This window comes from Rousettus aegyptiacus, unplaced genomic scaffold (assembly GCF_014176215.1).
Source record: "Rousettus aegyptiacus isolate mRouAeg1 unplaced genomic scaffold, mRouAeg1.p scaffold_m13_p_10, whole genome shotgun sequence".
In the NCBI taxonomy this organism is placed as follows: domain Eukaryota; kingdom Metazoa; phylum Chordata; class Mammalia; order Chiroptera; family Pteropodidae; genus Rousettus; species Rousettus aegyptiacus.
The window spans coordinates 32,292,347-32,364,435 of NW_023416285.1; the positions used below are offsets into that span (position 1 = coordinate 32,292,347).

The window sequence follows — 72,089 nt, forward strand, 5'->3', positions numbered from 1 at the left end:
CAAGAGTAGTCAGAAACCATGAATGGCAAGAGCTAAGAAAGACAATGGAATAGCAGGAATAGCAGCTACAAAGATTAGCTGAGTCCCCAGAATGGTATAGAACTGCAATAGGGATCCATGGCAGCATAACACAAGGGCATGAACTTCTAATATCCTGAATGCCCTTCTAGATTCATTCCGGTGGAGGGAAAGAGTCTGACTGTAAGATATTCTTCTTTCTTATCTTAAAGCCCCATTACTTAAGATTCCCTAGCATGTCTTTTTGGCTTGTGATTTGAAAGAAGCTCATTGTCATTATAGCTACCGGGGTTAATTTGAAACTTAGAAATGATCTTGGTACTTTTTTCTGGTAATGTGAATATCAGTTCACAGATACAGATGTACAGATAGTGTCACACATCAAGATACTTCCTGACTCTGAGCCCTATTACTACCATTCTACCAGGCATGTGAAAATTTAACCTGGTGCATTCTTGGAGCTTGACCCCTACCTACCCAAGGTTGCTCATGGTCCTAGAATCTGATGCAGTGCCAAGACATCAAGCATGCCGTTGGTTATCTCTTCACAGCAGCGACCATGCTCTGTCTGCATCATCCCTTCATGTCCAGCAGCTCTCAGCTGCTTCTGCACTAGGTTTGCAGTATGGCTGTTTTCACCAAGGCTGGGGATGCCATGCTGCGGGTCTCACGTGCCCTGCAGTATTTCCTTTCTGGAGTCGATCTTGCTCCCTCTTTAGCAATACCCCTCAAAGGTATGATCCAGGTTCCCGTGCTATAATGACAATGAAATTTTTCTAAACTGTGGGAAGTCCTTTTACTTCAACTTTCTCCAAGTCATTTTGTCTCTATATGCAATTTCTTTTCTCTACTGAGGATTAGTCTTTTGAAATAAAAGCCAGAAAGTTTTCTAGGCAACTTCAACATCCATCCTTACTACACACTTCATCTTGATGAAGAAGGCAGAAACATGTTCATTTATTTATATGAGAGGAAGGAAAGGACAAAAATAAAGGTGGATAAATATTTCAAGTATTTTTGTTCTCATTTTTTTTTTTTGCCTTGGGTACTTGGAAGCTTAGCTTAAAATTTTTATGTTCAGTACACATAATAAGTACAAATCTTTGGAGTTAGAATATTTCCTAGCTTATCTTTCTTAAATTCTGATTTCCAATTGTCATTCTCATTTTATTAACTTTATGCCTTGTAAACAAATATATTATCCTACTTATTCAAATCAGTATTGATTTTTTTAAACTAAAGAAAATTATTGCAGAGCGTGGGTGGCTAGCTAGGATCTATCAAGTTGCAGGAATAAAAACATACACAAACTATTAGGACTCAAGAAGACAGAATATGGCTTGAGAACTGGAAGCAGTTCTAGTGACTGCATAAGCTTCCAATGACACCTGTTGCGTGCTCCATAACATTATGTGCTCATTACGACTCAACCACTCTCTTATCTGATTGTCCCGCTCTATGGCACATGCCATCAATAAACTGACCCTCCTCTTTCTCTCACCATAAGTAGATGCTTATCTTAGCTCATTTTAGCTTCTTCTTGTTCTTCCTTCAGCATGGAATAGGTAGCCTTTGCTATCATTTGAACACCTCCCAAACAAAGAGGATATTCATCAGACTAATTAGCTATAATTTTTCCCATTCAACAGAGTTCTCATGATCAGTTAACTCATAAGTTATTGCCTAAATAGGTTATTGGCTTTCTTTGGATCAGATAACTGTCCTTATTCATATCAATTGTGGCTTAGGTGACAAGGTCATTTTATATAAGAAGAGAATTCTATGTAGAAATAAAACTCTAGAAGAGGACTATACAGAAGAATCTCTTAGAAGGGGCCGTGGGAACACAAGTATCCTAAGGTTTAACTTGTTCAATATTGATGTTGAAGGTAGGATATATAAGGCAATTACTACTCTCAGAATATAAATATATTTTTTTCCTTTGGGGCTAAAACCCCACACTGATTGATGCAGTCATGATTTGGCTCCACGACCTCTATGAGGCAATGATTAGAGTCCAAATTGATGCATTTCCCAAAGTCTGGATCTTTTAGCCTTAAATAAGACCCTATTCATAGTAGCCTACAAAATGAGGTTACTTTCTATTTGTCTCTAAGATATTATGACACTAGTTCCCAAGCGACCCCCTTCAAATAGTCCCAACAGTTCTGATGATGATTTATGATCACTAGATTATTTATATGTCCATTTGCTTGGCTTCCACTAGCTTGTGGATACAAATAAAGTCATATTAAGAGGAGTAACCCTGTAATTAGCTCTTGGCATCACCCGCATAATGCAGGACTTTGGTCTTCTTTTGAAATATCACTTTCTAGAGGTGCCCAGGCATCTTCAGTGATGTCTCACATATGCTCACAAACACCATGATTCAGAAATCACCCACCAGGCACCACATTCATTCCCTGGAGCCTGGAGCTCTTCCAGCAGCATTGTGTTTCCCTAGTAGGATCTGGCCCTACTCTGCTAGCATGGTTACTTCTACTGGGTTATGCTGATGTTCAGAGAGGCCTCTGGAGCACTTGGTGGGCACTGCAGGCACCAAGTTCCCTGCAGATATTGCTGCTGTTCCGCTGGAGGCTCAGCTTCTGTTCTGCTCCAACAGGTTTGGCAGTTCTTAGTGGTGTAGCCACTGGTCTGCCTGCCAGGGTCTCTCACCAAACACCACCACAAAGACACTAAAAGAAGATGCTTCTTTTTTTCTTGGGTTCAATTCTGGTAGGGAAATTCAAACCAGTGGTGGTGTTTTACAGCCTTCGATGACAAGATTTGTCAAAAAAAAGTGACTGGAAGATGATTTTATCATAAATCACAATGAAGAACTCAGGAAAAGAAACATGTTTGGTGACGTACTGTTTTGTACTGTTCAGTACTGTTTTGAACTTCACTTACCTTCATCAGATTTCATCTGGAAACCATTTTCGAGATTAATTTTACTGGGTTGTCTTTGAGGTTTATAACTTTTAATGACTAGTGTCATCAACTTTGTTAGTCTGGGATACGGAGATTCCTGACCTGCAGGTCAGCTACCTTATTTGTGTTCCAGGGCCTTGGATTTGCAGGCAACATATAGCCTAATTTATCTTTCTTAACTTTCCTTTCAAATATGACATGGATACCGCTATAAACCCCATCTGCCTTGTTAAAGGGTATTGTTGTTCAGGCAGAATATATTGCATTAGGTTAGTTTTAAGTTTCTTCGTTAAAATCACAATCCCATTGTGTTTCCCTAAATTTATACTTGCCATTTTTCTTGAATTTGGTCATTTATACTTGTTATTCTACTCTGTTTTGGCATTTCCCCTAAATTATGAAAAAGCCTACAAACTTACTCAGTCCAAAGAGGCCTGTTCTAATTCCAAATTGCTCAGCTGCTTAAGAGAGAATTAGAGAAGTGGACCAGTTCACCAACAGCCTTAGTTGAGGGTTATGAGTTTGTCCATTAAAAGAACAAGGATAAACTTGCTGGTCCAAATGGGGCACAGGTCACTCTAGGTTTGGGCCCACAAAACTATAGCATTTTAACTTATATTTGGGAACACAATGTCCAAGACAAGTAAGATATGAGGTGGGGAGGAGAAAAGCTTTCTTGCGAGCCACATGCTGTGCCACATAGGGCTTTGTCCCTATACCCAGATGCCCCCTTTCTTCCCAGTGAATTCCCGATGGCTTTAGTGTCCTTTACTGCCAGAAAGGATTAGCTGGGACCATCTCAATTTATTAAATAGAGTCTAATAAATTGGAATATCAAAAGAGAGGAGGTCAAGGTCTTGATTCCTTTCTACCCAGGAGGCTCCTTGTTTTCTATAAAAATTTGCATATCAAGAGGCATTAGGAAGGGCAGCCTTTGTCAAGCCACTGAAATAAAGGATAAGGGGGGCATACATTTCCATTTACATAACTAAAGGCAGCCACTCCAGTGATTCTTTTGGGGGGTGAGGGTGATTCTTCTGTCTCCACTGAGAGTAGCAGCTGGCAATGTTTTAATTTGTTAAAACAAACGTCAAGTTCTACCTAACCAGGAAACATTACACTTCCTAATTCCATTCTCACTAGAGAAGTGTTCACATCATTCTGGATCCTGCCTTGTTTTTATCTCCTTGAATCACCTAAATTTACCCCCCACCCCATGTTCGTTATTATTTTTTATAATTATTTGTTGCAGGCCTGTCTCAACAATCTAGGCCTTAGAAATATTTGAATTACCCCTAGCTAACTTATTCTTACCTCAGATTCTTCCTATTACTTATTTGTCTTTCTTATCTATCTAGATAGACTCCAAGGTTCTTTGTGATCTCATATCAATACCTTGCCAGTTTCATCACCGTTGTTGCTATTTCTCTTACAGATACGGCAGGCAGGTCTTCCAATAATGTCATTTTGTTTGACGTCGTTTCATTATAATGATGAGAAAAAATAATCAATTCTCAGCCAGTGCCACTATATATGTGGAGTTGGCACATTCTCCCCATGTCCACATGGGTTTTCTCTGGAGTCTCTGGTTTCCTCCCATGTCCCAAACATGTGCACATGAGGTGAGTGGTGTATCTAGATTGTCCCGGGCTGAGTGAATGTGGGTGTGAGTGTACTCTGCTATAGAAGGGTGCCCTGTCCTGGATGGGTCCCACTTGTGCCCTAAGCTGCTTGGAGAGACTCTAGCCACCAGTAACCCTGAACTTGAATAAGCAGGTTGGAAAAGAATTCTATTACTTGTTTTTATTCATCTTTCTTAAATGTATATAGAGCTAAATATCAAAATATTTATTTCAATGTTTAAGATTGGAAATGTTTTGGGTCTTTATTTGAAAGTTTAGTCACGTTTTTATGTCTTGAAATATGCCATAGGAACTTAACTTTTGTTTATATTAATCAGCCTACAATAAAATTGGTTTCCTTATACATAGATTTCTCGCTTAAAGTCGCAGTTTCCAAGAACCTAGCTACAATGATATGTGAGGACTTTTTGTACTCTTCTCTCTGAGAGTAGAACAGCTATTCTCTCTTCACTTCAAATCTACAGAATTGGAGACTATTACATTCTATATATTCTGGTGTGTTTTTCATTACACATCCACCTGTTAGTTTCCCAGTACATAATATTCTCCAATTACTATTGCTTAAAAGACTTAAAGGGATCTTACGTCTTATCTTTGTTTGCTATTTTTCTACAAGCTTTGATATACTACAAACATATATCATTTATTTGTAACAATTTCAAATACAATAGAAGTATAAAAAGTAAAATCCTCCCTTTGACCATCTCCCCCTGCACACTCCCCAGGGATAATCATTACTAATGCATCGATATGTTTCCTTCTGGATATTTTCATATTACTGTTCTGTCAAGATATGCTTTAGTTTTTACACTATTGTTGTGAAAGTTTATTTATCCTACAATGTCTAGGTTGGTTGATCTGGTTAATTATCATCTGTATATGACCTTAAGCTCTTGCCTCGGGTTTTCTTCTGTATTAAACACTCCTTTCTTGGCAGTACATCTCTCCTACTCCCTTTCTATAACCTGCTTTTACTTTTCCTCCAACTTTCTGACACACAGAAGCTACTACATTGTTACAAATGCTACCCCTCCCCCAGGCAGAGTTGACTGGTCCAAGAGTTAGCACACAATCCAAGTTAGACCAATCATAACACTCTACCTCTGCTGGACTTTGTTGATTGGTCCAGGCTTGGCACCTGACTTAGAAATCTTCCTTTAACATAGGATTATAGGAGTCAGTACCATTATGGCGGCAAAGCCTGTAGGAATGACAGTGAGATTTAGAGGTTTGGGCAGCCATGTTTCCTACAATTTGGAGAAAGCCAGTTTGCAGTGAGAGAATAAAGAACTGTGGAGCACTGTAAGAGTCAGAGGAAGTTTTGAAGTCATTCAAGTTCCCTGTTCCTGAAACCTAGTTACATTCTTGTCTTTTTCAAATTCTTCCAATTAAGAGAGATTCATAAGTAATTCCTCCCACCCTATTTGCTTATGCTAGGTCCCTAAATAGCATATCCTCTTTAGTTTAAGGAGACTACCATTTCATTCCTCTCATCTCTGAAACATTACTTGGTTTAGCGGTAAAAAAATGTTTCAAGGTGTGTCATTGAGATTACACAGGCTGTTAGGAACTTTTTTTTTTTTCACTAATAGGATTCTCAAAGTTGTAAATATGAGATACTATTTCTTCAGGGAATACCCATGCCGAATCAGCTGGATCAGACTACCAACACCTTTTCGTCATTACCTGTACATGGATGACAATAAGCAATGTGCAGATTCACAGTCAGAATCATATCATGTTCTTTGGGCTAGAAATCAGCGAGACTGATTTAAGGAGGTGTCGTGCAAACTTATTCCTTCTTTATATACAACTGGTAAATTTTCATAGTTTAAAACACGTCTTTCATCAATTATATTCACAATCTCTTGATGAGTTACATGTCATATTAATTACGGGAATTCAAATTCGTAAGTCCATTTGGCAAGTTTTGACAAAATACCCTAACATCAATTTCTTGAAAATTTTCTTAAAGCTTACAAACAGCAATTATTTTAAATTAGAGATGATTAAAACCCTACAAATTACATATTACCAATATGTAATATAAAAAGATTTTTAAAGGTTCAGTGTTTAGAAAGGATGCTTTATGACTGTGGGGAGGGTTGCAACAATATCTGCAGCACTTTATTTAAAAGAAAACATCTGGTTAACAATAGAGGAAGCTGGGTGAGTAAGAGTCCAATTTTACCTGAAGCCAGTGAGTCCCAGATATTAGATTTAGATAGACAGCTTAATGACACTGATGATTGAGTTTATGTGTCAACTTTTCTGGGCCAATGGATGCTCAGATAGCTGGTAAAACATCATTTCTGGGTATGTCTGTGAGAATGTTTCTGGAAGAGATTAGAATTTGAATGGTAGACCAAATAAGATTGCCCTCACTACTGTGGGTGGGCATCATTCAATCTCTTAAGGATATGAATAGAACAAAGGCAGAGAAAAGGTGAGCTTGCTCTTTACTGGAGCTGGGACGTCCATCTTCTGCCCTTGGACATCAATGTTTCTGGTCCCCAGCCTTTAGACTAGGTCTGGGACTTAAACCATCAGCCTCCTGATTCTTGGGTTTTTGAACTCACACTGGGACTTACACCATTGGCTTCCCTGGTTCTCAGCCCTTTGGACTCAGACTGAATTACACCACTGGCTTTCCTGGTTCTCCAGCTTGCAAGAGACAGATTGTGGGTCTTCTTGGCCTCTATGATTGTGTGAGCCAATTCCTGTAAGTCATATATACAGGAGATGTAAATATATATATATATATGTTGTGTATGTGTATATACGTGTACACACACACACACACACACACACACACACATACAACATATGTATCCTATTGGTTCCGTTTTCTGGAGAACCCTAATATAGTCACATAACATGATTTAGTGAGAAAGTCTTGCCTGGGGGCTAGAATTTGTTGGTGGGGATTACAGATTGTAGGATCAGTTTGCCTGAATGTTATGTTTTTACCCGTTCCCAATCCAAGCAAAAATAGCAGGACCATTATGAATAATATATAAAATACAATTTTAGGATTTTAACATTTCTAAGTATAGAAATATGTAAGCTAGCCACCTAAATATAATAATATTTAGCCACATTTTCAAACTGTATTATTCTAAATAGCAATAATAATCCTTTAGGTCAAGACATGTGAATTCTTTGTGTAGCAATTAAGAAAAAAAAATATGGAAATTACAGCTTAAGTTACCAGATGTATCACATTACCACTTAATACCTTTTCACTCTTTGATTTACATACTAAGCTTAATATATGTATTGAAGTTTTTATGAAAAAATATACCATTCTATATTTTTTAATTTATTCATAAATTACAATTTAATCCTAAACTCCAGGTCAGCTCAAATGCTGGTATATCTTTTTAAGATATTTCTATTAAAATATACTAAAGTTGTTCTTCCATACCTATATCTCAAATTACAACTACGTCTATTGATTGAGTCTGGTTGGTTCACTGGGAAGCAGACTTTGACACAGAGCTAGGGGCAACAAGCTATTCATTGAAGGAGAATCTCAGTGGCTCACCAGAGTGTTGACAGCAGTTTACTCCTCATGCTGCTCAGATCCACTTCACATACATTCTGGAATACCTCCTCCTGGATCCTAGTAGACCTGTTTTCTTAGGGAAATCTAGAAGTGGAAGATGACAGGGAGGAACTACAGCTACTACCACAGCAGCTGAGGCCAGGACTGTGGCTGAGATTCATTATCGCCTTCCTCTACTATCTACTCAAGATCCTCCTCATCCTCAGAGAGTACCTTTGCTGGTCTTGGTAGTTTGCCCATGGTTTGGCCCATGTCCTTATCCTAGGGGTCTGATTCTCAGGATGTCATGCCTCTGTGTGGCCAGATCTCTGTATTAGTCCATTTGCCATCAAAATTGGGCAAGGAAATACAGAGTGGCACCCAAGTGCATCTCTTGGGCACCAAGCTTAGCCTTTCTCCCTCTTTTGTTTAACTGCATGTCTACCTCTTCCTGATCATCAGAGTCAATTACTTCTAATAGGATGATGACTCCTTTTTTTGTCTGGTCCAGTGGGAGAAGCTGGACTAGCCTTTGTAAGCAATGTTCATCTTTTTGGGTCCATGTACAGCCTCCATTCCCTGCTACCATGGATATTCTGTTCATGCATCCATTGTGCAAGCTCTGAGGTAGCTGATGACAGGAGCTAGCTAACATCAAGTAGTCAACTCATTTTGTTTTCTTGGTTGTTTTGAGTCTCTTCCATAGTGGATATGCTCTAGTGGGCATTAACATGATACAAAGATTCTCTTACTTTGTGTTGATTCTCATGTTTATCCATATGCTGTACCCCAGGTCTACTTGACTATAATCTAATTTTTTTTTCAGGCCTCTGTCCAGCTCATCAAGTAATTCACAACTGACATTAGCTTATATATGTTCTAACCCTGGGCTACTTATCTTTACACACGAAGTGGAGGACCTAGTGCACAATGTACCCATTGGGAGGAATTTCACTCACCATTGTTTTTTAAGGGGCTGTGGTGACACTTCTATTTTCAGCTTGCACCCACATATCAAGTTGACCCTGCTGTGACTCAAGCTTGAACTTTTCCCCCTCCATCAGCTGATGATGAGGAATTTCCCATATAACCATAGTGCAGGTTGAAGGAGAGGTGGTGATGCAAACTGCTTGTGCCTTCTTGCCCTACTTATACTTGATCCCAGATGTACAATTTTCATATCATAATGAATTGTTGCTAGGCTGTCTGACCTTGTGACATTGTGGACTAGATTTTATAGAACCCAGCTCATCTAGGGCACTTGCAACCATACGGTCATGTGGTATCCCATGGTCAAGTATTTTCCTTCTACCAGTGTCTAAAAGGATGCCAAGAATCGTTTTTCAAAAGGAATAAAATTCTTGGTTGCAAATGGCATGGCCTTGCTCTAGAACTCCAGAGGCCTGCATTATGACTATTCCACTGGGGCTTGCCAAAAATTTCACATGGCATCTTTTTCTACCATTGACACCTCTAACATCATAAGTGTTCTGGGTCATGTGGTCCAAGGAGCAGAGCTATTTGCACCACAGTCTGGTCCTGCTTCAAAGCCCTTTCCCTTCTACTCAAAGCTAGCAGCCTTTCTTATCACTTGATCCTAGATGTAGAATATGCTGCCTCTAGACACTGAAGGACATCTGATATTGTACTTCCTTTTTCAATGTGAGAAGTGTGGGATGCAATAATTGCATCCTTTAGTTGGTCCTTTAGTTTTTGAGGCATATCTTGGCATGCCCCTGAATTTTTAGACTGCTAAAAGTTCTATTGACATGGCAGGCTCCTGAATCTTAATAGGGCTTATTTTCCACCCTCTGATGCACATATCTTCTAACAAGGTCTCCAATGTGCTAGCCCATTTTTGCTCATCCAGTTTGATTAGAGTGATGTCATTGATATAGTGAATCATTGTGGTCTTCTGCAGGATGTTCAGACATGCAAAATTTCATTGGACTATGTCTTGACAAAAATATGTAATATACTGTAGTATAACTTGGCCCAAGGGCAAAATTATAGATGTATACTGTCCTGTCCGTGCAAATGCCAAGTATTCTAATCCCCATTTTGGATAGGAATAAAAAAGACATTTCATCTGCTATAGCAAAGATGCTATGTCTGTCATAGCAGCAGTATTTGAGCTTCCACCAGGTTGATTTTCAATAGTCTAATGTCATTTTGGGGAATCTGTTCAGTTTTTGCATGGGCCAGACTTGCGAATTAAATCAAGATATGATGAGGACCACCATCCCTGCATCCTTTTGAGTTTTGGGAGTTGTACTATTACTATCCTTCCCAGAAATATATTACTTTTGGCTTATTGTCTTAATTAGACTCAGTGGGAGATGGGGAGCAGTTTTAAAAGTTTTCACTTGACCTTCCCCACTATGATAGCTCTTCTCCCAAAGGCTAAGGTTCCAACTATGAGATATGTCTTTTCTGGTTACACAATTGGGAAATGGTAAAATAACCACTGTGTGGTGTTTGTAAAACTGGAAAGCTACATACAAAGGAATGAAACTGGACTTCTATCTGATATCATTTACAAGAATTAATTCAAAATGAATTAAAGACTTGAATATAAGACCTGAGACAATAAAATACAAAGAAAACAATGTAGACATTAAACTTATGGACCTTGGCCTCAGAGGCGTTTTTGTGAACTTGACCTCCAAAGGCAAGGGAAATAAAAGAAAAAATAAATGAATGGGCCTAAGTCATACTAAAAAGGTTCTGCACAGTTAAAAAAAAAAAAACAACAAAAAACAAAAAAAAACCCCAAAACCTATCAATGAAACAAAAAGGCAACCAACCAGATGGGAGAAATTTATAAACAATAGCTGTCTTCGTAAGGTGCAAATATTCAAAATACACACACACACAAAATCATACAATTCAACAACAAAAATAATCTAATTAAAAAAAGGGCAGAGGACAGATACTTTTCCAAGAAAGACATACAGATGGCCAACAGATATATGAAAAGATGTTCAACATCCCTAGTTATAAGGGAAATGTGAATCAAAACCACATGATACTACCTCACACCTGTTAGAATGGCTATTCACAATAGAACAAGCAGCAGCAAGTGTTGAAGAGAATGTGGAGAAAAGGGAAACCTTACACACTTCTGGTGGGAATGTAAACTGGTGCATCCTCTACGGAAAACAGTATGAAGTTTCCTCAAAAAATTAAGAATACAGCTACTATATGACCCAGTAATCCCTCTTCTGGATATCTATCTGAAAATTTTGAAAATACTTATTCATAACGATATGTGTACCTCTATGTAAACTATGTCATTATTCACAATAGCCAAGACATGGGAGCAACCTAAGTGTCCTTCATTGGATGACTGGGTAAAGATGTGGTACGTTTATTCAATGGAATGTTACTCAGCCATAAAAATATAAAATATTGCCATTTGTAATGTGAATGGATTTTGAGAGTATTTTGCGAATAAGTCATATGGAAAAGAACAAGAACTTTATAATTTCACTCATGTGTGGGATATAAAACAAAAAACAAATAAACAAACAAAACAAACACATAAACAAAAAAATCCCCTCGTAGATACAGACAACAGAATGATGGGTACCCAAGGAAAAGGGAGTTTAAGGAGGACAAATTGGCTAAAGGGGATCAAATACATGGTGACGGGAGATGAGGTTTTGGGTGGTAAGCACACAATATAGATGTTGTACACCTGAAATTTATATAATGTTATTATCCAATGTTACCCCAATAAATTAAAACAAATTAAGTAGGGGTAGAGGCTCTGAATAAATATAGAAACCAGTGAAAAAAATTATTAACAATATATTCTTTTAATCTTTTTTAACACCCAAGGCTGACAAGTTTGTGACCTGTTGTGTTGCTCCTTTTTGAGAGCAATGCGAATTCTAATAAGTATAAAGAGTGAAGATTTTGCTTATATCCTATAAACCATTTAATTCCATTGCTGAAAATGTATTCTGAAGGAATTGTCTAAAATATGAAAACAAATTTCTCATGAATGTATGCATTAGAGCATTATTTATAAATGGAAATAACCTAAATATGTAACCATGGGGAACTGGGTAAGGGAATTCTAATATATCTACTCAGTGGTATATCCTGAAGCCATTGATGTTATCAATGTTGATATGATGCACTAGGAAGGAAACAATATTACTTATGTAATATTTTCACCCAAAATGTGTAAATCCAAAAGTGTTGTATCAATATAACAAGGTCACAAGAAAACAAATAAACCAAATTAAGGGATATTCTTCAGAACAACTGTCCTTTACTTCTCAGAATGTCAATGTCTCAAAAAGATCAAGAAAAACTGAGGAATTTTTCCATATGAAAGGAAATTGAAGAAAGGACAATTAATGCAATGCATGGTCCTGGATTGGAAAAAACATCTATAAAATTATTGGAAGAATTAGAAAAATTTGAATATTTACTATGTGATTATGTTTTAGATAAAAGTATTTAATCAGCATTACATTTCCTGATTTCATTAACTTCATTATGGCTCTGTAAGAAAATGTCTTTATACTCAAGAGGAACATGCTGAAGTATTCAGATGTCATTATATCTGCAACTTGTTTTCAAATGGCTTAAGACATAATGAAAGATTGAGAGAAAAAGACAATATGTTAAGGATTGGTAAATTTAGAATGGTTTGTAGGCGTTACTACTGCAACTCTTCTGTGAATTTGATGCATTTTTTCAAAATAAAATGTTTAAAAATTGTTATCTAGTCTATAACCAAGGTCAAAAATATTTACAATAAAATATCATGTAAAAAATACAGAGTTCAAAGTTTAAGGTGCTCTATAATTGTAAGAGCACAAAATGTTGTCATGTGAATATATTAGTAGTAGGAGAGATTTGAGTAGTGGGAGAGATACATCTTTAAAACACACACACACACACACACATAATTTTTTAAATGTTTTTTTGTTACATTGCATTTAAAATGAAACTATTATATAAAATTGAATATATTTTTAAAATCACGAAGGATAGGAAAATAAAAAATTAACACTAAGAATAATAAAATCATTTTTTAAATTCCAATTCTGCTTCAAGTTTCCTCAACAATTTTGAAGAACAAAATATTAATTTATAGGTTCAAACCAATTTAAGCTATTGTCTCATCCCTCAAGTGAAATATTATACTAAAGTTCAGTTCCAAGTTAAAAAGCAAACTAATAATAAAACAAATTCACCTCTGGGGAGGGCTGTGAATTTTTTTTTTTTTAAATAGAGGAGTACCAGGTTTTTAAGTAATCTTGTCTTCTATCAGGCATTTGATTCAATCACTCCAAATAACAACATATTTCCAAGTTTCTTTATGAGTACATTAAATACCTTTATTCCCTAAGCAGATTCATAAAATAGCATAAATATTCTATATTTAACATTTCTTTTCCAACTTTTTTTAAAAAACAGCTTTATTGTGGTATAGTTGACATACGATGTAATATTCCTTGTTGAAACAAAAAAACAAAATAAGCTAAAATATTAAAATGCTTTCACTCAAATATTTTCAGTCAAGCATTATTGATTACTGTTTTTCAAGTATTAATTACATCAATCTTTTTTTAAATAATTTACAAAAAAAATAATTTCTGCTTGTTTTTTTCAATTTTAACAACGACTGCTGATATTTTCCTGCATACTTCCAAAAATATCTTTTGGAATGTAAAAATTAAGCTCTAACAAAGAAATAAGATCATATTTACTCTGCTTGCAATCTTATTGATTGTAATAGCTATCACATTTAACTCTATCTAAACAAATTCTCTCAAATTTCAGGGGGCAAAGGCATATACAGTTATAAGGAAAAAATTTTAAGCAAGGTCAGATTTTTTTTAAGGTAGCATTTCCATAAATTGCCCAGCAATTAAATTGTTAGTTTCATAAGTCTGCCCAATATGTTATTTTGTCGTTTCTCAGAAGTCACTTTTTACAAGCTAAATACATCTTGTCTGCTAATACACATATCTGGACCAAAATCTTGACCCTTCTTAAAACCTGATTATCTCTAATCTCGAATACTGATATGATAAAGATTGAACCTTTGTTTCCTAACTTGCCATTTCAGAGCTCTGAATCTTGTTGCTCAATTTGTACTAAATGCATCCATCCAAAAGCTCTCTCCAAATAGCAAGTCTTTAATAGAAATTTCTCATTTTCGAAAGATAAAAATGGCTCTCTTGGAGTATTATTACTATTATTTTACCATTTCCTTCTAATAAAATAATAAGCATGGTTTTCCATTAAGTACTTGAAACACATAGGACCATATCCAAGGACTTTTAGTATATCCCATGTTTTTAAGCAATGTCCTGAATGAGGACTGGTATCTTTCAAATTCTAAAATTAAAATAAGAATTTAGAGGCAGGTGAATAAAAAGTTCCTAATTCCCAGGTCTCCAAAGATGTAGTTGGAGTAGAAAGGCACATGGCAAATCCTGGGAAAAGTGATTTGCCACCTAGACAATTCCTATAGTTTGGCATTTCCTCAGAGAATCATCACAATCCAAGAAGACAGAAAATCCAGTCCACAGGGGTAGCTTTCTCTTAGCCAAGTTCATGGAGCATAATTATAACAAACTAAAACCTTAGTACCATTCAAAAAAATAAAGAGAGAGAATCTGAGCAATATAACGGTTATGGTCTTAGTATTCATGTTTCCATATCAGCCCTATATACAAACCAACAGGGAAGACATGTTTATCATATGGTTATTTGGTGAATCTGGAATCAAAACAAGGTGAATTAGTTGTATGTTGGTGTCAAGAAACCATTCCCAATGAGGACCAATGGACCAGCAATCCATATTTTTACTCCAGGGCACCCTGTCTCTAGAACAGTGTTAGAGATAGATCATCAAATATTGTCATTTTAGATTCCTCTTTTATAGATGGCAAGCAACCCATTAAATACATTTCTTTCTTTAGACAAATTCAATGAAATGAAATGAAAAAGCAATGAAAATCCAGTTGTGCCTCCCTGGAATTCCATATAATCTCTGAATTTTGACTGTTTACAATCTCGTAGGTTATTTCTAAAGACTACTGATCTTGTCCCATACATTTTAGTTTTTCCTGATTTCAATTTTAAAAGGTAAATTAAGTTCATTTGGAAAAGTACCTTATTGTTGGACCAACATACTACTTAAATGAATTTTTCACAAATTCTTTGAAGATTCTTTCTCATTATTTCAGACAATAATCTTTCTTATTAGGTAGTCTAATAAGAAAGTCAATATTATAGTATGAAGAGACAGAACTGTGTTCTTGGGAAAGTTGTATAACCTCAGTTTCCTCATCTACTTTAGAATGTTGTTTTGAAGATAAAATGAGGTATTATGAATGCATGTGAACTGATTAACATGGTTCTTGACATATAGTCATTTTCTTATTACTTACATTATTAGTCCTGAGCCTAGACTTTTGTGCAATTTTTAAAATTAGATTATGGTTTCCTCCCAAATATTTGTTAGCAATCTACCTACAAATCATCAAGAAGCTAATATTTTACTAGTGGAGACAACCAACAATTAATTAAACAATATTTAATATAATATAGGGTTTCAAGGTAGGGTTATAAAGTGGTCTAAAGAAAAATAAAGCAGGGTAATTGCATAAAGCGTAATGGACATGCTGATTTAGACAGAGTGGCAAGAAGGTTTCCCTCAGGAAATGGCATTGGAACAGAGATCTGAATGAGATGAGGAAAGAACTATGTGATTGTCTCATTCATTAGGTATGAGTGCTGGTTAGCTGCATCCTTTTGGTTCGTAGTCACTCATCTTCATATGGGTACTTAACTATCTAAATTTCTATGACTTAGGATGTCAAGTAGATCTTACAGTCCAGGAAGGAAGTACCTGGGCTTCCCATGTCCTTTAAATAGCCTTCAGTGATTACACTTCCCATTACTAACATAGTACTTCTTGAATGGGGTGTCAGTTCTGTAAATGAACTTAGTATTAGAAGTCTTTTGAAGAGAAAGACATTTAGAAGAACCTATCAGAAGAAAGCAGCTATGATATGAAGAAAAGAATCTTGGAGTCAAGAGAATTGGGTTTTAATTCCAGCTCATCACTGGCTGTGTGGACTTGCATGTATCCGTTAACTTTATTGAATCTGTTTATATATAAAATGGGGATGATAATGTTTAATTCACATAATTGTTATCCAGGTCATATGAAGTAACTGTTGTGAAAAATACTTAGTATGTTATAGGAAATCAATAAATGTTACTTTACTTTGAAAGTTTGGAATATCCTTAAAGATAATGGGCTGAAGCTGGCTTTCTGCATAAAAGAATCCTTAAGCAAAAAAAAGTAGACAAAAAAAGTAGAAATAAGAAATGTATGTCATGTTACATCATGGAACTTATAGTTAACATTGAGTACTATGTTATAAGAGCTATCCCAAGCATGTTACATGGGTTAACTCATTTATTTCTCACACTAACCATACAAGATAAGTACTATTATTATGCCCATCTAACTGATGACAAAAATGAGGCAGAAAGAGACTGCCTATGGTCACACAGTAAGGGTGGAGTTGGGATTCCAAACCAAGATAGTTTGACATCAGAGCTCATGTTCTTAAACACTAAATTATATAACTGTAATTTGAAATTATTATCCTATGAGAAGCTATCATCTGAGGTCTTTCCTAAAGAAATATCAACATAGAAAGTGACAATAACAAAAACAGAGCATAAAGTGTTAGTATAAGCAAGTTTTAAAGTGAGTGGACAAGGTTAAAAACAACATTGTTAGTGTTAACTAGAGGTTAGTTTACATTATATTAAATACCCAACCCTGTAATATTAAGGATCATTTGTTATGTAATTTCATATCTTCTATTTCTATTTCAAAACCTACTCATTTAGAGAAAAATGATTGCTTAGTAGTGATCAGAGACTAAGAAAGTTATCTAATCTAAACAGAATGTCTAAAATTCCAAAGCCTGTTTTTTTTTTTTTTTTTAAATTATAGACAGTGCAGCAGTAATATTTTTGAGGGATTGATCATGGCACATATGATCAATTTGAACCATAATTAAACAATGCCTAGCAAAACAATGACTTTAGTTATCTAGAAAATGTAATAAAATTCCAATGACAAAGAGGTAAATACATGATAAAAGCAACTTGTGTTCTATCGAATTATTTAGGGGTTTTTTTTGCCATGAATTAAATCTATAGACTAATAATACACCAGCTTGAATATATTATGTAGAGAAAAATTTATAACTATTTACAGATGCTAAATTATAATTACTCCAGGCTTATAAATAATACTTACCCCGATACTTTGCTGAGCCATAAGTAATTATATCTTAAAGTAGATAACTCGATCAAGTAGAATAGTATTTTAATACCATATCCCATTTCATATAGCTTATTACTTTAGGTATAAGCACAAATATGGTAGTTACAAATGTAATTTTTATGTGAAATTGAGAAAAAAGTATACAGTTTCTGCTCTGTATATTTCAGATTGGCAAAAACCCAATCAACCACATACACACAAAAATAAAAATCTAATCACCAAATCTTTGAAATGGTAGAATTTAATGGTGATATTAGGCAAAGACAAATGAATGTGCCATAAAACACATGCAACAAAATGTATACAAATCGGAGAGAAATGAAGTTAAAAAGAATAGAAGCATATATAAGTATTGTAAAAGAACTAGGATGACTGACAAAAGTGGGGAGTTTTCGGATCAAGAGAAATGTTAATAAAATGGAAGCTATTATTTAAAAAATATTTTAAGAAAATAACTGGCTTTCGGTTTCATATAGGGACTGAAATCTTAATTCTTTGCTCTGTTATCTAGCAGCATCATGATGATAGTACATCTATGGTATCTTCTCAGAGAAGATCAGCAGATACTATTTTTAACCAACAGAAAATACCTCTGACATCAACTGTAATTACTTTGGCTCCTTTAAGTAACAATAATAGTTACTGGTTACTAGTTACAGACAGTCTCTATAAATAGAAATCCATTTATTGGTAAATTTTTAAAGAATTCCATCTACTTTAAACCTACAAGAGCTAAGCTGACTGTATAAAAGCTTTCATCAATCACATTGGCATCCAGGCAAAACTAAAACATGAACAGGCACTGGTTTTGAGTTCTTATACAACCTCAATTATGTGTTAGGCAACTGAAGCAACCATTATGCACTCAATAATAGGTATGACACAGCTCTGGACATCAGTAACACTATAAGCAATTAGGTACAGGCAGCATGTGTTTACTGATTTTTCTAGTGTTTACATTTCTAAGAAGCATGAAAAATAGTAATAATATAGGTTCTTTTTCATTAAAGCTTATAGTAGCACTCTTAGATTTTTCCCTGTTTGTTGTATTGATAAGCAGACTGAACAGAATAACACTATCTTGAGAGATGATAGCACAGTTATCTCAAAGGGAGAAGAACTATAGGATGTCAGAGTAGGGATAAATTTCTAATTGCCAGTGATTATCGTGAATATTACAATAATTTCCTTAACATTAAAGCCTTCACCGAGGGTAGCTACAGTTATAAAGAAAAACATTGTCTTGAAACTTTAAAATTGCATTGGTGTACATGATGATGTAACGAAGTACACAAAAACTTTAAAACTTTGTTTAAAAAAGCATCAGGAAGCAGCCGATCCTTAGGAAGGCATGAGGTTGCTTATTATGAAGCATTTATAGAGTGTGATGCATTTTCAAAGCTGGTTACAATCATTACCACAGCACACCCTTGTGAGGTAAGTGTATTACCGCCCGTGGTTCATAAATGAAAAAGCTGAGGCACTGAATAAGTCACCAGCCTGAGGAGAGTGAGTCAACGTCGAGTCATAGTTGACCCGGCCTAACGACTCCTGACTCCTGACTCCTGACGGTCAGTCCAGTGCTTAGTCAGTGGGGCCGGAGTGGCTTCCCTGGCTGGCATCTGGACTTAGGCTATTTCCATTCACGACAAAGCAGAATAGTGGAATAGAGAGGGCTGGACTTCCAAATAACTTTTACATCCGCGCAAGATTTAGCCCTGAGGTCTTAATCTCAGGATTTGGGACAGAAAAAGCTGTCAGGTGCTCTCCCCCTCCCCCAGCCTGCGGCAAGTGGGTACTGTGGGCGGTTCCACCACCCCGTTTTGCTGTAATGGCAAGTGACTACCAGCGTTAGCGAAGCTGGGGGACTGGGGGAGGGTTGATTGCTTAAACAACTCTTCATCGCCGTCGCCTTTTTGAAACTGAGAGAAAATGGTGGGAAGTCAAAAGAAAATTAAATAAACACACAGGCAACTTGTCCTGGGACCTCAACTAAACAAATGAAGCTTTATTGTGTGTGCTGAACCTCTAGTTCCCAGACTCCGGGGAAGATGGGAGGACAGGGCAACAAATGGCACAGTAGGCATGCTTGCCAATAAGTGAGACAGCAGCAACCAGACGGTAGAACAGAGGACTGAAAACCACTCTCCAGCACGCGACTGTCTGCCGCGCGAACTGCACACCTTACCCATCGACCACGTGACCAGCCCTTTTTAAAATTTCTTTGCTCCTAAAAAAAAAAAGAAAAGAGAGAGACTTCACTTCCCAGAAGCCTCTCGTTACCCACGCAGCCGCACTCTTGCGCAGGCGCCGCCGGGGCCAAACGGACACATCCGTCACGTGGACAGTAACCGACCAATCCGGTTGGAATCTCATTTTTTTCCTCTTACCCCCCCCCCCCTTCAGGAGCGGTTGTGCGATCAGATCGATCTAAGATGGCGACTGTGGAACCGGTGAGTATTGCCTGTGGCCCCCACCCCCACCGGTCCCCGCGCTCAGTCTCCCTTCGGACTGGGGGACCCCGCGGGACAGCGTTCCCGGCGCGCACGCTACCCCTTGCCGCCCCCTCCCCCTCTTCTTGGGCTTGACCTCCCTGTGGACAACTGGGGGTGCCCCAGAGGTTGGCCGTGGCGGCGTGTAGCGCACACGTTCTGGTGGGGGCCCGAGAACTGGGGGAGAGGAGTGGAGGAGGGGCGGCGCGGCTCCTTCTGTAGAGCCGCGAGGTGGCCCACAAGGGTGGAGGGTGATCTGGGCCCTGGGATAGGTGTGTGGGGATTGTCTTAGGGATGGGAAGGTGCGGGGCTGGCTCCGAGCGGGCTCCGGGAGCCGCAGGGAGGGTGGGCGGCGTGCAGGCCTGGAATGAGATGGAGGAAGGAGACCCGGGACGGCCTCTCCTCTTCCTCCCTCCCTTCCTCCACCCCAGACGCTCGGGCACGGAGTGCGCGCGGGTCTTCGCTAGACCGGTGGGCCAGGGAGCTTTTGGGCGCGCGTTGCCGGAGGGTGGGTTGGGCGGGAGTGGTGCGGCGGCACGCGCAGAGCAGCTTTGACCTCGCTGAAGGGAGCCGAGAGGGGCGAGCGCATGTTACTCCAGCGCGCCGGAGAGTTGCCGGGGTTGGCGGCGGGGGAGGCGAGAAAGGTTTGGGGTGGGGAGGATGACCCCGTGTCACACGGTAAAGCTCTTAGAGTAGGATGAAGGGTGGTGGTGGCGGTGAGAAGGGGGATCACATTGTCCTCGCCCCTCCATGCTTGAGACTGGGCTGTCATGGAGGAGGGAAGGGGGAGGAGCGAGGCCTACTGATCACTGCTGCCGGTCTGGTTGCGGGCTGGACTTGCTGCATTTCACGCGCGCCTGTCTTCCATTCATTCATCCTTTCCGCGCAGTGCACTCGTCTCAGAGAATGCGAATGGGTCCAAATTCATCTGTTCTTCCGAGTCTTTATCGTCTGACATTTCTAAGGCATAGTTTGTTAGAATTAGGAACTTTTAAAATTAACTTTCCATTTGATTATTTTCTCTCTATCCATTCTACAGGTTTTCCTCTCAGACACCATTTTAAACTTAGTGGAAGCAAGCAGAAAGTGGATCCCAGAGCAGAAAGTTAATAGTTTACCGCCCAAGGGAGAAAGGGTATCTTTGTTATAGTTAGTGTTTGTTGGCACCGGCTCATTGAAACTTCTAAGCCTATGTTGCCGGTTCATCTAAAGTGACATTGTTTTACAGGCCTAATGGAGTTTACTAACCAGAAAGCCTTGACACTCTGGAATCAGTTTTAGACCTGGGTTCCTAGATATTTTTGTATATGGCAGTTTGTGATTTTTATAATGGTTTACCAATTTGCTTTGACTTTCTAAGGACTTTTATAATTATTTCGAACACTAGTCATGGAAAGGCCTGTAGAATAGGAAAAAAAAGGCTTATTTCTGATTATATCGATATAAATTATTCTTACCTTGTTGCCAGAATTGAAAACAGCTTTTCTGCTTGGTTACGGGTTCTTTTATTGGTGCCTCTTTTCATTTATGTTCCTGGATATTAGATTGACTGCAAAACTCTTAAGTTGCTGATACAATTCATTGACTTTAGAACATTAATGTACATAGATAAAGACATAGGATGTTTGAAAAATTTTAACTTAAAACCCTTTTAACGGGGTTTTAATGTTCACTTTTGACCGGATCTGCTTCCCTGCACACAGAATCAGTGTCATTAAAAAGCATTACAGCTGTTAATAGGGGTAAGGCTAAAACCTCGAAACAATAATGTATTCTGTGAAGTTTCAGTAGCATTTGGGTCCTGTGGATTTTGCAGAGCTATGCAGCTTTGTTTCAGCAGCACAAAACTGAACTACAAAGTGTTAAAGGACTATTTCGAGTCAGTAAATATTTATAGACCCTGATGTGGTTAGGACGCTATACCAATTGTTCTTTAGGATACAGAATTTAAAAAATGTGATTCTATACCTTGTTCAGTGTAACTGCTTAGGTTAATTCCCAGCAATGAGGTCAGTGATACAGTATATATAGTATTCTAGTGCTGTCCCTGTAGATTTGGTTACTTCATTTAAATTGGGAAGTAGAAAACCTAAAAGCCTAAAGTGTGTGAAAGTGGAAAGCCAGGTTGAAAGTAGTAGTTCGAGGATGTAAAATAGTATTGAAATGTTTATTTTTAGTGAAAATGCAGGTACTTATTACTTTTAATGCACCCTTGTCCAGAGATTATTTAGAATTTTTTGACAACTTTAAATAATGAGTTTTTTTTTTTTTTTTAAGCAGCTGGTTAGTATTGCTTGGAATTGAGATATTGCTGTGGAAACCTACAGAAAGCATATTTGTTCCTTGCTATTTCAGCTAGCTCATGAGTTTTCTTATTGCTTCTCTGATGGATGTAATCATAAGCACTTAAAAGAGCCATGGGTTTTTTTCTGCTTGTTCCACTTTTCATAGACATTTGGGGACTTTTTAGTTATGTAAATTATATAAAATATCAATCATTTCAATTTGATACTGGGTAATTTTTCTCATTCAGATATGGCTTTCAAATATTTGTTGAGAATCTTGATGGGGCAAATTAAAGGAGACATTTTCTCTCTTTACAGGCAATAAGGCAAAATTTTGAACATTGGGATAAATAATGCTTTCTCGTTATTTAGTTGACATTTGATTGTGGCTAGGTCAAAATTAGACTTGATATTACTTGGTGAAGATGGCAAGGCGGTTTCCCCAGGACATCTTGTCTCCAGTGGGTCATGTTTCTTTGTAGCTAGCTTTATCTTCATTTTGCATTCTTCATTATTGGACTTTTTTTTTTTTTAACTTGTAGTTCTTTTCAAGGTAAGTTTGTTTGTTTTTTTTTAGTTAAGCCGAGTATGTGTAATTATACTTAATTTTATATGTGTCTCTTGAATTTTTTAAACTACATTAATTTCATAAGTGGAATCAACTTGGACAGTCAGCCGATTTGTTTCTTGTTTAATTCTTTGGAAACATGCATTTTCTTGCAGAGCTTATTAAAAGTAAGACTTAAGTACTTATTGACAAATATGTTATATAATTCAGTGTTTTTTGCTAACCAAAGACTTGATTGACAAACAGACTTTGCAAATTAATATGTGTGTTCTTGCTTTAATGAAAGAACCTAGTTTGTCCAAATTCATCCATAAACCAACTAAATTCAGTTCAGGTGTTTATAGTCTAAATTTCACTTCATCTTACACTTTGAATTAATAGCATGTATAATTGTTTGACTTAGAGAAATGCAGTTTGTAAATAGACACATTTTACACACTGAAGTTGCAGAGAATAAAATGTAAAATTTTGTAAACTTAATCCAATTTTGACACAATATTTTAGGTGAAAAAATTTTAATAAACTGTTTATATATGGTAAAGAATGTAGAAATACCAACAGCCCTGGACATAATAAGGAATCTAAAATAGTTGTTCTAGCAATGGTTATTTCTACTTTTCCTTTCCTGCTACTGCTGGAAATTTTCTGGCTCTTCTATATCTGTAACTTGCTTCATCTTTGTCATAGAGACATTTTAGAAGTGGCAGTGAACATGGTTTAAGTCTAACGTGTGTGTGACCTTCAAGGAAGACTGAAAATCTTAAGTCTAGCTGAAAAATGGGAATAAGAAAATATAGTGATTTTGCTATTTGTTAATGCAGTATTCTGAGGTGATATTTTGTCAGTTATAAAGGACTAGATAAAGTTATATTCTCTGAATGCGTTGCATGCAGGTGTATACATGATTCATATATGCACCTTTTCCTCTCTGCTAGGAAATTCACATAGCTGCCTTTTGATTATCAATCCTTGGCCATTAGTAAGAAATGCAAAGCTTGTGATCCACAACCCGGAGATACTCTTTCCACTCTGTCTCTACCATAAAAATCACTAGCATTTCTTCAAAAGTTCCTGTTTGTGTTTGAAAAAAAAAGAAAGGATCGCTTTTGTCTCTTAGGTACTGAGTAGTCATTTCTAGTCACTTCTGGAACCTGAGACTGTCAGAAAAATAAAGGTCCCCCCCACCCCCCAGCTGGACCTTCTGGTACATTTTCCCACAGAAACAACAGGAAGCTGTAGTTTAGTCACACCGAGTTCAATAAGTTTCTGTGGAATTATGACAAATCTAACCAACATTGGATTTCCAGGGATGTGAATTTAAAATTCTAAGCAACTGACTTAATAAAAATGACTTTTAAACACAATCTGTTACAGTTATTTTTAATGTGGCCAGAGTTTTTCTTAATAATAGCTAAAATATAGAACTTAACTATTATGTCATGCACCAAAGTAAGTGCTTTACATATATTAATTCTTACAAGCACTCTATGAGGTAGGTGGTATTATTATTTCACAAATGAGGAAACCAAGGCACAGAAAGATTAAGTAACTTTGTGTTACAAACTTGTCCAAGATCACACAGCTAAGTGGTGGAGTGGAGTATGAACTAAAGCAACCAGTTTCCAGAGTATATGTTCTTAACTATGACAGTCTTTCCAGTAGGCATGTAATATGGTTTCCTTGTGCAACTTGGGAAAATTAATTTGAGGAACTTCACTAGATGTTTTGCTACAGCTATAAGAGAAAATGTATGGACATTTTTTAGGCTTTTTTGTACTACAGTGTTTGATAACTGAAGTACAGAATCATAAGAAATTAGCACCTTAGTGTCTGCATCTGTGGACTGAACAAGTAATAACACTGGTGTATTTTAGTAGTTGATCCAGAACTTTTGGGTAGATTTCTAAAGAAAACGAATGGTCAATTAGTTCCCTTCTCCCCCTTTGCATTTGATTTCTGGATCCTGTCAAACAAATGATTTGGCAGTTAAAATATTTTGCTGGTGAAAACAATGCAGTAAAGTACATTTTTAAAAATTCGAGAATATGGAGTTTATTCTCAGCTATCTTGTTTTAGTAATTTTGGTGAGAGGTGTGGCAAAAAGTAAAACAGTTTTGAAAAAATTTTAGTTGTAGTATGTTCTTAGTCCTAAAAGCTAAACTTTTGGGAAGGTTAAACTTGTTACGGTAAAATAGTTATAACATTTAAGTATTAACTAAGGCAAGAAAATTCGATATTTTAATTGGAAAGATAAAACTTACATCTTTTTCTCGTAGTTTTTTCCGATTCTCAATATTGTGGGATAAATACTTTTTATAGGTGAGAAATTCATATTTCGAGAAATTTTAAAAATTTCTCTATCGAGGTCGTATAGTTCCTAAGTGAGAGAGCTAGAACACAAATTAGGTTCAAACGGTAAGCTTTATAACAATTCTGTTCAAAAAAAACCCCTGAAACTAAAAAGTCCAACTCTTATTCTTCAATAAAACGCCTACCTTAAGGATAAAACTGATGCATAGGTCATCATTATACACAAAAAATGAAATCGTATCTTTGAGAGAATATATGGGATGACTTATGGGCAGTGGCATAGTGGAGGTAGAAGTGATACTCTTTTATGAATTTGTACACTTTATTTTTTTAATAATGCTTAGGATTGTAAAAATCTCTTGGACTTCGGTTTATAGTTAATGGTATTTAGCTTTTTTTAATTTTTGTAATTTTTTTGAATTTGTAATACATGCTCATGGCCTAAATTTAAATGTTTCTCTTTAGCAATCTGGTGACACGTTTGACCCTATTCTGAGAATAATGTTTTAAAATGTATCAAATAAAATACTTAGGATTACAAATGAATTCAGTTATATTTAAGTGTACAGTAAAGATCAAGTTAACACAAAACATTAATGATGCTGCCTGGCACAGGCTAAATCCTATGTTATTAGTGTGGAAAACCTATCTTCTATATTCAGCCACCCTCTCCTCTCTCCAAAGCATTCTCTGTTAATCAGTTTTTTGAGGGTTCATGTAGAAAAGTCTTTCCCAGAGAATTTTGTGTTGATGGAAATGACTTATATATGTGTGTGTCCAACATGGCAGCCACTAGCCACACACGCCTACTGAGCGCTTGAAAATGTGAGTAGTCCAACCAAGGAAATGGATTTTAAACTTTAATTCAAATGTAATGTTAATTACTTGAAATTTAATTCCATATGTGGCTGGCGGCTACCAAATGAACAATATAGCTCTAAAATTGAGACATATTCTGGTATATACAAACATATGTATATTGTATTTGGCCTAATTTTGTAAGTTACCACTGAATATGACCAGTTTGTTGAATAAGTTATTGTTTAATTTTATCCTAGGAAAACTTCTATATTTTAAACTTTCAAAGATAGTTATTTGGTCTTATATGGAATTAAAATTGTTCTATGGCTTTTTCTTTTTTCTATTTAAAAAAAATGTGTGTGAATAGGCAGTACTTTACATTGTTCAGAATTCAAATTTTGTACAAGAGTATACAGTGAAGTCCTCTCAAGCTGATCCCATCCAGGTGGATCATCTGCAGAGGCAATTAATATTATCATTTTGTATCTTTCCATAGAGATTTGTATATACACAAGCAAATATGATGTATATTCTTTTTTAGAAAGTAAGTGGTAGCCAACTATATACACTATTCTGACACATTTTATTTTTCACTTAATATGTCTTTTAGAGCATTGCATGTCAAAGCTTTCATAAAGCTTTCACTATTTTTCTGATGGTATGACATGGTTTGATCTTAATCATTTCTATATTGATTGACATTTTGGTTCTTTCCAACCATTTGCTATTTTAGTGCTCTGGTGAATAACTTTACCAATATCATTCCATACATAGGGTAGTATATCTGTAAGGAAAATGTTTTGGGAACAAATTGAAAATTTACCTCTACTGGTCAAATAAAACACTCCTGCGACTGTAGTTGGCTTTCAGACTACTTTTTTGTTTTAGGGCTCCTTCCTTTTTAAATTGTGAAATGTTTGTATGTAGAAAAAATAAAAATACATATGTGGATCAGTTTTACAGTAATAAACCGAAGACTTATGGTACCTATCACCTAAGAAATTACCAGTAGCTTGACTTTATATTTCATGATTGCGTTCATATTTCTTTGCCCTCATCTTGATTTGCATTAGTCATTCCTTTAATTTTTTTAACAGTATAATTGTTGTTAGAGTTTAATCTCCTGTGTATGTATCTTTTAGTTATGTGTTTTAGTTTCCAAAAACTAAAAACTCAGATGATTTGTAAGAAAGGATACTATTGCAGCTGTTAGGTGAAGGTTCCCAAGAGAAGATAAGCTGAACAGTTTCTGGGTTACAGTTTGAGTTCAGCTTCCTGGAATTTCTACTAGACCCCCTCTTGGGAAAACCAGTGGGTAAGATCATGAACATATTCTGGGAAACAGGACTTTATAGTTATCTGGTGGGGCCATAGCATGGGCCACGCAAAGAACCTTCAGTTTGGAGAGTTGTCTGTGCAAGTCAGCCCTCTCTGTATATCTTGTTTGAAGAGTAGGTTGAAGGTGAACTCTTCCCGTGTGAAATTCTTAGCTGTTCAGGGAGCAGGACACAAGAGAAAAGGAGCTAGGTTAACACATGGTTAAGCTGAGTTAAGTATAGGTAAACATTTGAGCCAGACATATGGCAATGTTTTTGTTTTTGTTTTTAGAGGTAGAATTATAGGCATCTTGGTCATAACAACCTTATCAAATGAAATGTAGCTGGAATCACATTGCTCTAATCTGGACTGTTTCTCTCTATATCTGGTGCACACCTGTCTTTCTTGAATCCCCTTTTACTGTGCTGGTTCTCTCTCATTTGACTTCTATGTGCACTTCTCCATTTTTTGTGTCCCTTTTCTTTCTCTTATTTCTTGTTCACTTTGGAAGATCACATCTCCAAGTAATTTTTTGAGAAAAGTTACATGAGAGTTGAAGATTTTTGAGACCTTGCATTTTAAACTATATCTGTAGTTGACTAGGTGTAGAATTCTTCAGAATTTTGATGTTCCACATTGTTTCACATTGTTCTTTAGTTGTAGCTGTTGATAAGTCAGAAGTATCTTCCCTTGTCCCCATTTTCCAGTAACATGCTATATAGTGTGAATATTTTTGCCCATTGCACTGCATACTCACTGGAATTTTAAAGTATGGCAAGGACTCATGTCCCTCGCTTCTGACATACTTGTTATTTTCCTCTCCTCTTTTTTCTTTTTGAAACAGTCATTCAGATGCTGGGGCCCCTGGACTGCTTCTCTGACTTAAAAAAAAATTAAATCTTGCTTTCATTTTTCCATCTTTTTACTTGATTTTCTGGGAAATTTCATTTATTTCCTAATCTTTTCTGCTTGACAATTTTAATTTCCAGGTTTCTCTCTTCTGCGCGCTCCCCCTCCTGACTTTATTTTTATAGCTTCCAGTAATTGTTGTGTGCATACAAAACTTTTAAGTCGTGAGGGTATATATAGATACATGTTTTTAAAGGCATTTTATTTTTGCTACCTGTTTCTTCCAAGTTGCTTATTTTCTTTTTCTTTTTTTGAACCCATATGGCAGCAATCCTAGTGACTTGGAAGGCTCTAGTTATTTCTCAAACAGCTCTCACAAAATTCTCTTTAATTTACCCGCTTTCTTCCTTCAGTTCCAGTTCTAAAGATGCCTCCAGCTTCTGAGACTTTAAGGATCTGTATGCATCTATCAGTTACTGCTTGTCCTCCATCTGCATTCCAGCTGCCCCCATGGTTGTGGGCTTTAAAAAGGAATCTCTTTACTAATAATTTCAGTGGAATTTTGAGAGGATACGAAATTGGAATTACTCAAACATTTGAGTGCCTGTCATGTGCCAGGCACTATCAAGTGCTTAACCCAGCTCTCCCTGGACCTTATAGTTACTGAATTACTGAATAGAAAAGAAATAAATAACACCTTGACATTTTAGAAGTAACTTACTGTTGCATTCTGATTATGGAATACAGTGTTACAGCTTTTTTATAACTGGGAAAAAAGTACCAGGAATAATAAACCTAGCAAGCAGTTTGCAGCATTCATGTACTCAAGTGCCAGTGCCTTCAAGTACCCAGGAATTACAAATTTAATGAGTAATTTGCAGGATTCATCAATAAAAGCCATACAATTCCTACTGTGTAATCCAGTGGGGGGTCTTTAATAAATGAAGAATCATAATTTGCTTTTGAAAAAGATTTAATATTGGGAAGTTGTTAATTTTTCCTAAATACCTAAATTCAGTACAAACTGAATCAAAATGTCAAAATCTTTGCAGATACAGTAGGGAACTAACTACACTGGCTTTCCCAAACTGGTCATGCTACTTTGTGTAGCCTGGTAGGTAAGAATGGTTTTTTTTATTTGAGACTCGTAAAATAAAACAAAAAATAAGTGATAGAAAGATAACCAGCCTAAAATACTCTCTGGCTCTTTGTAGAGAAAGTTTGCAAGGCCTATAGACTGTAACGTTTAACTGAAAGCATAAACAAATGAGAATTGGTAGTACATTTGTGAGAAGGATGAGAAAATGGGGAATGGAGAACTTGCTCTACAACAAGAAAAAAAAAATCACCAAAGGTAACTTTTAAAATGTGATGTTGGTGCAGATGTGGACTGACAGATCACTGCAACAGACTAAGCTGTCCATAAGTAGACTCAAGTATGTATTTGGGCTTAAGTATAATGTTATAAGAAATTGGTGTGAGGAAAATAAAAATCAGTAATTATAACAACTAGGTCTTCTTTAATATTTTGATTTACCTGTTTGTGGGCTCTTTTTTTCTCACTATACCCCACTCTCTGCCCCCCCCCCTGCCTCTTTTAAATGGACTTTTTTTTTTTTTTTGAGCAGTTTAGTTTCACTACAAAATTGAGATAAAGGTGCATAGGGTTTCAGTATACCTCCTGCTGCCTTTCCACCCCCCGCCCCTCCCCCCACCCCCTAATAAGAACACCTTCTCCACTATTAGTACCCCACACCAGAGTACATTTGTTACATTGGATGAACCTACATTGACACATCATCACCCCACATCCATAGTTTACGTAAAAGTTCACTCTTGTACATTCTGTGAGTTTGGACAAGTGTGTAAATGGTATGTACTTACCATTATAATACCATATACAGAGTAGTTTCATGACCTAAAAAATCTTTAGTTCTCTGCCTTTTCATTCCTCCTTCCCTCCTAACCTCTGGCAACTACTAATCTTTTTACTGTTGCCATAGTTTTGCCTTTTCCAAGATGTCATATAGTTAGAATCATAATATATGTAACCTTTTCAGATGGTTTTCTTTCACTTGGTAATACGCACTTAAGGTTCCTCCATGTCTTTTCACAGCTTGATAGCTCATTTCTTTTTAGTGAGGGATAATATTCCTTTGGCTAGACCACTGTTTATTTAGCACTTCTTAAATTAAAAAAGAAGTGATTCTCCAAAAAAGTAAAGTGCTCATTGTTTGTACAGTTCTGTAATGTACCTTTTCTCACGTTTACATTAGCATTTTAAAATAATTTTCCAAACAGCACATTTAGTGCCTATATCATGAAACAGTATAATTTATCTGTTACCTTTTGGTTGTTTTGATGTAGATATTGTCTCTAGCTTTTATTTACTAATATAAAGTATATAAAACTGTCCTGTTTCTTTGAAGAAATCTCTTAGAAGTATAATTATTGACTTAAAGAATATAGATCTTTTTGTATTTGGAAGTTTGATAGTTAACTAACTTAAATTAAGTTCAGTAAGTGGAAGGATATAACCTCTATAAACCTGGAGTTAGTTAGAAACAGTGACAATATACATGTTTTTCTAATTTTTTAAGAAACTAGGTTGGTTTCTTTTGAAAGGTGATTTAAATACTTGGACAATAAGAACAGATTTTATTTTATTTTTCTTATTAAAACTAGTTTACATTGAAAATTAACCTTTAACTTTTAACATAGAATTTTTTAAAAGAGAATTTAGAAAGCATTCAACTGCTTATTTAACTGCGACATGTAAAAATTGCTCTTTTAAAGCTTAACATTTAATCAATATCATTACATTTTACTTATGCTTTTCAAAGTTGATAGATATAAACTTAGAAGTAGCAGTTAAAGTCAAAATGTTTGCCTTTCAAATGGTAATTATAAAGCTTTAAAGAATAATTGAAATAGAAATTACCATGTAACTGGAACCACTATTATTGTGTGCAGTATAAATGCTTGTCCTAACGTCATTTTAGTGTTTTTGATATAGTTTGAGATATTTTTTACTTTTGTATATAATGTTCAACTTAGGTGAACTTTTCCATAGTTACTTTTAAATATAGTCATCTGGGAGCCTTTGTTTTAAGTAGCATTGACAAAAAATTATTTTGTTAGTCTTGTTATCATTCTAGATCACAACGTTTATTTATGTCTGAATTATCACACTTTTCTTTCTGAATTTATTATTTTGTCCTAAGCTACAAAAGATGAGTAATTTGACAGATATTAATGCTACCTTATAATTAGTTTATTAACAAAAAAAGTTTATTTTAAATGGAACAAGATGCCTACAAGTCTTTGTAGTAGAGTTAAGGATGTGTGCATTCAAGTTTTAAAATTGTATTCTAGAAATCAGAAGTTCAAGTGTGGTCTGTAGGGGGGCGTGTGTGTACATTTATACATTAGTAAAAGGTGGTTAAACATTGCTTGCTGTCTCCAGAAATGTTAATTTTTAGCTGTTGTGCAACAGCTTAATCAACTGTTCATGGAAGAGTTTAGCGCTACTCAATTAGGTTACTGGTATTTAAGTAGATTGGAATGTTGGGTTATAAAATTTTGCAGTGTTTTTGACACATGCTAATTTGTACAAATCAGCTCCTCCCCTCTATATCTCAGCTACTTTTTGTTTAGATGCCATTTTATTATATTAGTTGAAAAGAATATTTAAAAGTACTGTCTTTTGAATCAAAATTGATATTTGGGGTCTCATTCCTTTTCATGAAAAAAATTCATTTGAGCAGTGTTTGAAATTTAAAATGTATTTTGCTAAATCTCTCTGTTTTTCTATTTCAACTTTTTAGTTTAGGGCACAAAGGTCACCATTTTAAACTTTCGTTACAGAAAGGTAGAAGAACTGAAAAATCCACAGCCACACTTTCCTGATGAGTGATGTCAGATTATGTGATTCCTTTACTATAGATATAGGCCCGAAAACTTAAAAGTTGATTCAGTTATTTGTGGTAATTTTCAGTGTTCACACCAAAATTTCCTTTCCTTACAAGGCAGGTGGTGAAAATCTACTTGTTTTTGTGTACTAGTTAACTAATTATACTAATTTACTAATACTAATACTAATATGGGAGGGTGCTGGGAGAAATGCATCCTTTGTTGAAAAGAGACCTGGGAACTGAATGTTTGGAAACTAGAAGGAAGAATAGTTTAATGGTCTGTTTACATATCTTTCTTGTATTAAATAATAATAATTATGTCTTCAGAGTTAGTTATTTGTATCCATAAAAGAGGGGCTTTTATTTTACACTTCTCTATTTGTGCGACATGTGTGCTGTCTTGCATAATGATACAAATTCACTATAACTAATTGTTGGCATTTGCTTGCTTTTTTCTTAGTGGGATTTTGTGTATATGTTGGGGGAGAGTGAGAAGTGTCATTCATGCCTTTTTTTCTAGTCTATTGGTAGTGGTATGTATTTGCAAGATAGTGAAGGTGTTGAATCTGAGGCTGTGGGGCAAATGTACGTGCCTAGGCTTATGCCGCCTGGAAAGAGTACGTCAGTAACAATATATCCAACTCTGGGTATTTTGAGAGGAGCGTTCTAGTAATACTAATGATGAAGCAACAAACAGATAAAAGTAAAATATAAGGTATATCTGGCCATGAACACTGACAGTCCTGGATTTAAATAGCATAGAGTTGGTGTTCCAGGGCTTAGATGTGAAGAGCAGAGAGAATAATAGTTTCACAATATTGTGAAGATTGAATGTATTGAGATAATATATATATTGAAATAATGTATATAAAAATATGTAGCACCTCGCTTGATAATTGCTGCTTAGTAAATGTTGCCTATCAAGTACAAATTCAGTTTGGATGAAGTCTGAGGGTTGGTGTTATTACCACTTTAAAAATCATAAAGCTATTATTTTCGGTTCTTAGTTTGCTTACCGTTCTGCTTAGTATTTCATATCTTTAATGGATATAGTGTTTTCAGTTAACTGAAATGTTGGGTTAGCAGTTGTCGTTTTGGAGCATTTCCATTTCTGTTAAGATTATTTCAATTGAGTTAAAACAATGATGAAGCAAAGAAGGGGGAATATAAGGAAATGCTACTGGAGATGGGTTACCAATAGTATTGTTATCCGTTATTTGGCGCTGTGATGTTGAACTTGCCCAAAATTATGTAGCTGTGAATGGCAGAGCAAGGATTTCAACCTTGATAACATGGTTCCAGAGTATGTGATGTAAATCAGTGCTTCTTATACTCTTGTAGAAAATTAGTTTGTGTTTTAGCAATTACCAATCTAATGTTTTTGTAAAGTGTTAAAACTAGGATAAAGGTAAAAAATGCATATAAAATATAAGCCTAAACTTGATATAATTCATTTCAACAGACATCAAAGTACTATCAAATTGCTAGAAAGTTTTCTAAATGTTTACTTTCCATTTCTGTATTTAACCTGGCTGTAGATTATAACCAGCTGAAGTCTGTGGACCACACTTTGAGTTGCTGCTTCAAACCATTATTAGTATCAGAAGAACAATTGATTTTGCATACTTTAAATTAAGACTTAAGGTGATGTCCTAACCTAGGGGGAAAAAATCCTGAAAGTTCTTAGGAGTAAATATTTGTTCAGTGAAGTAATGGAGGAAACAAATTGGGTGTCCTAAAGGGAAGGCTCATTATTTCTAGAAGAGATGGTTTGTGTGTTGGGATTGAGAAATATTGAATATTCATAACCATGGAAAAGCATACTATGGTTTTAGAATTCAAGCTGTGTCAATTTGAACATGGTAAGAGAAGAATCTAAACTTTAGTCAGATTAGGAAAAAAACCCACAGAAATGATGCTAGGTTTGAGAAATATTTAGCTTTATAATAGTATTGTCCCACATGATTGCTACTATGCCTGATATATGTGTTGATTTTTGTAGGATGTAAAAAGCTACCTGAGATTATTTGCAACTAATTGTTAGATTGTCCCACTGTTGCTTAATATACTTTCTTTCCCCTCAGCTTTCTTCTATTGCTGTGACAGCTTCTGCACTCTGAGACCACTAAATTATAATGTACATTTTTTATTTGAATCTCATAAACTCCGCAAATCCAAACCAGGTTTAATATTTTGCATTTAAACTTGTCTTTTCTGTTTCCTTATCATCTGTATTCAATTACTTTGACATGTCTGTTAATGGCTTCCATTGCTCACAGGATGAAAGGTATACTTTTAGCCTGACCTTTGAGGCCTTTCACAGTCTCACTCTATGCTACCGTTCTAGCTCTGTCTGATTTCAAGAACCCTGTCTTTCTTTCTTACCAGTGTTTTACCATGTAGATGAACACTGCACCATCTCATGGCTTTACACTCATCTGAATTGTGTTCTGCAATGGTTTTTCAAGTACAGCTTATCTTTTGAGTTAAAAATGAATTCGATTACTTTGAGAGTAGCCATATCTGTTAAATTCACATTTCCTGTTTTGATTGGGTAATTTTTAAACCATGGATATTTCAAATGTAATTTCCAGTGAAATTTGTTTATGAGGGAGACCACCAAGCTGAAAGACCAGGTAGAGTAATGTTGTGGGACTTGGCAGTAAAGAATTCGATTTTAAACTGAAAGTAAATTTAAAGCTATTTCATTGCCTGCTCTATATGAAGCATCCATAAAAATGACAAATTTGTAAAATATCTTTCTTAGTTCCCATACAGATTACATGATAATCTTATTTACTTTTTTGATGGTTACATAATTGGGGAAATATCTGATTGAATCACTTTTAAGCCCTTCCCATGAAAACACCTGTTCTTGGGGTTTTCAAGGACAATTTTGTGAAGTTGGTGATATAGTATTACATCATTCTCCTGTACCTATTTAATGGTGATTCTGTTGATCCTGTCTCAGATACCTCAGTGGTTATTAATAGCCTTACAAAGATTTTTAAGAGGAGATACAATTGCAGAATACTTTAATTTTACTGTCAAATTGAATTTATATTTAAAGTACTTAGGAAATTGAGACCAATAATGAAAAATTTGGAGATCGTTATCGTAGTTGAGGTTTATGCTTAACTAAGGAGTGAGCTGAAAGCATTTTAAGTTGAAAATAAAAAAGGCCTTCCTGATTATTTAAATTGAAATTCAGAGGTTTTATAACAACAAAATAAGCTGAAAGAAATAAACAAAATGATTTTGTAATGAGGCATGTCTCAGCAGTCTCAATTTTTTTTTACCTTTGCAATAATTTATAACATAATTGTGAAATCAGGAAACTTAAAGGATGAATGGTTGATAATAAGCTTTTTGGTTTAAACCTCTGCTGATTAAGAATGGATTGTTGAAATCAGTAGATCTAGTCATAGCAAAATATGACTTAAATGAGTAATTTGTACTGAGAAGATATGCCCTTTTATCTCTTTAAATGTTAATATTTTCATAAGTAATTTCCATTATGAAGTGATTTCTAAATATCACTAGATTTGGTCTGTGCCATGTGAATGAGCATTTTCATAGAGTATCTGAATATTTTGTATCTTAGCTTGGAAACAGTTGGCTATTAAAACATATTTAGAGGGTTCGAGACATTCATATAAGTTTAAAAATTTGAACATGGGACCATTAAACTGTAGATAGCAACTTAAAAGGCTAAGAGAAACATCAGTACTATGCTTACATTAAAAACGGTTCCAAATACTGAGAAGATGATTATGGTTAATAAACTTTTCCCCCAATGCCTTAGAACATTTGTCTTAAAATGTAGCATGTGTATATAAAATATTAAAAGTGAAATAATTTAAATTAGTATGCTTATTGATTTATACAGCCACACATTTATTTAAACATGAGTAGTTTTTTTTTAGTTATAGGAAAAACTCAAAATTATATGTTTTTATTTAAAACATCAATTAAAGTAGGACTTTCAATTCAAAAGAAAACTTTTTTAATTCTAGGAACTCAATATATATTTTTCCCTTGAGATTATTACGTGCTTTTAGTTCCCGTGTGTCCAGAGACTTTAGGTACCATCTAAGTCGTAGTTCATCAATCTCCTGCTGGTGAAAAGTCAAATAACAGAAAAGAAAGGAAAATACTAAATGAATGAGAGCGTGACATTTTGGACCCTATGAAACTTGTAATTGCTCTCATTCATTATTTTTTATGTGCTGCTGAGGTAAAAGATTTAAGTAAATGTGAAGTTATGGTTTATAATGAGGATTTTGAATTTATGAATAATTTTTCTCATTGTCTTTTAATTAAGAGAATTTATAGTAACTTCTTAACTTTGTGAGGAAGAGTATCTTTTCTCATATACATCCAACCTCACAGAATCATATATGCCCAGCCCTTTGGTGGGACCATCATCATTATTTTAAACTCCACAAGCCACCTTTATTATTGCTCCTTTAAACTGTTAATAGCCTTTTATATATTTGCTCACATATCTACCTTTTTCATTTTTGTACTTCCATGCTCCCATCTGGGATTTTTTTCCCTTCTGGTTTGAAGACTTTCCTTTGTTCCTCTTTCTTTGGACCTCCTGGTGTCTGGTGTGTTTGTGGGTGGGAGGTAGGAGGTGGGAGATGTTTAAGTCTGTCTTTATTTTTCCAGTTCTGAAAGATATTATTTCCTATGTACCAAATTCTAGGTTGACAGGTTTGTTGATGTTGTTTTGGCATTAAGATGCCATTCTTTTGTCTTATGGCTTTCATAGTTTCTGTTGAGAAGTTGGCCGTTAATTCTTACTGTTTCTGTGAAAGTAATATATGTGGCTTTATTCCCCCTTCTTGACTACTTTTAATATTATCTCTTCATCTTTAATTTTTAGTAGTTTGTGATGTATGCAGGTGGCGTTTGTATTTATACTACTTGGAGTTCCTTGAATTTTTTGAATCTGTAACTTGAATTTCTGATGAAGTTTGGTAAATTTTGGTTATTATTTCTTTCTGTACTGCTTGTCCTGTTCTCTCTCCTTGTCCTTGAACTTTTTAACTATCTTCCATCTGTTTCTTACCATCTATTTTTTTTACCCCTGTGTGTGTTTCAATATTTTCTATTGGTCTGTCTTTGAGTTCACCAGTCCTACATTCTGCTGAGTTCAGTCTTATTCAATGAGCTCTTAATTTTGGACATTATAGTTGAGTTCCTTAATGTCTATTTGATTATTTTTAAAAATAGATTTCAAGTCTCTTTTCAAATACTTTAGTTTTTTCCCATCCCTTTTTTCCACCCTCTCTTTTACTGTACTTATTTATTATGTAGGCTTTGCCAATTCCATTATTTGGATCATGTCAGAGTGTCTATGGACAATTTAATTTCTTGATCATTAGTTACTTTAAATGAATTTTTTGCATGTCTAGTAATATTTTATTGTTTGCTAGGTATTACAAATAATATTTATAGAGGCTCAGAATTATGTTATTCTCTGAAGAGCGTAGAGTTCGGTTCTTGGAGGCAGTTAGTTTATAGGTTGATTACCTTGATCCTGTCAAGGATCGATTTTAGGATTTGAAAGGCAAATGTATTTCACCTGATTCTTAGGGCATGAAATTCCTAGAATTTCATCTGAAAATTGAGGATTTTTACCCATCCACTCTGGCCGGGTGTAGACGCGGCCTCCCTAATAGTATCCAGCCTCTGAAGTCTTGGCTCAGCTGTTCATAGATTTTTGAGGCTCCCTCCTCTGCAGTTCACTTTTACACTGTTCCCCAAAGCCCACCTGTCTGTCAGCCCCTAACTGTTGTCTCTTTATTCTTTGAGACTGTCTGGAGACCATAATTAATGTTAAGCTACTAGAGTAAGGAATGGCATTTGACAGTTATTTTCTGAAGACTTAAATTGGCTGTAATGAGGAAATGCTAGTAAGAACAATTGGGGATTTTAAGGCATATCTGTGAGCAAAATCAAGACATAGCCCCTTTTATGAGTGACTTTATAGACTAGTAGAAAGTAGTTCTTGGACATGTCATGTTGACTTACATAACACCAAAAAAACAATGTATTTTGTGAAATAGGTACTAATCACCTATCCGTTCTATGATCTTTTAGATTATACATCTTTAATTTACATAATCTTGTTAATGTGAACATATATCTATTGTTTTGCTGGTTCAACTCTTGTTGCAGGTCCCCCTCATCCCCTTTATATCAGCTTTTGGTTCAGCATCTGGTGACTTTCCTTGGCTCTCTCTTTTGTTGATACCAATTAATAATAGGATGAAGAGCTACACAGAGTAATGTGGAGAACACCTATTTTACCAGGCACTTTTATTTTCTGGCATTAGATGATGGTATTAATTATTATCTAGCCTAGAAGAAGACTTAAAGTCAAGCCAGTGTCCAGCTTTTTTGCATAGGACCAAATTAGAAATGACAGAAGTTGGCTGAACTTCTAACTTACTGTGTCATCATGTCAGTGCTATAAAGGCAAGGACCTTAATGTGTGATATTGGCTTGATCACTTTATAAAACTTTGTTATTGTACCATAGTTTTTACACTTCTCAAACTTTATTCTTTCTCCATCCTCACTTTCATATATAATACTTGAATGTAACAGTATGTTAATACAGATGATTTTCTCAACTTTGTTACATGGTCTCTGATAGTCTTTCTGATATTAAAATGTGTAAGTGGAAGATAACTACATATAGTATTATTATGTTTTTAAATTTGAGAAACCCTTTGCTCTTAATGAAGATATGCCAGAACGGAGGGTCTGGAGCTTTTCTTTAGAGGTTGGCCTGTGGTCTATTGCAGCAGTCCCCAACCTTTTTGGCACCAGGGACCAGTGCTCCTATGAGAATCTAATGCCTGATGACCTGAGGTGGAGCTGAGGCAGTGATGCTAGCTCTAGAGAGCCGCTGCAAATACAGATGAAGCTTCCCTCTTTCACCTGCTGCTCACCTCCTGCTGTGTGGCCCTGTTCCTAACAGGCTACGGACTGGTGCTGGTCCGTGGTAGGGTAGCCTTGTTATATTATATGAATGGTTCTATAATTTTTTTTCTTAAGAAAGAGATATTGGCACTTTTGTTCAAGTTTATTTAGAGTATTGCTGTAATAGATATGTTAAGAAATTTTAAATGTTTTATTATTTTCCACTAGGAAACCACCCCTACTCCTAATCCCCCACCTACAGAAGAAGATAAAACAGAATCTAATCAGGAGGTTGCTAACCCAGAACACTATATTAAACATCCTTTACAGAACAGGTAAGCTTTCTGACATATGAGTTTTCTGACTTAGGCAACAAGGTAAATGGTGAATAGGACCAGTTTGGAAAGAAAGGTTAGGTGAGGCTAGTTTTAGGTATGTCAGGTTGAGGATTCCATTTTCCCTTGGATGACCCATGTCTAGCAAGCATTTTTATATGTGAATCTTGAGCTCAGAAAGAACTGTTTGAGAGATTGGTTTGAAATTCAACAGTAATTGGTGGTGGTAATCGAAAACACAGTAGTCAATGAGTTCTCTTAAGTGAACTTGACTAAAGACAGAGGCTTGGGATATCAGCATATAAGGGATTTTTTTTTTTTTTTTTTGAGGGAGACTACCCATGAAGGGTATATAAGTATAAACTATATACACATTTTATGTCTCACAGAAAGGTCAGATATTCATTGGACTGGATGATTTTTTTAAAACTTTGCTAATGCACAGGAGAATGTCTAGTGTAGGTGATGGGAGAAGATTGGAGTAGTGTGAAGGGTAGATAGAAAGTATACAAAATGGTATAGAGAGCAAGAATAGGCAACTTGAAGTTGGGCTATGAAGGGAAAAATAAGAGGGCTGGGGGATTTGGAATCTGGAGGTTGGTTTGTATTTAAGACAAGGTAGGAGAGGCTAGGATGAGCTAAGTTTTCACAGTTATAGTGTAGTAGTTGAGTGGTTGTTCATTCTATAGTTTTCCCAACTCTACCATACCTGTTCCCAGTATGTTCGTGTTTTTACTTAATTGCCTTTTTGGTTTATATAATGAAAATGCATATGAACTCACTGAGAATTGATAATGCGAAGAAAATGGCAACACATAAACATTGTTAGAGTCTGGAAGAAAGAAAATTGGAATCGACTTCTGAATATATATAAGTATTTCAGTTTCTTTCATTTTCTGTACCTCCACCCTTTATTTATTTTAAAGATTTCATCATTTATTAAGAAACACATTTCCCCATTATGGCCTGAATATTTTTTATCCTTCATACCATGGTAGAGCTACTGATATAATAGTCCAAACATGTTTTATGTCATTTTTTCATAGGAAACCCATGGCTTTAGCATGTCTGTCAGTGAAGAAAATATCAGTTCTTTAGACAATGGGGATTGTCGGCTAGTGAGTGAGATAACAAAGGTCAGATAGTCCATAGAGGGTAAAATCTTCCTCAGGAAAGTGTTGTGCCAAAAGTATTAAATGGAGCGATTAGTGGGAATTTGATACAGTTCAGCCTAACAATAACACCAAAATCCTTAAGGTATTTTTTCATCTTTATAGTAGTATCTTTAAAAACTATCTTTGTATGCCTTCTAGCTGTCTGTGAACAGTTCTTAGTGTTGCTGTTTTTGTGGGAAGAAATAATCAAGAGATACCCCTTACAGCTTGAATGAAATCTTGAGAGTTCTGAAAAGTGTCCTCATTGGAAAACAAACTGATTAAATGTTAAAATGAAGTCTCTGAGGATTTCAATTTCTCTGTAAATTTTAATTCTTAGGTAAAATTAGAAGTATCATTTGGAAAAGTATTCTAAGATGCTTAATGGTTCAGATTTAGTTTCCTCATTATTTACTTTTCACAAATATTGCAGAATTTATTTTGCTATCTTAACCTAATTATAAGTGATTAAGTCAATAGGGTATAAGTGTATAAAGTATAAATTCTCTCCTTTTCTCAGATACCCTCTTCTTCATTTTACTTTGCTCCCTGAAGTAGTTGGTGTTAAATTTAGTTTATATTGTAAAACTTATCAATGTGCATATATCTATACTTTTTTTAATACAGTTGGCCAGCCATACTATTGACTTTTTTGTTTGACAGTGCAGATTTACTTCATTTTAAACTACTGTCTTGTAAATGAATATAAAGTCATGTACACGTTTGTAAATATAAAATCCTTACAGGTTTTTGTGCACTTCTGTGAACATATTTATAGGGTAAAATTTTAGATTTCCTGTGTTAAAGACTATACCCTTTACAACCTTTGTAGATACTGCCTAATGATTCTCCTTTACCAGCTTGGAGTTTTTAACCATTGGGAGAGTTCCTGGTTTTAAATCCTTGTCAACCATCAATCTTTATTATTATTGCCAATTAAATTGGTCCTAGTCTCATTTGAGAAAACTATGTATTATTGTTTTAAATGTGCATTTTTTTCAAAGGGCTGTGGACATTATGTTTAGTTCTTTCGTTGACCTTTTTTTATTGGGTTATCTTTTCAAGTCTATTTCCAAGCATTGTATTTTAAGAATGCTAACCCATCAAGGAGGGGGATTAGGTTGGAAATAAGTGATCAGAATTCGTTTTGCTTTTTAACATTGTCTATGGAGTTATATTTTTTAGAGGTTTTTGATTTTCGCGTAGTCAAATATCACCTTTTCTTCATGGCGTCTGGGTTTCATATCAGTCTTAGGAAAATCCACACAGTTATCGTAATGGCCACATAGTTTCTTGCATGTATGCATTATATTTTATTTAAATGATCATTACTCAAACTTTTTGGTCTTATGACCTCTTCATACTCTTAAAAATTTTTGAGAACTCTACAGAGCTTTGATTTTATAGTTTTTTATCTATTTCCATTTACTATATTAGAAAATAAATCTGAAAAAAATATATAAAATTATATATTCATTTAAAAATCCATTACATGTTAAATATTTTTATGGAAAAAATACTCAAAATAAAATAGAGTAGGAAGAATAGATTTTTTCATTTCTGTAAATCTCTTCAAGTGCCTGACTTAGAAATTAGCTAGATTTTCATAGCTGCTTCAGTATTCAGACTTTGGAGATAAGTTGTTCCAGGAGAAGCATACAAAATATGACTTCACATAGGTATGTAGTTGGAAAAGGGAGAAGAATTTTCGATAGCCTTTTAAAATAATTATAGGTAGTCTCCTTTGATACTAGGTTTCTTATAGGTTAGTTGCCATGTGGAATCTGAAACCATATCCAAGAACTTTTCCTGCATTGTTAAACAACATTGAAATCCATTGGCATATCTTCCAAGGGGAATAAACTTTTTACAGATACAGAATTTTGCACCACACTGGTCATTTGGAAAAAATAAGTTCAGTGAGTTATGCAAATCTTCCAAATATTGATGCTTTTTATTATATAGTATTAAAACAATAATAAATAATTTATTAATATATTAAACTCATCAAAAATATCTTTACATTTTAATAAGATGTCAAGCTCACAGTGGCACACACAGGCTTTCCAACATTCTGATTTTCTCCTGAAAGCTCACATTTTAACCAGCAGGCTCACTCTGTTCGTTTTTGAAGAAATAACTGGTTTATCAGCCATTCTTTCAAGTAAAAATAGTGTTTCATCAAAAAAGTGGCTAGTTCACCTCACAGTGCAGTTGCCTAAGAATTGTATTTTGGTATGCAGTTTTGTACAGATATGAAAAAGGCACATACACAGATTGAAATTTAATGAAACCGATAATTTTTACTGCTTCATCAATGGCATTCATAACTGAAACTGATTTTGTTTTTGTGAGAATTGGTGATAATAAAGGATACAGTGTCTATTAGTACAATTTGATGCCACTGTATCATTCTTGCTAAGGCACCAGCTGATTTATTTGCCGTTGCTTTTGTACCTTTAGTGCAAATGTCAACACAATGAAAAAATAATGTTTTCACATTATGAAAACAGTTTTCCTCATTAAAGCTACAGTGTAAGGGTTTTGGGGTCCCCTAAGGGTTTGCAAACCATACTTTGAAAACTGCTTAAAAATCCCTGTTTATAGGCACTTAAGATGTTCCAAACTTTCCAAAATTAAGTACATTCTTATACAAACACTTTTGCCTAGTCATCCAATTATTTTCTTAGGATAAATCTTTATATGTTTATTGGCTGAATGCAGTAAAGAAAAAGACAGTTTTTTATTGTTTTGTTTTTGAAATTGAGGTATAATTGACATACATCATTAGTATATTTTAGGTATACAACATATGATTTGATGTTTTGTATATATTGTGGAATGATCACAATATGTCTAGCATCCCTCACAAAACATAGTTATAAAATTTTTTTTGTGTGATGAGAACTTCGAGATATATTTTTAGCAACTTTCAAATATGCAGTACATCATTATTAACTGTAGTCATCATGCTGTATACTACATTCCCATGATTTGTTTATTTTATAACTAGAAATTTGTACTTTCTACCATCCCATCCCTATCCACCCACCCACTTCGCCCCGGGCAATCACCAGTCTGTTCTCTGTATCTGTGAGCTCACTTCCTCTCTTTTTAAGATTCTACATGTAAGTGAGATTGTATGATATTTCTCTTTTTCTGACTTATTTTAATTAAAATGCCCTCAGGTCTATGCATGTTATTGCAGATGGCAAGATTTTTTTCTTTTTTATAGCTGACTAATATTCCCGCATGTGCTTATAAACACACCACATTTTCTTTATCCATTCATCCATCAATAGACATTAAGGATGTTTTTATATCTTGGCTGTTGTAAATAATGCTGCAGTGAAAATGGGGATGCAGGCATCTTTTTTTAGTGTTTTTATTTTCTTTGGATAAATACCCAGAAGTAGAATTACTGGATCATATGGTAGTTCTACTTTTTTTACTTTTGAAGAAATAAGTAATTTTTAGAAATCTACATACTATGTGAACTTTTGTATGTTTAATAGATTTTCTGGTTTGCTTTCTTTGATAGTGGGTTAGCAAATACAAATTATCATAGATGATAAAGTGTATCTCATTTTTATGTCTGTTATTCAGCATTAGTTATAGAGTTAATTATATACATTCATTTAGATATCTTATTTTTGGACAACATTTTTATCAATGAGAAAATGAAATTTTCCTTTGAGTTACCTGGTATAGTAATTCAGAGAATATAATTTTACCAAAGATGAATCATCTTGGGATGATAACATTTAAGTGTAACTTTGATATGACATGAGTTTATTTTCAGGGTATTAGAGTAAAACTTTTTTTTCTTCTAACAGAAGTATGTACAGATATATAGAAGCTGGTATACAGTATTGCAGAACATATCTCTGGTAGCATTAATAAATCCCTTTATTTTGTTTTCCCATTTGTGTGTTTGAGTAAACAGAATCACATTTAATAATTTTCCCCTTTCTAGTACTCCCATATCTTCCTCTTGGTTTATACCCTTTTGTTTCTCTGAAAATTCAGGTTTCCTGTTCCCTACGTTGTTTTCAGGTTAGGTGCTTCTGCTCTGTTTTTTTTTAAGTAACTGCTTGATTATCATATCACTTAGCACACAATAATTATTCCTCTATTAAATATCTGTCAGTTTCCATGAGGGATGAACCTCAGTGGGTTTCTCTATAGCAAAGAATCTGTTATGTATTAGGCACAAAATACATACCTTTTAAATGAAAGAAAGCTACTCATTATTTGTGATTGTAATAACTACCGTGTAAAAATTTTTACTTATTTTTAATTTTGGTGAAATATACTTCACATAAAATTTACCATCTTAACCATTTTTTGAGTGTACAGGTCAGTGGCTTTAAGTACATCCACATTGTTGTGCAGCCAACAGTCTCTGCATCTCTTTTCATCTTGCAAAATTAACACTACCCATTGAACAGCTCCCTACTCCCCTTTCTGCTAGCCCCTGGCAACCACCATTCTACTTTGTCTCTTTGAATTTGACTACTCTCGGTACCTCATACAAGTGGAATCATAGAATATTGACAAAATGTCTTCAAGGTTTATCCATGTTGTAGCAAGTCTCAGAATTTCTTTTTTAAGGCTGATTAATATTACATTGTCTGTTTTTATCACATTTTGTTTATTCGTATGTCAATGGACACTTGTGTTGCTTCCCTTTTTTGGCTTTTGTGAGTAATGATGCAATGAGGATGTAAAATTGCCATTTTTTGACACTGACTTTTTGTTTTTAGATGGGCACTCTGGTTTTTTAAAAATGATAAAAGCAAAACTTGGCAAGCAAACCTTCGGCTGATCTCTAAGTTTGATACTGTTGAAGACTTTTGGGCGTAAGTAACCCTTTAAGGATGTCGTTTTATTATTGTATAAATTTTCACTTTAAGTCACATTTACAAAATGAAGGTAAAGATGAACAATTAATAAACATCTATAGAATTACCTTTTCGTCTTCCATCGCCTCACAACTGTTTGAATTGGTGATTATTCTGCATCAAGTTTTAGAAACCTTCAATCTTGTCATCTTTTAGCCCTGCATGTTCTTTATTTCTTGTCCTGTGGTATCTTTGCCTTGAGAATCCTTTATTGCCCCTAGAACTTTTGACAACTTGTTGGAACTTGTCTCCTTTCTTGGTTGCCTAGATACATATGCCTCATATTTGGGTATTCCAGAGCTTTGTTAGGTCTTCATTTTTGCAAAAAATTTTTTCAGTGTAACCTCCAGGATTTCTTTTTATAGTTATTTTGAGATTTCAAAAGCTGAAGTGCTCAATATTTAGGGTTTGTCAAAGAATGACAGTTTCTGTGATGATCATCTATTAATTTCATTATACTTTGTGATCAACTTCAAGAATAGTTGAAAAATGTTTTTGAGATTTTGTTTCAGATTTAGCAAAAGGTTAAGATTGGGGTCATGAATGAACCTTTGCATGACTTCCAAATAAAATATAAAATCTTAAAGTCTTTTTCAAGATTTGCAATATTGATTCTCTAAGAATTAAGTTAATTTAGAATGTATACTTGAGTATACGTGAAGGGAGGAACTTTGGAAACATTAAGATAATGAAGAGCTGTAAATTCCCTAGTGATTATTTAAAATAGTCTATAATATGTATATCTAGCATACTTTTGGATCATATTTACATATATATGTATTTGATATATATAATTGATTTCATATATATATGAAATAGATGCCATTCTTATGTTTTAATGTAACTGCTGGAGTGAATTCTCCCCACACAAAAGAACAAATTCAGACAATTCATGTATGCTTCCTTCAGGGCAGAATTCTTCTGTATATTTCTAATGCTTCCCCCATAAGAGGCATTTATTATGCATTTGATTCACTGGGAAAAAATACAGAATAATTAGAGAAAACTACAATTGTGAGCTAGCCACTTTGATTACTTTTTATTGAAAGCATTGGCTTTTCTTTTTTTTCTTAAGTAATAGAATTACATTTAAGCCCTCAGTATTTCATAGATCTAGTTGTGTAGTTGACTGGGGTTATTCTGTTTCATCCTTCCTCAAAATGTGTTTCTTTTTCTATAATTTATTCAAGAGTTCTCTAAAATAGAAAAAATCTCTAGTCTGTGGAGGAGGGAGGAGCAAGTATCTCAAACCATTTCTTCCACTGAATCAGATTTGCGTTTATTTAGTTCGTTTGGCTTTCACCAGTTTGCATAATTGTGTTTCTAATTAGAACATGGCCCCACACTTTAGTTATCTGTAAACAATGTCATGTATGGTAGATTTTAATACTATAACTTAGAGATATGAAGGAATCCTTCCGCTTTCTCTACATATCTAAGTCACTTAATTTTTTTTCTGGCAAATTTAGTGATAAACCACCATTAAGTTCTTTCGGATTTATCCATTCTGTATTGTTAGGATTCTGTTTAAATTGTGCCATTACAAATTCTCATCATAAACTTTATTACTAATAGAGCTTAGAGCAACATGAACAAGAAAGGAGACCTCTTCTACCTTGAATGTCATTTAAGAAGGTCACTTCTTCACGATCCATTAATTTTATAAAAATGGTGGAGTTAATTCTATAGTTACTATTAGTATCCAGGACTCTTTTATTGTCTAGTGGAAGCTGTCAATGATAATGTTTGGGAAGAGTGACCATGAGCTAGTGGCTAACAAACCTTATTTGGTCATATGCTGTCTCACCCAAATTGGATTTGTATTGTTATCTTGTGGGATGTGATCCAAAGGATGCCAGACTCTTAAAACTGTGCTCCAAGTATTCCTAGACCTGGTGAAAAAAACACCAAGAAAATCTGACTAAAGATAAATAGCATCATCCATGGTCTATAGTCATAGCTCAGATCATGGTATTTGCATTTACATTGGTGACGAGCAAAACGTTTTTGCTCTTGTCAATTTTATAACAATTTTAAAGTTCTCCAAGTTATTACTCTGCTGACTAGTAATAATCTGGAGTTTGGGAACCATTGCTTGTTCTACTCTTGGATACCTTCAAGAATAATAATGTTGGGTTATTTTAGCCATACAATGCTAATGGTCCAGAAGTCATCTTGCTTTCTCTTGATTTGTCTTTTTGTGTATTTAAAATTGCTCATTAGCCTCATAAATTTTTTCATCTACTTAAAGCTACCTCATACCTCTATTCACAATTTCTTATGTATACCTAGGAATGCATTGAGTTAACAAAGATATCAAAATATATTTTCGTCAAAATAAATTGTTAAAAATATTTTCTTAAAAATCATTAGATATTAAGACCTGTTTGGTCCATTTCGGAAATTGACTTCATAGAAAAATAAGTAAACATTAACTTGTATCTTTTTATTTTTATCATATTTTCTAAATATATATGTAAGCTCCTAAACTCTGCATTACATATTTTGTGTTTATAATTGTCTTTTTCTCTTGCCTAGTCTGTACAACCATATCCAGTTGTCTAGTAATTTAATGCCTGGCTGTGACTACTCACTTTTTAAGGTATGCTTAATTGGTGATTTCATTATTTATTATAAAACTGAACTATTCAGATATTCACTAAGAAATCTTGCCACAAATGGTCAGTGCTCTATTTGGAGAAAATTAAATTACCTTTATTAGGCTTTAGCATAAATATATTTTCCCCTATTATAGTATAAATAATTAAAATTAAGTGAAAGTCTTACTTTATGGGCACAAACAGTGATTTCAATTCAATATATATTTAAGTAGACTTAAGTCCAGAGTTTGTCAGGGAATCTTAACATGGGTTTTATGGGCCCTTGAGGTGTTTGTAAATGGATTTTGTCAGGCAATAGGGAGTAGTGGGGCATTCATTCATTTGCTGAAATTGCATAAGCATTTTGCATGTTTTCTATGTATGGAAGTGTATGTAGCTTCTCAAAGCTACATTTCTCAGAATGTTCAAGAATTTCAAAATTAAATGAAATGCAGATTTGATAGCTAATAAGTGCTTAAGTCAGGACTCTAATTCTGCAATCCCATGCCTCTGGCTTTAAGTCCTGTATGCTTTTTTCCCCACTACATCAATAATAGTCTTACTGGGAATGAAGTAAACAATTGACAGGATGTTACTTGCTATTTCTAGTGATGATCTCTTAAGTTAAAGTAACAATATTGTCTAATATTGTTGTCTTCTAACCTTGTAGGATGGTATTGAGCCTATGTGGGAAGATGAGAAAAACAAACGAGGAGGACGATGGTTAATTACATTGAACAAACAGCAGAGACGAAGTGACCTCGATCGCTTTTGGCTAGAGACAGTAAGGTTTCAAAATTTTCAAACAGTTTTGGAATACTAAAACTTGATTTACATTATGTTTTATGTTGGTCACTTAATCAAAGAGGAGATAAAGGTGCCCACTCTAGAAAATCTAAGGCAGCAATTAATTTTGTTCTGTCATGTGAATCCTGTGTATTTTACATACTAGTATAGTGAAACCCCCTACCACATTACAAATTGACTCACCTTCTACAGCAATCATTCTAGTCATTTCATTAACTTCAAAATTACAGAAACTTACATTTTATATAATGTAAGTTTTTATAGTCCTCTTAAAGTATTGTTTTGTATACTAAACTTCTTAGATCAATGAAGCAAACAAATTATAGCTTGACATCATTCGGCTTGTTCTTCGTGATATAACCTGAAATTTTTGGCTTCATAGGACATACATTAAATATAAGATAATAAGCATTTTCTATAGTGAAAAATCCTAAACCCCAGGATTTTAGGAGCAGAAATTATAATCTCTTTTGCATTTCTAGCACTTGGCACAGTGTCTAGGTTATAGTTAGCACTTAATAAGTTAAACAATTAACATTCGAGTGAATGATTTTTTTTTTTTTTTTTTAAGAAGAGACAGTTTTGCTTTTGGGAGAGATCAGTAAATACCAATAAATATCAATAAACACATTAAAAAATCATTTCAGTTTTGCAAGATGACAAAAGTTCTAGAGAAAGATGGTGGTAATGGTTACATAGTGTTGTGTGAATATACTTTATCCACTGAACTATATATTTAACAGTGGTTAAACTGGTAAATTTTATGTATATTTACCACAATTGAAAAAACATAAAGTGTTCATGAAAAACAGCAAGAACAAGAGGCAGTTAATCTAAGCAGCAAAATAACAAATGAATATTAATAAAATAACTCACTTTTATATGTGTCCTGACATCAATTGCCCAATTTACTGAGAAAGCTATAACAATTGTAAATGTTCTTGATAAAAGAAGCAAAGGAGCAAATGAAGTTTTTGAAAGTCAGGAGAGAGAACTGTATACATTATAATGTATACATTCAGAAAGCCTACTCTTGATATTTAAAAACTTTTTCAGTTTTGTGTATATATGCAAATATATGAGACATTTGTAGCTGAGTCAGCTGTTTATAGTCTTTTGGATATAATTTGGAATTGGGTTTTGTTTTGAAGCTGCTGTGCCTTATTGGAGAATCTTTTGATGACTACAGTGACGATGTATGTGGAGCCGTTGTTAATGTTAGAGCTAAAGGGGATAAGATAGCAATATGGACTACTGAATGTGAAAACAGAGAAGCTGTTACACATATAGGGTAAGTTTTGCTGTTTGTGTGTTTCTTTTAAAATATTAAGATAACTAAAAGCAGAAGTGCTTTTTATTTAGAGCTTTAGAAATACTTGGATTTGTAGATCATTTTTCTTGTATTTTCATGATCAATTTTATCTGTTTTGACATGTAGCATTTTATTTATCAAATGAGAATAGAAATCTTTCTACTTTAAAAATGTAGTACTAGTGATTAATACTTATAATCAGTGATTTTTTGTGTATATTTTATGTATTATGCACATGTGTATACTGTACATCAAGTTTTTATTGAAATTGAAGTGGCACTCTCTTGGTTTGGTCCATATTTCAAATGCACATGTGTAAATTTTAAACTCTTTTTGGTAATATTATTTACAAATATTGCCTCTTTTTTTTTTTTTTTAGCATCAATGATCAGTAGAATTTTCTTTTTACATTTATATTAATAAAAGTCAACTTCAAATTTTGTGTTAAAATTAAGCACTGTTCATATAGGTCATAAAATGTTTGGTTTGCCCCTTTGTGATTTTTCAAACATTGTGAATTGAATTCTCCTGTGACTCCTTTCTGAATTAAAAGGTATAGGGATTTTCCAGGATTCATTCTACAGGTTTCTATAGGAGAACACAGTTGATTATTCATATTCTCAATCTTTTTGTCAGCATCAAAATATATTAATTGTGAGAATTTCATATTTATTTGAAAACGAGTTAAAGAAATTAAATATGAATTTCTTCAGGAAATTTTGTATTTGTGTCAATGTCGAAAGTTTTTGAAATTTTTATGAAACATTGACTTTAGTTTTTCAAGGACATATTTTGTCTTTTACCTATCCAAGTTATATGTGGATTAGTGCTTTTGCTCTCTGGCATTTTTAATGATTAAATATAATTGAAAGGAATACATTGTATCATAATGTAAATCTGATAATGGTGATAATTTTAGTTATCATAAAATTGGTTTTAGATGCCTTAATCAAAGAAATGTAGTGAAATCTTCTGGAAGATGGAGTAGGAATACAACTATGTTATGTTATATTGGAGAATTTAGCTCCCCGAAAATGTATATCCTTTCATTTTTATTTAATTTTGGAGCTTATGTTTGACATTTTGCTATTTTTTCTTAGAATAAAGAACTAGATTCCTGAGTTGACCTATGACACCCTGTGATCTGTCCCTAATTTTACCTTGTAAATCTTATCTACATTTCTTATTAGCTGTAGCCACAGCCTTATTTTGGTTCTTCAGATTTCAGATATGCTTCATTATCTTGCATTATATTTTTGACTTCATGACTCTTAAAGGAGACATTTCTCTAATTTCACAGATGAGATTAGCTCTTCATTATAAAATATCACAGCCCCTATACCTACCCTCTTTGGCACTTAACACATTTTGTTCCCAACATTGAGGCACATCTTATTTGAAAGTTTGGTTGTAGAGTTATTACCTGAAAATACATAAAATTGCCTTCAAAATTTTTAATTTTCATGTCTGCATCTTGTCAGTAGTAGGTATGATAAGTGTAATTGTGCAATAACATACATACGGTATTTACTAGGGTTTATATGTAAGATAATTGTAGTATTTTAGATCAGAATTAAAATAGACATTTTCATGGAATTGATTTTGTTTTTGATTTTAATTATATATGTGTTATAGCTTCACCATGTGTATTTGCAATTGTAAATAATAAAAATACTATAAACACTGAGCCCAGGGACTCCCTGCTTTGCTTATTATTGATTTGTTTATTTTAATACTTATTATTAATAATTATCACAGTACTTGATACAAAGACTCAAATATTGGTTAAGCCATTAACCAAGATTGTTGTGAAAATGAAGAGTAAATTTTGCTAAGAGGCAAAGGGTTTGCAATTTCTTTTCTCACTCACTAGATATTTTCTAAATACAAAGAATAATACTGAATTCAGTGTTTTGTGTGTGTGTGAATAAAAATTAATGGTGATTTTTCTTCTTTTTCTTCTTCTAGGAGGGTATATAAGGAAAGGTTAGGACTTCCTCCAAAGATAGTGATTGGTTATCAGTCCCATGCAGACACAGCTACTAAGAGCGGCTCCACCACTAAAAATAGGTTTGTTGTTTAAGAAGACACCTTCTGAGTATTCTCATAGGAGACTGCGTCAAGCAATCGAGATTTGGGAGCTGAACCAAAGCCTCTTCAAAAGCAGAGTGGACTGCATTTAAATTTGATTTCCATCTAAATGTTGCTAAGATATAAGAGAAGTCTCATTCGCCTTTGTCTTGTACTTCTGTGTTCATTTTTTTTTTTTTAATTTCGACTAGTGTGTCCACTTTCCCAATCAAAGAATTACAGTACACATCATCCCCAGAATCCATAAATATGTTCCTCGCCCACTCTCTGTAATAGCTTAGTAGAATTACCATTACAAACACATTTTACCCATCCACAATATTAAAAAAGAACTTGCATTTCTATACCTTACAGGAAAATAATTCTGTTTATCTTCCATTGTATGTGGAAGCATATTTTGCTGGTTTGAAAGAGTATGATGCATACAGTTTTCTAGCAATTTTCTTTGTTTCTTTTTACAGCATTATCTTTGCTGTACTCTTGCTGATGGCTGCTAGATTTTAATTTATTTGTTTCCCTACTTGATAACATTAGTGATTCTGATTTCAGTTTTTCATTTGTTTTGCTTTGTTTTTTTTCCTCATGTAACATTGGTGAAGGATCCAGGAATATGACACAAAGGTGGAATAAACATTAATTTTGTGCATTCTTTGGCAATTTTTTGTTTTTTTGTAACTACAGAGCTTTGCTACAAATTTATGCATTTCATTCAAATCAGTGATCTATGTTTGTGTGATTTCCTAAACATAATTGTGGATTATAAAAAATGTAACATCATAATTACATTCCTAATTAGAATTAGTATGTCTGTTTTTGTATCTTTATGCTGTATTTTAACACTTTGTATTACTTAGGTTATTTTGCTTTGGTTATAAAATGGCTCAAGTAGAAAAGCGGTCCCATTCATATTAAGACAGTGTACAAAACTGTAAATAAAATGTGTACAGTGAATTGTCTTTTAGACAACTAGATTTGTCCTTTTATTTCTCCATGTCTATAGAAGGAATTTTTATTTCTTATTGCAAGGCAGTCTCTATTGTATCTTCTCTTGTAGTATGTTCCACGTGAACAGCATAATAACCTAGGAGAATTGTGATCTTGGTGCATCACCATTTGATTGGTAGGAATAGTAGTTGTAAAATTTGGTTGCTGAATTGGGATAATCCTCTAAATGTCAAAATGATAGCTTAGGGAAAGAGTACAGGTGGTGGGGGCATTATTGAATTTTGTTAATGTTGCTGTCTAAATAGAATGGAATAAATAGGTATGAAGACTTACTTATATTGATAAATTGGTGTAGTATGGTTTCATGTAAACTTGAAAAAAATTTGATCTTTGTAGGCATTCGAAAGGAAATTTGAAACCATTTTTGCCTATAATATATAATTATGTATTTCAGATACCATGAAATGAAATATGGCTATCATAGACAAAAGAATAAGCAGAATTATTAGGTAGACTGAAAATCATTAGTTGAGAGGAAAATTTATCTTTAAATGGTGATTACGAATGAAATCATTTAAAAATGGAAAAGCTTGACAAATCCTCTTTTTTAAAAAAAACGTGAAATTAGTAGTAGTGATTTCATTTAAGAACTTTAAAACAGCTTAAAAGGTACTGCAGACTATCATCTGAGTACTACTCTCAATACCACAAACACCTCTTGTTCAATATTCTAGAAATACTCCTTTGTGTTTATAATCTCAGTTTAGCTAATATCTGCTATTTAAGCTTGGTAATTGGTTAAGGTGACTTATTAGTCAGTATGTGTAGTTGTGAACACTTCAAAAACTTAAAAGTGGTGGTGGTGGTGGTGGTGGTGGTGGTGTGTTGTCAGTGGGTAGGATTAGAGTTAGTATATTAGAAACGAAGTCTCTATTTCCTTAATTCTAAGATGCAGTCCATTTTAAGAAGCATCAGCTTTCAAGAGTGGAGGAAGAATAATGTAATGTACACAATTCTAAATTTTTAAACCCCTAATTTAAGTCATTTTCCCAGTTGGTGAGAAAGAATGATAAATCATCTGAGTCACTTCTGGCAAACGCCACTTAAGTATTACAGTGACTTGCAACTTCTCATAATTTCATTGACTTTTAAATATAAGATTAGACTGTACATGATTTTTTTCTTTCCCTGTCCATTAGGATGCTGTAAATATTTTTTTCATAATAGAGAATTAAAATAATCTTTGACAGATGAATAGTAATTCATTGTAGGGATGTGTGATGTTACATTTAACCAATTTAATTGTTAATCCCAATTCTACAGGAGGATTTGAGGCATACCGTATAAGAATTAAATAATTACAGTACTTACATAGTACTTATTGTCTTCCAGGCAGTATCTAAGCACTTTACATGCACTTTAACCTACACAAAAACCCTTTGATGTAGGTGCTGTTACTCCCCTTTTACAGATGAAGAAATAAGCAGTAAGGATTTAAACACTTAACAGTTTGTAAGTTGCAAAGTGTGGATTTGAGTCTTAGAAATTTGGTTCCAGAAATCCTGTAAATCACATTATACTCTCTCAGTAGTGTAGACTGTTTATCTGGTAGGCTATAGAAAATGCACCAGACTTATGTAGTAAGTGTATAGGCACACAAACATTCATTTTACTTACTTTTGTAATGAAACTTATAATAGATGGAGAGTTCCCCTAGGTTCACTCTGTTAGCAGTATACTAAACTAATCATTTGGGGAAAGTTTTGAGAACCTAGAGACAGTGGTATAGGAGTTTATAGGCATGTAGGTTAAGTGTATACTTTCATAAACAATTTTAGGTGTCTGTGTCCTAGTACCTTCTAAGATAAATGGCAAAATTTTCAGATTGATAGGAGTTGAGATTCTTAAATGCTAAAGTTTACATTTAAAAAAGAATTTACTAAGGCAATGTGGTAATGCAATGTTTTACGTTTCAAAATTAAAACATTAATGACAAGTCTATGCTACTTTTTAATCTCTTAATTGTTATTGGTTGTCTTCATTATTTTGTAGGGGAAGAAAACTGAAATTTCTTACTAAAATCTCGATTTTAGGTCAGATTGACAAAAAATAAAACTGGGTCATTGCTATCTAGTGTCTCTGTGGACTAATACGGAATTTGAGAGTGTCTAGAAACTTATACAGCGATTTGATATTGCCATGATGTTAAAGTATGGTGGTTTTTCTAGTAATTAAAAAATATATATTTCGCGAAAGTATGTTTTTGACAGTACAATTTGAGAAACACTACTCTTAGGTTGTTATCCTTAGTCGTCAAAGCCAGCTCATTTGCCCAGTCATCCCTAAAGCAACTGCGTTTGTCATCTCTCTACTCCTCATTTCCTCACAGCTAATGAACTTGGTGTCAACATTTCAGTCCTAATCTGTAACATCTTGGAATAATATTTTGTGGTATTATGCTTATTAAGGCAGCCTACCTAGTATCTTGTGTTTTAGACTTTAATATTCTTGTGCCTGTTTCTTCCACAACTAGGAGCAAAAAAATTCTAATCATGACACTATGCCTTTTCCAATTCAATTTAACCAATTTTCACATTTCGCCCCTTTTACTTTAGAACTTATAATTCTTTATAGTTTTGCACTTCACATGCACTTTGTCCCTACCTTTCCTCAAAAAAATGTGTATTGATTACCTCTCTTTACTCTGCTCTAGGTGTGGGCAGAAAACAAAATGGACTAGCACCTGCTCTAAACTTTTTAAAGCAGACATTATTCAAAAACAGTTCTCTTCATAAGTTTCTACGAATAGTTTTTGTGATTGAAATTGAAGTCTTAGGGTTTGTATTACTGCAGATTAGTAGTCTAGGGGTAAATATAAAATGAGGTGGTTTGCTCTGAAGACCCTTCCAGCTCTAACATTGTATCTAAACAGATCATATTATAGGAGGACTTGGCCAAACCCTCAACACTGAAAATTATAGCTTTTGTAAGACTTAATTTCTACTTTATATACTGAACTCTGATTTTACGAGTAAAGTTTTGTGGCTCTTTTTTGGTTACGTGATTGCACTTTTTAAGAATTCACCATTCATTTAACATACTTTTTGAGTGTGAGGAAACATTTTAAATGTGATTTGTGTTTGCAATGGTATAGTTTTACAGATAGCAATCCTTGCTTTACCCACCTTCCCAAAATACTGATTGTTTTTTTCTTTATTTGACCAAACATAATATATGCTTATTTTATTTTCACTACAGAAGAGTAGAAGGTGAAAATTTCCTGTCTTCCGTCCTACTCTTCTTTTTCAAGGTACCACCCAAATTTCTTAAATGTCTAATAAATTTTCTGTGCATACACCAGATATGTATGTGTGCGTGTTGTGTAACATTTTTATTTGGACATGTAATAATTGCTAGCATTGTTTTCTCATTTAATAATCTTGGACATTTAAAAATGTCATAGTGCATGTGGAACATTTTTAAAGTGTCTAATGATCCATTATCTGAATATATACCTTATTGGAGGACTGCGTTCCTCCCTTCTTTTTTTCCTTGTTATTTTTGCCTTTACATTCTCCCAGTGTAAGTGGTAGTCTTATCTTTGTGCACTGTACTTTTTGCTGTGTGTAAAGAAAAAGTACTGAGTGGCACACATTCTCTACCCCTTTCACACCCAGATCATTTTAATTTACATACATGAATCATCAGTTTTATGATTGTGTTGTCCTACAGTGCTACTTTGTAAGTTTTGCAATTTTGGTTCTTGCAGTTTTTTGGGGTTTTGTTGTTGTTGTTGTTTTTTGGATTGGGGTTTAATTGTTTTCTTTTAATGAGCCAACATTGTTATAAATACAAGTAAAATAGTTTATTTGCTAGACTGTACTTTTCCCAAAGATAAGCAATTAGCTAGTAATTCTGTTTTAGGTCTATAAACACTGAAAAAGCTTGAAATCAAATACAATGATATTGGACCTAGTTTTGGTTTTAAGCCTTGTAATGAATTTACCTTCACAATTTTTGAAATGATAGCATTTCCCAATCATCTTTATCTTGTAAACAGTTCATCTTGGCATTTGTTTTTATTTTTAAGGATATTATTTTTTACCTTCATTTTTGTCTTCGACCTTTGAGTTTTGGGTGACTAGTCTGTGCGTGATTTCTGACATTTTGTTTGCGTGTAGGGTACTCAGTAAGATAAGTGCAACATAAGGTTTATCCCAACTTGACCCTGCTCTGCATTGTCTTGTTATGTCGGAGTGTAAATGTATTGCATACACATTTGGGTCTTTAAATATTGCAGTGTCCTGCACTTCTCCAAGTACAACGAATTTGTAATTGAGCCAGAATGATATTTGAGGGAATCATAAGTTCCTATTTCACATATTTTTTTCTCCTTTCAGGAAATGACTATTTACCTCCTCTTATTGCTTTTTAAAAAAGTGCTGCTATTTGTAAGGATTCTGTCTTTAAATGTATATCTTTCATCTCTGCTATTCTTAGTTTCTCCATCTCGTCACTTTATTTGTGACGGTGACTTTGAAATCTGTGTTTTCAGCCATGACCTTCCTCCTGTACTTCACATCCATCCTTCTCCCTGCCTATTGGACTTATGTCAGGGGCATAGATCATAGGCCATATTTGACCTGCATTCTGTTTTATAAATAAGGTTTTATTTATTAAAGTATGGCCTCACCCATTTGTTTACATAGTTCTATGGCTGTTTTTCAGCTGCAGTGGCAGCATTGGCTAGTTGTGACAGAGACTGGCTGGCCTGCAAAACCTAAGATACTTACTACCTGGCCTTTATAGAAAAAGTGCTGACCCTTAACTAAATGTTTTGTAGTGATGGTGTTGAGGAAAACCAGATATCCTCTTTCCGTTTCCTTTTCACTTTTTGGCAAACTCTTAACCTCATTTCTACCTGATGGCTTTATCAGTACAGTCAACTAAGTGTATTTGCATCATTATTTCTTCCTGTCACCTCCCACTTAGATAACATCTCTGAGGATACTGCAGTTTCTCCTTATTTTCCCGGTAACTGTCTGGGTTCTTATGCTAAGACATTCTAACTGACCTTCCTACTTTTTACCCATGTCCTGACATTTTCATTATCTGCAAGTTAAGGCTTCTTTTATTGCTCTTTGGAAAGCAGCAAGATAATCAGAGTTCTTTCAAACTGGAAAATACTGGAGCTTATGTACTTGTTATTAAAGTGATAGTTGGTGTTTTAAATTATGAAAATGATTGCAAAGTGATTTCTGAATCCAACAAAACTTGTTTTCACTCTGTAGAACTTGCACCGTCTTATTCATGTATTTCCTGTATTACCTAAAGTAGCATGTGGTGTGCATTTATTTGTTCCTTTAGTACAAAAAGTAAAAAAATGAAAGGGGAGAAAATGTGAGAAGATTAAGCTAGAAATAAGGTTAGTGTGTGAAATGCATTCCATAAAGCCTGTTCTAGTGACCAAACTAAAAGGGAGAAGCAAGTCATTCATAGATGATGATGTCATGCTTGGGCAATGGCCATTTGTGGGACACAGGTTTTGCTCTAAGTATCTAACAGGCTATGCTATAGGAAGACAGTATCCAGTAGATAGATATTCCACAGTAAGGTTAAAAAAAAAAAAAACAGCCACCTGCTCCAGAAAAGCTTTGGAGTCAGACAACCTGAGTTCAAGTTCTAGTTTTGCAATCTGTCAGTTGTATAAAGTTGTTCTAGTATGTATGCACTGTTTGGGAACTCTGTTGATATGAAACCACTCCATGGATTCCATAGGCTGAGTGTCCTTGTATTCCCAAATTTAGGGCCTCTGATTTAGTGGGATGGTCATGGGTATATAAGTCCTGGGTATATAAGTCCTTAAATCAGTGGTTCTTTATCAGACACAGCACCCCATATGCAAAAGCAAATGTGTCATTGTAGACTCTTGATATCCTGAAGTGAAATTCATTGGTAATTGAACTTGCTTACCCACTTTTTAAAAGAAAATTATTAAATTCCTTGACTAAAGAATAGTAGATGATAATAGAATATTGAGAGGGGAATTTAGAAGGAAGTCGTTTTTAGTAAAATTATTGTAGCCTAAGTGTAACTACATTATGAAGTAGTCTGATAATTGAACCTACATCTCATATCAGTGTGAATAACAACTGTTAATTTGAAGCTATTAAGTTACTCCAAAATGGTGAACAATACTTAATAAAGTTCTAGACAAAATATATCTTTTCTCAGTTTTCATGTGGTATTTCTGGAAAAGTCATTGTATATTAAATTTTTGCAAAAATTACTTGGTGTTTGTTATACAGTTAGATTTTAAAATTTTAATATAAATAGATTTTTAAAACATTTACATAAATGTCATTTGGATACTAACTCTTAGAGGTGTGTAGATCCTTTATGTGTATTTCTCATTCCTAATAATGCCATTGGCACTGTGCCTGTTGAGAACCAGTCCTTTAGATTGTTTTTTTTTTTTTAATGTTTCAAATAGCAGTGAGTTTTACTTTTTGACAGATATCTAAAGAACTAATTACGTGCACAATTATATGTGTTAGGAACAGAATTTAGAATAAGATTGCCATTCTTTTTGTGAAAGTTGGACCTTGATAAAGACACATACCTAAATGGTATGTCACAAAATCTGCACAGAAGGGCCTAGGTTCTACTGAGAGTGTTCTAAAGCATAAAAAGCATTTTCAAAATATTCTTACTGCAACGTACGATAAGAAATACACTTTAAATTAGGCTTAGTTTATGCACATGAAAGTGTCCTCAATGGTATCATAAGGAAGGCATTCTGAGATTTTTCTATGCTAGGCTAATTCTTTTTTATTCTGGTTTCCATCTTCATTTAGTCAGTCCCAGCCTATTAAAATTATAAAGCAATTTATATCAATTTGCCATAAAAAAAATTCTTTTTAAAGCCTCCATTGTTTGTTCACACTTGATTAACTTTACACCTCTGTTTTTAAAGTTTTAAAATTACAATTGATATTCAATATTATATTAGTTTCAGGTGTTCAGCAAATTAGTTAGAAATTTATTTAACTTATCAAATGGTCCCCCGATAAGTCTTGCACCCACCTGACACCGTGTATAGTTATTACAATAGTATTGACTATATTCCTGTACTTTATAAAGCTATACTTTTTGCATCTCTGTGACTTTTTTGTAACTGCCAATTTGTACTTCTTAATCCCTTCATCTTGTCATCTAACTCCCTAACCTCTCACATCTGGCAACTGTCAGTTCGTTGTTCTCTGTGTGTATGAGTTTTGTTTATTTGCTGATTTTGTTTTTTAGATTCCACATATAAGTGAAATCATATGATATTTGTCTTTGACTTATTTTACTTGGCATAATTCAGTTCTCAATTTAACATAAATATAAAATATATTTCTAGATAATGAGTTGTTTTGCCATATGGCATCATTAACTTTTAATTAGTTAAATAGTTAAGACATTGCCAGAAGTAGTAATGCTGGTTCTGTGGAATATGTTTGATTTTTTTTTGGGGGGGTGCGGGGGGATGTAAAATAATTACATTGCAAAACTAGTTGCCTATTTAAGGTCACACAATTCATGAGGGAAAACCTCATTTTATTTGTAATATGAATACTTACATTAGTGTAGCAAAAGAGCCTATATTCATCTTATCCAAGTGTAGTATCAAGTTATAAATTAAAAAGAAGGTAGAGGGATTATGTACATTAATATTTTTATTCCACTAGAATTCCACTTTGTTAAAGGTGATATGCAATCTCCCACCAACTTAAAGAGCAGACTCATATTTAGCTGTTCAGTAAATATTTATTGAGCACTATTGTGCTAGCTATTGCTAAGTGTTTAATAGACTGGAGAATAAAATAGATGTTCTATCCTCATGCTGATTATAATCTGTAAGTTTATATATATAATACAAATGTGAAAGTACATTTTTTAAATGTTATATGCCAGGCTAGTTAACTAGTAACAAAGCAGAACAAAAATCTCTCAACTAATGAAGCTTTTGTTGTAATAGATTGTGTCTATACATTCATTTCCCCCTTGAATTTCAAACAGTTTTTGCCTTACACAATTCAAAGCAGTTATCTGATGCTAAAAGATGACAGTTTTCATTGTTAATTTCGTGCTTTATCATACAGAGAAATGGCTAATATTTCTCATTGTGGTAGACACCACTGGTGTTACCTGCCTTGAAACCTCCCCTCTAGGAACTATTGCTTTTCTCCACTTCCTGAAGTCCATCTGGCTTTAGGTTAGAATCTTAAATAGTTAAGTTTCATTCTGGATCAGTAATTAAAGTTATCTATGTATGAACTGGTAAATTTTTTTTTAACTTTTGTTTTGATATAGTTCAAATTTACAGAAAAGTTGTAAGAATAATACAAAGAATTCCATAGACCCTTCGCCCTGATTCATCAGATGTTAGCATTTTACCACATTTACTGTATTCCGTCTAAATTTTTTTTCTGAATCATTCAAAATAAGCTGACATCCTCCTGTGCCTTAAATACTTCAGTGTGTGTTTCCTAAAATATTTAGTGTATACTTCCTAAAAGGAAGGACATTCTCTTACTATGATATAGTGATCTAAATTAGCATGAATAGTATAATCTGTCCTAGTGATTTTCTTGATAGCAAATGAAAACTGGTTTATACTTGGCATTCAGTTGTCATCCTGTTAGCCTCCTTTACTCTGGATCAGGTCATCCTTTTTTTTTTTTTAACATGTTTAAAGAGTACATGCCAGTTATTTTGTAGAATATTTCTCAGTTTGAGTTTGGAAGGCAGCTATGCTCACCACTATACCACCAACTCTCAGTTTGGGTTTGAATAATGTTTTCATGTGATCAGAATCAGGTTATGAACTTTTGGCAAGAACAGAAATTTTTTCTGAGGACATCGTACCAGGGAGCACATGTCAGTTAGTTCCATTACTGGTGATGTTAACTTTGATCACTAGATTAAGGTGATATATCTGAGTTTCTCCGTTATAAATATACTAATTTTCCCTTTGTAGTTAATAAGTATCTTGTAGTAGAACCTCCTGTTTTTCTACTGATTTACTTGCAAAGTTTTAGTACTCACTGATGGCCTTCAGTTTTGATTGCCAAGTGGCAATTTTTCTATTTCCATCATCCTTCTGTATTAGTTGATTTTCTATTGTAAGAAAGAGCTTTTTCATATTTACATAATGAATTTTATTCAGTGCAGTTTCATGGTTTCTATTTTATTCAATTGATAATCCTTTACTGTCATTTTGATGTTCATAATTGCCCCAAATTTGGCCATTGAGAGCCCTTTCAAGCCAGCTCCTTGTCCTTTTGACATAATCACATCCTTTTTTGATGGAGTTTACTCTGGGGTCCAAAAGTTAAGTCTTAGGTATCTCCTGACTGACTCATCCTGCACTTTCCCTACTTCAGCCCTGAAATTGGTGATTTCTCCATGGAACCCTGATTCCTTTAGTGGAGAATAGAATTTAGTAACCAAGATCTGGGCAGTTGGTTATACTCATAGCTGCCAGGCTGTCATTGCTTATAAATTCTCACAGCGGACAGCTAGGAAATTGATGCGTGTATATATATCCCCACACATCTTGATTTCTATAATCATTTATATACATATGCCTTAAATCCATGAGTTGACACTTATCTCTAATTCTAACCTAACATCATAGGTTTTTCCAGTTCTCTCCATATGTGTAGTTCTTTTCTGTGTGCAGTGTGAAAGCAGAATATCCCCAATATATTTACTTGAGCAATCCTAGAATAAAGTAGTTTCAAAATTGCTAGCCTAAGAATTTAAGATATATTTAGAGTTAATTTTATCATATATTTAGGGCATTTAGTTCAACTACTGTGTTCAAACTTGAGTTCTTCCCACCCATCCCTTCCTTCAGCGTAGCTGTTATCATTTGAAATAGCATTTTGTTCATTTGTGTCTTTTTGTATTCCGTTTTAGGGCACCCTGCCCCCATAATTACTTGTTTTCTCTTCTTCCCCTTTTTTCTTTTCCCTTTTCCCCTCTTTCCCTCTCCTTTACTTCCCTTTATTTTTCTTTTCAGTTTTCTCTCCTTCCCTTTTCCCTTCTCTCTTTCCAACCCTTCCGTTTCTTCCCTTTCTTCTTTGGACGTGCAAAGCATTCACATTTCCAAAAGTCAGAATGGTCTATAGTTATACTCAGAAAAATGACATTCCCACCTCCCCCAACCCCCCTCTCGCCCCTGCCAATTCCTTCTGTCCTTTCTACCCCATTCCTACTTGCTTCCCATAGGTAACCACACTCATATGTCTTCTGGGTTATCTTTTTATTTCTTTTAGCACAAAGGAGTAGATACATTATATTTTCTTATTTCGTGTAATACAAAAGATACCATACTACAGATGACTCTGGCACTTTGTTTCACCTGACAATGTGTTCTAGAAATTGTTCAGTATCAATTCACAGAGGTCTTATTCTTTTTTATAGCTACAGAGTACTTACATTGTCTGTCCTGTAGTTTATACAACCACTCTCCTATGTATGACCATATGCATGCCAATATGTGCAATTGCAAATAATGCTGCAATGAATAATCTTACAGTTAAATTTCCATGTATCTTCAGGTTAAACAACTAGAAGTGGGATTGTTTGGTTTAAAGGTAAGTATGTATGTAGTTTTATTAATCACTTCCCTATAAGAGGTGTGCGTCAGTGCGCATGCCACATGCAGTGTGTGAGTGCCTGTTTCCCCATGGCCTCGTCAACAGTATCTTGTTAATATTTTAATATTTGCCAATGGAAAGAAGATAAATGCTATTTTGGTATAGTTTTAATCTCTTATTTTGAGTGAAGTTGAATATATTTTAAGGACTGGGGGAAGGGTTGTGTATGTGATCACGTGCGTGGACCCCATAATCAAGGAGAATGTGAGACCTGGTGTTTCGGAGTTACTGGTCCCATTTGTTTCTGAAGCTCGTATATTTCCCTACTTTTTTTTTCAATGAGTTCTTCGTTCTGTGAGCAGATAAATCCCCTCCCTTTTTTACTTTAGTTGAATTTCAGTTGCTACCTGAATAGGTTAAAGGAAATAGCCATTTTATTCTTTTTTACTATAATTTTTATATTTTCTAAAGGAGTTTCTTCATTTTTTGGTCACTTTTGCTCTTTTCATTTTATTATAGTATCTTTGACGCACCCAGTTAAAAAAGTTACTTAGTTGAAATTTAAGTGTACTTTTCTGGCATTTCTCAGATTTTCTGTTGCTGGGCTTTCTTGATACCATCTAAGCTGTTTACTCCTTTTTGCCTGTGACAGCCTTCGCTTTAGTTCTTGCACTGGTTGTTGTAAAGAAGGACATGCAGTTTAGAGTGGAAGTGTATTTTTGTTAGTGCTCTCTGAGATCTGCCACCAGTGGTCATTTCTTCTATATAGTAGTCTCAGGTGATTTTGGCGGGACCTACGTATGTTTTGGTGTCTACAAATTTTGTGTTTTCTGTGTTTCAGTGACAAAAGTCACAGGTTTTTCTTCTTCCCTATACTCTTGTTGCTTTTGTCCAGTTTCCAGGAGGAGAAAGGGAAAGATGCTGATTTCCACAGCTATTGCACATCAGAGGTCCTTATTCCTCATTATTGTTATTTCTTTATGGTTATGGCAAGGAGGGGAGGTAAATTTATCTTCAGTCTGTTAATTTCTATTGGAAATCAGATTTTGGTCATTTTTAATCCTTTCTGAGACCATTTGCCTTTGTTATAATTTCTGTCTGTGACGGTCATCTTTTAGTTTTAGTGCTCGATGGCTACTTTTTTCAGTGTTTTGCTTTAAACTGTTTGCTCTTGTCTTTCTAAAATGTGTATTTTACTTTTGATTCTTGTAGTGGATATCTTAAATTTTCAAACATTCTTAAACTTGTGTTCTTCTTTGTCAGTATTAACCATTCTATGACATGTAATGTTTTTAGTTCCTCTTGTTTAAGAAAATGCTTCAACTCTTAACTATTCTCAAAAAGCTAGATTATTTTAATACTGTTTTTACAATGTCCATTTTTTCATTGAGTAGTAATTTTGACAATTTACACTGTTTTATATTTACATTTACAGCATTTAAATTTATTTCTGTTTTGTCTTATTTACTGCTTGTCCCTGAAATCATCATTTTAAAAAATAATGAAATCAGTTTTATTATTTTGATCCGACTATATAAATGATGTTTGGTTATTAAAAATTCAAGCAATTTATAAAAGTATGAGGACTACTGTTAATACTTTGATGGTCATATTTTCATGTATTCATAATATCCACATAAAAGAGGGCTAGTTACTATGTCGGGCTGCAGTTGTCTCAAATATTTGACTAAAAGTAATGTCAATAATAGATTTATTAATTAAATATATAACATAATAAGGCTAGACGTTGACAGTTATAGGATTTACAGCAGCTTAGCTGTCAGGACTTAAGACTGGTTTCTCTTGATTTTCTTGATTTACCTACTATAGTTACAAGATAGTTTTCACAGTTTCAGCCATAACTTCCACAGATAACTATGTTCAAAAGCAGAGAGAAGGGAAAAAACATATTCCTTGTGCCTCTCTTTTCAAGGAAAAAAAAATCTTTCCTGTGAGTCCCCAGCAGAATTTTACCTTCCATTGCTCAGGTACAGGGTCATGTCTCAACTGCAAGGGAGGCTGGGAAAGAGCGCTTCTGGCATTTTTGGCATCTGTATTGAGAGGTAGACTTTGATAGCAAGAAAGAATGATAGGGAATATCTATTAGGCAGATAACCTACGATATTTGTCACATGTATAATTGTATACATAAAGGGGCCGTGTATTGTGTTTAGTTTGTTGTGGACATTTTTGAAAAGAATTTATTTTTTCCTTACCATACCCAGACTCCACATAACCATTATTAAAAATCTGATACCTCACCTTTAATCTGTTATATATGCACACATGTACAACAGAGTAGAGGTTTAGTTGTTGTTTTAGAAAATAATGAATTTTGCCTTTCTTGGTTGCTATGTAGTACAAATCAACAGGCACAGATCTAATTTCAGTTATTTTAAAACCTGCACTACTATGTATGCTGTGTATGGACCACATTTTATTCAACCATATCCTTACTGATGAGCGTTCATTCTTGTTTCCAGTTTTTTTTCCCCTTTGTAAGTAGTGTTAGTATAGACATCTTTCTTATGCATATGTCCTTATATTGTGGAACTTTATTCAGATTATAAAGATGGTGACCCATTGCTGGGTTGAAGAGAACGTCATACACACGCATAATTTTACATAATTCAAACATACTGTTATAAATCCTGATATCTCCCACAAGTGCAGAAGAGTTCCATTTTATTAGCACCTTTACTAGTGGTAGGTGTTCGCTCATTGTATGTCTGTTCATTTAGTCAACAAATATGTACTGAGCGTCTCTACCATGTGAAAAAGTTCCTGCTCTTATGGAGTCTAGAGTCTACTGTGGGAGACAGGCAATATACAAATACCCAACTATAAAACTAATATAGTCATAAAACAAATACTGTACAAATACATTAAAACAAGCAGTTACACTAGGTAACTAACGTAAGGGTAAATAAAGTAAGATAAATAGATGGAGCATTGTGGGAGGAAGATTCTGTATTAGATTGGGTGGGTGGTCAGGGCAAATTCCTGAGCAGTTAACTTTTGGGTAAACACCTGATTTGAAACTTTCTCTCCTCATATCTAAGGAGGGAAGGTTTCAGGCAGAGGAGACTTTTGGTGTTTAAAGATCACTAGCTGGACAGTGACTTGAATGGAGTGATGAGAGAGGAAAGAAACGAGGTCCGACGGGATAGTCCAGGGCCAGCTCACTGTGGCCTTGTCAGCTGTAGGAAGGGTTGGTAAGGTGTTGACTGAGGTTCCTAATTCTTGACAATTGGATGGGTGTAAAGTGATATGTCATCGTTTATATTTTTCTGCATTGTAGAGAAATAGTTTCTTATGTGTATATATTCAGATTGACTCTTTTGCTTATTAATACTTACTCCTCTGCATGTTTATATCCTGTCCACTTTTTCAGTTGTTTCTCTTTACTGTTGTTTTCTAAGAGCTATTTAACTATTTATTTTGCATTATAAATACTTTTACAGTTATATCTTTTAGTGACTTAAGTTTTGGTATTTTTTTCTCTCACAAATTGACTTTTTTTTTTTTAAGTCTAATCTGTATGTTGTTAGTGCTTACAGATTTATGACTGTTGTACCTGCATGAATCACTACTTTATAATGTCTCTATTCTGCTATGGCTTTTAATATTGTACATTGGCTGGTATGAGCAGAAGGTTTGCCGCTTACCAGCTTGTATCTTTGGGCAAGTTTTTTAACCTCTCTGTACTTCCATTTTACATTAGTACCATAGGAATTGTAACAGCATCTACCTTCTGGGTTGTTAGGAGAATTAAAAGAGTTAATATTTCCGAAGTGCTTAGAACAGTGCCTGACATAGTATATACGATGTAAGTGTCTGTTACCCAGCCAAGATATCCTTCACTTGCTGAGTGAACAAAATATTTCCGGATCAGGAAATATTTAGAGACTATGTCAGCTACCTAGTAAAGACTATACTATACCAAGCAACATAAGAAAGGACTCAAACTTGATTAAGAAAGAAGCTAACCTGATTTTATCTTAAATTGTTAAGAGATTATTTTGAAAACACGATACTGATCTTTCTTGGAAGGTAGATAGGGAGATGATTCTTTGTCTCTCACTGTTTTTCTTCTAGTCTAGAAGATTGTATGGTTTTATTCTTGAAATAGAGAGCTTCGTGAAGCTAATCTAGGTGTGCATATTTTCTCAATGCTGACTGGGGCTCCTACCCCGTTCAACCTACAAACTTAAGTTTTCTCTTAATGTGTTTAATTATTGCCTTTCCTTCATCTACATTTCATTAACTTCTCCTGGCACTCCTGTGTTTTTGTTTTTTGTTTTTATTTTTTGTCATGAGAGATGCGATTCGATCTATACAGGTCAGATGTCATCTTTTCCCTTGAGTTCCATTTTCATGCTTGCTGAGTGGTTTTGAGCCAGGCCTCTGACTTTACTTTTAATTAATGGAGGTTGAAATAGTGACCTTTCTGTGCTTGGATTTATCTACTTAATTTAAAGTTTTTAAATCCATGGTTTGTGATTTGTAGTCAGATTTCCTCAAGCTCTTCATATTTTATATTTAAGGTAGCTTCTTTGCTCTTGAGTGGTTCTGTTTCAGGAGGTAATCTCTGTTTTGGGTGTTTCTGTTTTTCCTCACTCCGGGTGCTAGGTGAGGGGCCTTGTTGTTTTCCTTTGCCTCCACAGGGCCTCAGCCTTGCTCAGGGCCCAAATCCTGCTGCTGGTGTACCTCCAGCGTGACTCTGCTAGTCCTGAGAGACACCGATATTTTCCATTGTGTAGCCTGCTGCTGGTGCTTGAGCCAGAAGGTTGTTTATCCCTAACAGCGAACTCTGCTCCCTTGGCCTCTGATTCTGGGGCAGGAAGTGTTCAGTCAATCTGTCAGTTCCCACTTTTCCCCAAGGGCCAGAGATTTGAAAAGGAATAATCGTAAGATTTGGTATGATCACATATAAGTGACTTTTCAGCCCTCATTCAGGGTTCTTTATCTTTCTGCAGGACCCCAATATTTCATCTGACCTGGAAAGGAAAGTCCTGCTCACTCATTCTAAAGAGATCTGTACAGACCTGAGGCTTAGCTCTTATACTCTACGTGCCTACTTGGGGAGATAGTGGGCATTCGGGCTGCAGTTGAGAGCTGAGTGGTAGGAATGCTTTCACACTGCCATTTTCCCAGAGATCCCCCAAATTCAAAAGAGCTCTTAATTTTGGGCCATTTGGTAGACATCTTTATGTGCCTTTTCTAAGGAGTCCTAGATGGTGTATTTTCTCAGCCTTTGCATAGATGAAATGATCTTTTTGTTTCTTTTTTACACGTAAAGGAAACTTGACTAGGTATAAATGGTTTAACATTATAGTGTTACAGGATTTTCTCTTTGAAAACTTTACAGATATTGCTTAATTTTTCTTTCTATTGAAAATTGCAGTCAGGCTCATTTCCAATGTTTACAGGGCCAAAAGCAAGAATTAAATGGAGATCCACATGTAATATGTCTAAATATTTAAATTGTTTGAATCAAGCTAACAAATTTAAAATATATTCCATCCTTTTACCTTGGAAAATAAATTTTCATTACACTAAAATTGAAAAAGATGTGTAGCACTATGGTTTTTATATGACAAAGTGCAAAATATCAAAAATGAATGTAATTGCCATATCTGGGCATTGAACAGCAGTGTTTGGGTAAAGTGATAAGGATATCTGTCTTTGATTAATGCCTCTGTTTCTTTTGTTCCATTCTCTGTCAGGAACACTGCTTATTTTGATTATATTCTCTCTATATTTGGCTATTCTTCCATTGTGTTTATCTTTTGTCTTTTCAAATCTTTGAGGAAATATTTGTCTTGCATTCATTCTAGCAGAATCATTACATTTTATAATAAGAATTTTCTCTTAAATTTCTGTTGGCAGTGATATGAATTATAAAAAATGTATTCCAAATGTATATTTAAATTATTTCATCAAAAGTGAACAGTAAAATAAATATTAAAAATTATTTCTGTTTTCAAAAGGGTTGTCCTAAATATTCAAAATTACTAAAACTAAAAGGCAAAATATAAATATGTCTCAATTTTAAATAAAATTTTAAATTAAAAACTTTAATTTTTTTAAACTTTAATGAAATGTTATTAAGTGATATATATACATAAAATTTACAATACTAATGTTCATTGTCCATCTTGTTGCCAATGTAAAGAATCAGTAACACACTTAACATGTTACTTCTATACCCAAATGTTACTTTTTATACAGTAAGAGTAATAATGAGTTGTTTAACACACAAAATGTACAGTTTGTACCTGGTGTGAATACCTTACTGTTGGTGAGTCATTATGTCTTAAAAACTTAATCTTAAATCATTTAGTGTTTTTTAACCTATAACAGCTCTGCCACATTTCCCCCTTGACATTGCCTATTAGAAGAAACCAGATCAGCTGTCTTGTAGGATGGTCCACACTTTGGATTTGTCTGATTGTTTAACTTGTTCTTTTATTTCTGATATTCCCATTAATTGGAAGTTTAGCCTAGAGGTATGGCCAGAATTATTTTAAGCTTTTTTTTTTTTTTTTTTTTGGCAAGAGTGCTTCATGGTTAATGCTATGTATTTCATATTGCATTCCATCAGTAAGCACATATCAGGTTTGATCAATTAAGATGGTAATGCCAGATCTCTCAATCATAAGATATGTTTTTCCTTTGCAGTAAGCAAGTAATCTGTGGGGTGACACTTTGGTTCCATGCCAATATCGTCATCTTTAACAACATTTTGCCCAATGGTTTTAATATCCTTGTCTGAATTATTTCACTAAAATTTACAGAAAAAAATTTTGTTAAATAATTTCTTCAACATTAGTTGACATTTTCCTATAAAAAAGAATTTAACAGGAAATAAATTATAGTTCTCATTAACAGGAAATAAATTATAGTTCTTTCCCAAAGGTAAGGATAAATGTTTAATTTTTTCCTTTACTGAGTAAAGAAACGGTTACCTATAAGGGATGAAGAGGGCTTAGGGAGAGGAGAAGGATGGGAGCAAGACTTCTCTGAGTATAACCTTTTATGTAGTTTTGGTTGTCTTTAACAACGTGTTTTGTATATTAAAAAAATGTAGGAGATATGTACAATACAAACATCCAGATTTAACTCTAACAGTTAAAAAGCCTATATTTCATTTAGTAGGATCTATACAGAGAAAATAATTATTCCAAGTGAATGCTGAATATAATATTCCATCTGTACGTCCTTAATGGTATATATTCTAAAACAAAAATTACTGCAAGAAATCTTAAAACTTTACTAGGTGATTTTATTGTTGATAGTAATACTGGTATTAGAATTAATCAAGACCCAAGATTTTCACTGCCAGAGAAAAAATATAAATATGAGATGAAATATCCCTGTAATAGTAAAGTTACAAATATTAAAATGAATTCACTTAAAAGTTTTTAAAATTATTTCCTAGTTTGGTCCATGGAAAGAGCCTAATGCTAACTATGTTCCAACTGGTAAAAATAAGATTTCCAGGTATATATGATCTCACACACAAAACTTTTACTTAGTCTATGGCAAAACTGAAAAGCTGGTTAAACCCAATGCTCTGCCTTTCAGGTGCTCATACCTGTGTAGCTGGACATAAAGAGAAACAGCCATACTAAACTAAATATGAGAAAATGGAAACAATGAGGAAAGAACCTTCCAGGCTCTCTCCCATCATGACATCTACCCACTTGTACAATTAGATGTATTCTGGCTTCTTTGCTGCTACAGAAACCCCCTTACCTCTGCGTAGGCAGGCTGTCTCCTCCCCTCCCACTCTGTTCGGGGACAGTGCTTTATCATCCTCTCCATCACCGTCAGTTGTCCCTCCTTACTCCTTTATTCTTATCAACATAGAAATATGTTATTTCCCCATTCTCTACGAAACTTTAACCCCGTTTTCTCTGCCAGCTACCACTCTGATCCTCTGCTTTGCAGCAAAACTCATCAAGAGTTGAGTTATCTATATTCTCTATGGGAGGACCCATGAAACCACCATCCATATAAATTTATGGAACATTCCAGGTTTCCTCATGCCCCTTCCTAGTCAATACCATCATCAAAAGATAACAACTATTCTGTGATAAAATCGTTATGCCTGTTCTTAAATTTCATATAAACACATCCCTTAATGTCTGTAATAATCATCTATTTTGTTGCAAGTGTTAGTTTTTTGAAGAAAATTTGTGGAGTATTCCATTGTGAGACTATCCCATAATTGATTCATCCTTCTACTGATGGACATTTGGGTTTCTAGGTTTGAATTACGAATAACGTTGCTGTGAACATTCTTAAAACGTTTTGTTGGATAT

At 34.4% G+C, this 72,089-nt stretch overlaps 1 protein-coding gene and 1 long non-coding RNA gene across 3 annotated transcripts; both read left to right on the top strand.

Annotated features, from left to right (window-relative positions):
- Positions 1–19,078: 19,078 nt before the first annotated feature.
- EIF4E (eukaryotic translation initiation factor 4E) lies at positions 19,079–53,131 on the top strand. Of its 2 annotated transcripts, none has more exons than XM_016133590.2 (7): positions 19,079–19,938; positions 39,188–39,294; positions 45,215–45,310; positions 47,891–47,954; positions 48,623–48,736; positions 49,911–50,050; positions 52,040–53,131. In XM_016133590.2, the coding sequence occupies exons 1-7, from the start codon at positions 19,921–19,923 to the stop codon at positions 52,152–52,154; spliced, it is 654 nt and encodes a 217-aa protein (XP_015989076.1). In that variant the 5' UTR covers positions 19,079–19,920; the 3' UTR covers positions 52,155–53,131. The 2 variants fall into 2 exon arrangements, with proteins under 2 accessions (XP_015989076.1, XP_036083573.1); XM_036227680.1 differs by lacking the exon at positions 19,079–19,938 and adding an exon at positions 20,260–20,448.
- On the top strand, positions 20,907–39,181 carry LOC118608662. Its single transcript, XR_004953073.1, has 3 exons — positions 20,907–20,917; positions 28,330–28,331; positions 33,075–39,181. It is a non-coding gene; the product is annotated as an uncharacterized LOC118608662 (long non-coding RNA).
- Positions 53,132–72,089: the final 18,958 nt, after the last annotated feature.

Coding starts and splice junctions, on each gene's coding strand:
- EIF4E (XM_036227680.1), top strand. CDS start 20,272: ATGGGAAGGTGCGGGGCTGGCTCCGAGCGGGCTCCGGGAGCCGCAGGG. Junction 20,449..39,187: donor CGCGGGTCTTCGCTAGACCG/GTGGGCCAGGGA, acceptor ATTTTCCACTAG/GAAACCACCCCTACTCCTAA. Junction 48,737..49,910: donor ATCGCTTTTGGCTAGAGACA/GTAAGGTTTCAA, acceptor TTTGTTTTGAAG/CTGCTGTGCCTTATTGGAGA.